The sequence below is a fragment of the Protopterus annectens genome, chromosome 13.part0 (genome assembly GCF_019279795.1).
Source record: "Protopterus annectens isolate FY-2018-M chromosome 13.part0, PAN1.0, whole genome shotgun sequence".
Classification (NCBI taxonomy): Eukaryota; Metazoa; Chordata; order Ceratodontiformes; family Protopteridae; genus Protopterus; species Protopterus annectens.
Genome location: NC_056747.1, coordinates 921,513,508 through 921,585,596, shown reverse-complemented (window position 1 = coordinate 921,585,596; position 72,089 = coordinate 921,513,508). Strand labels below are relative to the sequence as shown.

Genomic DNA, 72,089 nt, shown 5'->3' with positions numbered 1-72,089 from the left:
CACTATATTCACAAAACTATTCGCACAGGGTGTGCCCATTGCAACACTCACTTGTTACAAATAGTAATTTCCATTAAATAGCATTGCGTTATTTTCCAAAATGATTTCAAGCAGCATACATATTAAATCTATTTGTACTACATCATAGGTACTGTTGTTCCCTAGATATAATTTTACCGCTTCTATGCCGTAGGCATGAGGTATAACTGTAAATAAAGAACTTATGTCTAGAGTCACTAGTCAACTCTCCTTCAATGTATGTTGATTGCCCAAAGTAATGGAAGATAAATCACATAATAACTGTTTGCTGTCTCTCAGTACATATTTAGATTTGTCCACAACAGGTCTGAGAAATCTCTCAACATAAACTGACAATGGATGAGTAACCCGTCCTCGACCAGAAACAATAAGTCTAAGTGGTAGGTTACTCAAATCCTTGTGTAACTTTGGTTGGCCTTGGATCAAAGGTATAACTGGATGAAGTACTAAAAAATAATTCAACAATGATTTGGATATAATATGACTCATAAAGCAATAATTTAACATACTAAAAACATGACTACATATCAAATCAATGTCCAGCAGCGTTAAATTCCTATATACCTGTGCATCATTCAGCATTTTAGTCATTTCACTCACATAGTATGCTGCATCTAATATCACAATTCCCCCTCCCTTGAAAGCTGGCCGAATACATATAGAATCATCTTCCTGCAGTGTGTGTAAAGCCTTATACTCATTCACTGTTAAATAGTGAAATTTACCTTTCATACTTTTTTCACCCTTCATAAACATAGATATTATATCATTTTCACATACATTGCAAAACGTTTCTAGAGTTGCATTCAACTCTGGTACAAATGTGCTAGGTATTTTAAACTCATTTACAGGACCCTCAGACTCATACATGGTTTTTAACATCACATTGTGAGCAAAACCCTTTATGCCCAAAATAGTATCTACATATTGTGTATTAGTAGCTGGTATAAAAGTTAATCAACGTTGGAGCAAAGCTTCCTCAAATTGTGTTAGTGAGCATTTAGATAAATTAAATACTAATGTATTTAAGTTTGTTTCTGCTCCCATATCCACTATTTAAATAGGAAGTGATGTGCAATGTGAGTGAAGTCTGATGAAGCATCTATTTGATGTGAGAGTGGTTACTGGTGTTATCTGTTCTGCTCTACAATTGGTTCTACGATAAATCACTGAATTTTATGCTGTGGTCTTCTCATCTCCATTTCTGATATACATTTAAGAATTTTTACCAGAGACTATAAATAAAATTCTGGGAGAAAAGAGGGTTATGAATAACTGTATGTATAAGAACTGCCCCAAGAATCCTTCAAATCTATTGAATCCTGGCTAGACAAATCAAAACTGCTACTGAACCTCCACAAAAATAAGTTTCACTCCTAAGTCATACTCACATAGTAAAGACCAGTTTAACATCATCTTATCCAGTAATACTAGGACAGCTATTATACCGCACACTAAACTTTTTGGACTCACAATCTTCTTCTTTCATTTTTTTCCCGGTAAGGGGTCGCCATAGCGGAACTCCGGTCAGCTAATGATTGGCAGTAGATTTTTACGAAATGCCAAGGTGCCAGCTCGACGCCCAACCTTCAATGAAGGCACGCCCATTTACGCACGCATGTCTTTCAATCGCTACCCAACCACGAGGAGGACATGCAGACTCCACACAGAAGGCACTCCTAAGCCACGCCGAGAATCGAACAGGAGAACCTCTTGCTGTGAGATAACAATGCTACTGCTGTACCACCGCGACCTTCTTGGACTCACAATAAATGATAACAATGAAATATGATCCCCATATCCAAAAAACAGTCAAAAAGACACACCAAAAGTTTGGCCAGTTGTACAGAGCTAATCCCTTCCTGACAGAGAAAGCCAAAGAAATAATTGCAAAAACCTTCTTATTCCCCATAGTACTATATACCAATCTAGTCTTTACAAACTTGACACTACTCCAAAAAACTAGAACAATATTATAATAAAACCATAACATTTGCTACAAGCTTCTGTTACTGTACCCCCCACTGCCAAGCCATCAGACTGGTATACTGGAAGGAACTATCACATGTCCCTCACCAATCCCAGCCACTGGTAGTCCTCAATTTAATAAACAACCCAGACAAATGCCTAGTCCTTAAATCCATAATCCGGCATTATAACCCAAGCAGCAATCTATGCTACCAAGATAAATCTCTATTTATCATAAATAAGTCTTTAAATACAGCAGGAGATGTACCCTACTTCACCAGTGTCTCTGCATTTTCCAACTCTATCTCTTCTCCCCTCTTGCAAAGTAAACAACTACAAACTTTAAAAGCAAATCTTAAAACAGCACCTAAGACATTCTTGGATCTCATGATGTTTATCCCCAGGATAAAATGTGCACTCACTCGCAAGTAAACAATTTATGTAACATGAAATGCTACAGTGTAACTGTACACATTTTACTTTTTGCACATGTATAAAGATGTGAATGTTATATGGAAGGACTTGCATCTTTAGTATGTTTGTGCATGTAGCCTACATACTCTTGCTATATATTATTATTGCTATTTGCCATATAAAGCCTGTATATTATATTGCTAGTGTTATTGTTATTTGCCATGTGGAGCCCTTCTCCCCAGATCTCTAGTGAAAAGGAGTTCTCATGTCCAGTCAAGTAATTCTTATTAACAAATCTAAATAAATAAAAATGTAGTATGCAAAGTCTAAGCTAACTAGAAACAACCAGACCAATTTATATTTGGCAAAATACTGTCTGACAATCGAATTTCAAGTATATATTCCTTTCTAGGCTGCATATGATAACTTATTTAAATAAAAGATTTATTTTCTGCAAACTGTAAATAGTATTTTGAGGATAAAATGACCTACTATATTTAAAAATGCTATGGCTTTTGCATCAAAAGGAAGGCTCTTTGAAAGCTGCATTGTCTAAGATGCCAAAGAGTGAGGTATGAAAAGTGCATAGCATTAGTAATGACAAATCTCAAGAGGAGAGCTTGAATAAAATGACACTCAGCAATTGCATCTATAAAATTTCAGAATAAATCCCAAAGTGTAATTATACCTGGAACAAGAGAAAAGCCAGTCCCAAGTGTGTTGCACCTCACCAGTGAAATGTTATTATTGTACAATTAATCTGTTGCAACCTCACCTGAGAAGCTCAACTTTATTATAAAAGGAGATCACAATTCGAACATAACTCACTTCTCATCAAGTTTCCACAAATATATTTTAATGTTTCTTCATTAAAATATGTTTTCTTGCTATCTAAGATGTCAGATAGTTAAATTATAAGTTAACACTCTTGACAGTCATGAAAACACAATGCATGTAATAATAATTTCATAAATGTAGACAGCATTGTGGTACTAGGAAAAAATAAATAATGCTTTTGGTATAGCATTGCAAGCTGCAGAAATGTGAGCACTGTAAAATGTATGTCAGTAATAGTGTATTATCTAAAAATCTAGTCTATGCATTAGGCTAACATGGTATTTGATTAAACAATGAAAATACTTAATCTTCATATTGCATGTAATAATGGTACTCTTGCTTTTACTAGATTGCTAAAAATCTGTTCTGAAAAGAAATCTTGCAAAGTCTGAATAAAATGTCAGATAATATGAGTTTGATTAACTACGGAGATCAGCTTCTTAATAATCAGAGCAGTTCTCAGATGCAGCCTTTCGCAACAGGGATGGCCTCTGTGGTTATTGTTAGCATGATACTGGACATTACTGGGAATACACTGGTCATCACCTCAGTTCTACGAAGTAACAAACTCCAAAATACCGGTAAGAGGCACTAACTGTTACATTTTTAGACAGGTCATTTTGCTACGAGATAAAGTGCTGGAATATCTGTCAACAAAATATATATTAAAAAAAAAACAAAGAAAGAAAGAAAAAGAAACAGAAAAAAATTCAGCTAACGATCCTATAATTTTTTATTTTTTTAATCAGTGGAATTGTTTGAGATGTTTAAAAAGTACAATTTATTATGTTTGTATGTACTCTAATTTCTGCATCCCATGTCAGCCTAATGGCTGTTATTACAATTCTTTATTTAAGTCCATGAAATGTGTTTAAGTACTATACCATTTGCCCACTTGGCAAGTTACACGACTAACTGAAAAAGACCTCCTAAATAATGACATTAAATAAATAAGATTCAGGCAATAAATGAAGAGGGCATTTTGCTATAACATATCCTCTAACAAAAGTATAACATATTTTCTTACAAAAGTCCACAACTAAGCTTTAATCATTTTGTATATAAATTTAAATACAGCAACAATGCACTAGGCTTTACTGATGTGTAGTTCCATGTGTGACACAATCGGCTGTCCCTCTCCATCCTTATATGCTATGAAACTTAGTCTATATTTGGACTTCAGCCACAGAGACCGTGCAGAGACAAGGGCTCCTCAGCCCTCTTTCCAGAAGAAACAAGCAGACTAAGACTCATCATTCCTCTTCTGCTTACATACTGACTTCAAAAGGTGCCCAGTCTGCTAACTAAACTGGGGTTGTCTGGGCCACAGTCAGGGCTTTACCCTTCTGCCCCAATGGAACTGCTATATGTCTTGTAACTACTTCATTCCAAAAGCTGTTGGTGCTTTTCTTGGTGTCTCCTATGTATCTTAAGTTATGTAGGATATACTCTTCATGCTATAAACCATATGTTTCTTTGCTCAACTTTAACTGCAATCTTTTGAAATTTATCTTCAGCTTTTTTGTATTTTAGATATTCTTTGCTAATGTTATTCCTATTTGCTTCTATCATTTCAAACTAAGGGTATTCTAGCTATTTATGTAACTGTCTGTACTTTGCAGTATCTTCCATGAAAGTGTTTTGCATTCAATAGCTATTGCGATGCATTTTGGGAGCAAGGCAAAAGTGCAATGAATAATTGTTTACCATTAATATGTGTGAGCATTGAAGTAAAGTCCTGTTTTATTGAGCTACATTCCAAAATCCAAAAGAGTTTCTCTCAATACCCTTCTGCCATGATTCCAAAAGACTTGTTTTTAGTGTAAGTGATTTACTTCGGTGCAGGGTCTATCTATAACAGGCTTACACCAGGGGCCTGATTCCAAAAGACCTGCTGTCAGCCTATTCTCACTGTAAGCTGTCACTTATACTGAGAGTAAGTCTTTTGGAATCTGGCCAGTTATACACTCCTTTCAAAAGTGCAGTATCTCTGAAAATTCCCCTTTCCCCAATGTATATCAGTCTGAGAATTAGTACATAAAAGAACAAGAATGTGGCATAGAGTACATTAAAACACCTCTAAAAAACATCTTTTTTTTAATTGTTACAGTGAGTTTTGATGTTTACTGTTTCTTTTTTGTTAAAACACACCCAACTGTTCATTCATTTGAGGGCTGAATATTGTTTGTGCAATGGTGAATCATACAACCATGTGTGCCAGTCTGATATATTTTGTACTACTATTAAATTAATGTTAGTCTAATATGTAGTCTGCACTAATGTTTCATCAATGTAGTTGAGTGTTGCTGTCTGGGCAACCACAGAAAATAGGTATCACACAGCTGGGCTTCCTATATCGTGCATTCGGTGAATAAACTGATACATAGATGCAAAACCACACATACACACACATGCATCTGTGTGTACATGTTCATAATGACATCTTTACATCAATTCTTCAAGATGTTAAAAAAACCTAATCCTAATTGCAATAATATCCTTGTGGGTAAAGAATAGAAATAGAAAAAAAAATTGTGCATTGTGATACAGGAAACGGTAAACCAAATACAATATAACGGCGGTACAATTGGGACCAAAAACAACCACTCCGGTGGGTAAATTTTTCATTACGACCAAACAAAGCCAACCGGTTATATTTACCATGACAAGAAATTATTGGTCTTCTGAATTGTGCCATTAACTTTAATTAATTTACTTTGCCTCCGGCGGTGAGTTCCGTTATCCGGCTGCAGATGTATCATAGTTCTCTGGCGCAAAGGCTGCGCAGTAAGCCGGAGTTCCGTGCAGAAAAGACTGGTTGTGCTTTTGTTTTTCCAAGATCGAGTTTGAGTTAACCAACAAAACGGGGCTTTTTGAATAAACAACGGACATCTCCGTTTATTTTAAAACTGTCTTTATGTAGTTCTGTCTTTTAAAAAGAATGTTAAACCTAAAGAGATCGGAGATCCTTTCTCCGTTTACTTTTTTCCTCACTGTCTCGCTGCGTTAAATGGGTTTAACATAGCGCAGTTCAAATAGCTTAACAGAAAAGCCGCATGTTTAAACCCATTTAACATAGCAAAACCATTGTTTTTAAGCAAGCGTAACACTGTTTTAAAAAAATGGCGAAGCTAATTTCCATGGACCTTATCTTCATTTTTCGAACTGATAGAACTATAGCTAACCAATGGCCAATCAGCGGCAATAATGGATAATCATAATAGTCAGTGTTATTTGAATAAACTCTAATAATTAATAATTCATATATATAGTGCAGATAAGATTCCCATTGTAATAATGAGGATCCATGCTCTTTACTTACCGTACCCACAATATACATGTTCATAGTGTAACCTGGGCCGGTCATTTTAAGTCCTTTTAACCTAAATATGCCTATCTTCAACAATTAGATTTTCCTTCATTCAATTTCCTTTTTTTCTTCATTTTCATTTATTTTTTAAACAACCTACACAACATTATTTTTTATTAAACAGAGAGAAGAATTTGTTTTTTGACAACAGATGAGGAATATGGAATGGGTAAACTGTGTTAGAATTGAGGCAGTAGTCTCCAGTAATTCATTCACTCAGTCCAAGTTCTGTTGATTTGATGAGACCAAAGCAAAATAATAAAACTTACAGTTTACAACACAAGCACTCTGGATGGGATCTTCTCTCAAAGCATGTTGAAACAGACTTGACATTAGATATTTAGCAATGCATCCTGTGGATGTAACGCGTTTAGATATAGCAAACTTGCTACTTACCTACTCTGATATCAGAGAGTAATAAATGCACGTGACTCATTTCAAGATGTGTATATTATGCACATGCTATGCATGTGATCAAAATATTTATTAACATTTTAAGTATAATTTCCCTTCTTCAAACAATCAAAAATTGTATTCTAACATCCTGTCTCAGCCCATGTCAAATGGATGCACTTTAAAAAGCTGACCCCAGAAATCTGGCACTGCACTCCTCAGTGCAAATCCATTAAAAATAACCTGCTAAACTTGCATATAAAATGCCTGAACATTGTGTTTTTGTGTGTATTCTTTGCAAGGGGTAAGCCCTTCTACACTGGCATTTTACTCCCTACTCTTCCTTTCTTAATTAACTCAGAGGTTACACAACCATGGTGGAAAAGAGAAGTCTTCTTCTTCTTTCGGCTTTTCCCGGTTAGGGGTCGCCACAGCAGATCACCTGTCCGCTCATGATTGGCAGTGGAGTTTTACTGTATCGAGTTGCCAGCCCGGCACCCAACCTTCCACAGAAGGCACCCACACGCACATACTCACACCTAAGGCCAATTTAGAGTGTCCGATCCACCTACAGCATGTCTTTGGGATGTTGGAGGAAACCGGATCACCCAGAGAAAACCCACGTGACCACAGGGTGGAGATGCAGACTCCGCACAGAAGGCACCCCAGCTGAGGATTGAACCAGAGAACCTCTTGCTGTGAGGTGGCAATGCTAACTGCTGCACCTGGAAAAGAGAAGTCTACCACAGCGAAAAAAGCAGCACATACTGCATTCTTACAATGCAAAATAAAATATATAGCATATTCCAAGAGTGGTTACTTCAGGGAATTTGGACTGATGAGGTTACATTCGACAATATAGCTCTCCCAAATCAAACACCTCAAGCTCACCTTATATTAACAAAAATTAAATGCAATAAAAAATAAAATAAATGGTCACAACCAGCCATTTAGATAATATCATTACTAAGAAAATGAATACGATTCTAAAAACTAAACTAAATAAGATTAATCAATAGCCACATTTCAGCAGGACCATTGGTCACTGGCATACTCTTCTTGCCATGCCTTTTTCCCCGCTGATAACTTTATGCTTCTGTGTCCTAAGCTATTTTGTGCAGAGTAAAAGATCTCACCCACTTTTATTTTTGTCAGGAATGGGTCAGAAAGTAATGGACAATAGAATAAGGAATAATTGTTTGATGGATTCTAAGGAAAAAGTAAATGAGTTCTCCATAAAGAAACAGAGGTTGTGTTGTTCAATGTATAACAGTAATGTTATTACTCATCTTGGAAGTGAAATAATAAAAACAACTCACGTACGTCCACAATACCATATGAACTCACATCCTGAGGAAGTACTCAGTTTGTGGATTTATTCTAACTGCACATGATAACTAAATAATGTCAGAACAAGCTGAAATCTGAGATTATGCTCATGTATTACCTATAGATTTTCAGAGGACCAAGGAATATAATTTGTCACTTTTTATATGTAATAGCTGCAGCTATGGCTGAAGGATATTTGTATCCATTGCATGAGGTTATTAAGGTTCAGAATCAGAATATAAATGATTGTGATATAACAAATACAAAGAAATGCAAACATAAAAACATACATTTGGAGGTAATAGTTTTTTAAAATTTTAACCTTTTAGTTTCAGAATCATATGTATCAGAACTTGTCAGAGATGACTGGGCTTAAAAAGGCCTTTGTGGTCTTTAGCCTAGTAAACACCTATGAACCTATGAGCCTATATATCCCTGTAAATAAAACTTGTTATGAACAGTTTGCCACTAATGTTCTGAATTTTCTTCCACTTCTTATACTAAGCTCTTGCTTTCTTGGCTTCTTTTTGCTTAGTACATTAGAGTAAAGTACAATAGAGTATCTTGTTACACAATAATATGCTTTGTTTTATCAGTGATGTGTTAATAATTAATAATGCATAAAATAGGATGCACTGCTTTGGTCTGGAAAGTACACCACCGAGGTGTTACATGCAGAACAGCCCCCATGTAATGTGGTGCAAAGCTTCACACTCCTTTGCATTTACTTTAGATTTGTTCTGATTTCTATTGATTAACAATGAGTAGGTACCATAGAAAAAGTCTGGTCTTGGTATAAAACGACCAAACCCAGGCATAATTATGTGCCGTACTATATGTACTTCCTTACTAAATCTTCACGGAAGCAGAAGACAAGGAAGAAATAAACTGTGTCTAGTTCAATGACAGAAATCAAGGCTTATTCATCCAGATAAACCCAGTAAGATGAAATGTTCTATGTGCTACATGCACCTCTAATAACAAAAAATACCCACATGTGATAATTCCATACTTAACAAAATAACAAATTACTGAACTGCATTACATACTGTTTATAATGGATCTTTTCATTAATATGTGGCATGTTTTCCAGTAAAATCTTATTGCAAGGTGCAAATTACTCATTACAGCCAAGTTTACCCTCCAGGTGCTTCTGTAGTCACATCCTACTGACGCTTCTATGTGTCAAATAATTGCTTGTTTAGACTTGCATTGCAAATTCCAAAACCATGTTAAATTCAAAGTATTAAAAGATTTCATCTTAAAACTTACACAATGGCAAACACAACTATATTGAAATTTGACCTCTGTCTGGTACAGGCAACAAAATATATTAATTTATATTGTCATAAATGTCATGTTTTTTCTAAATATCTTGCCAACCAAATAGCACAGAACTGCGTAGCCTCATATGAAAGCTCTCAGCTGGATGAACAAAATGTTGCTAACGTGTGTGTAACTTGAGTGGTGGCTGAGATATTGTTAGTTGTTTATAAAATATTACAAAATTAACAGTTACTGTAAAATCTAGTTTAAAACCTAGAACCTAAAGAATATTATCAGTATAAAAATTGTTTGTGCTGAAGAGTTTACATTTACATTTCTTTAGTAAACCCTATGGTTTCAAAGATATAAACATTTGTTTGAAATGTGAGAACATAATTTGACTATATCAAAAAGCTTAGGATCCACCCATTGAAAGCTACAGTGAAAATTTCCAGAGTTTTATAGGAAGGAATGAGTTGATATGCCTGAGAAATCTGAATATTGTTTATCCAATGGCAATATAACGGTGGGAGTTCTTAGCATTTAGAAAATGGGCAAACCATGCAGCAACACTCTGATTGGAGAACAGACGTTCTCCAGCAGGGTATTAATGAACAAGTAATGCCCGCTGAAAAACGAGTCCACTGCTTCATGGAAGCATATCAAGCTGCCATGGAGGTCGGACAGAAAAAAACTAATGCCCACCATTATTTTACGCTTGATAAACAGCACTTCTGCTGTTTAGCGAGTGTAAAACACAAAAAAAAAATGAAGAAAAGAAAACTAAAAACAGGTGTGTGGGTGTGTGTGTGTGTGTGTGTGTGTGTGTGTGTGTGTGTGTGTGTGTGTGTGTGTGTGTGTGTGTGTGTGTGTGTGTGTGTGTGCGTTTATGTCTGTGTGCATGTAAGTGTATGTATCCATGTGAGTGAAAGAAGATAGATTGAGCTATTTTACACTAGCTAAGCAGTGCATTTGATGTTTAGCGAGTGTAAAAAAAATAAACAGAAAAGTGTATATGTGTGTATGTACATGTATGAATATGTTTCTGTTTCTATCTGTGTGTGTGAGTGAATCTGTACATGAAAGCAGAAGAGACTGTGTATGTATGTGCATGTGTGTGTGAAAGCAGAAGGGACTGTGTATGTATGTGCATGTGTGTGTGAAAGCAGAAGGGACTGTGTATGTATGTGCATGTGTGTGTGAAAGCAGAAGGGACTGTGTATGTATGTGCATGTGTGTGTGAAAGCAGAAGGGACTGTGTATGTATGTGCATGTGTGTGTGAAAGCAGAAGGGACTGTGATGTATGTGCATGTGTGTGTGAAAGCAGAAGGGACTGTGTATGTATGTGCATGTGTGTGTGAAAGCAGAAGGGACTGTGTATGTATGTGCATGTGTGTGTGAAAGCAGAAGGGACTGTCTGTTTATGTTCATGTGTGTGTGAAAGCAGAAGGGACTGTGTATGTATGTGCATGTATGTCTGAAAGCAGAACCGACTGTGTATGTATGTGCATGTGTGTGTGAAAGCAGAAGGGACTGTGTATGTATGTGCATGTGTGTGTGAAAGCAGAAGGGACTGTGTATGTATGTGCATGTGTGTGTGAAAGCAGAAGGGACTGTGTATGTATGTGCATGTGTGTGTGAAAGCAGAAGGGACTGTGTATGTATGTGCATGTGTGTGTGAAAGCAGAAGGGACTGTGTATGTATGTGCATGTGTGTGTGAAAGCAGAAGGGACTGTGTATGTGTGTGTATGAGAAAGAGAGAGATAATAATAACAGTGAGATTGAATGAGCTGTTATTTTACACTTGCCAAGCAGTGCTTTTGCTGTTTAGCAAGTGTAAAGTAAGCAAGAAAATAAACTTAAAATAGCAAAGTGTGATTGTGTGTGTGTGTGTGTGTGTGTGTGTGTGTGTGTGTGTGTGTGTGTGTGTGTGTGTGTGTGTGTGTGTGTGTGTGTGTGAGAGAGAGAAACAGAGTGAAGAGTGAGAGCGATCCCTGGCAGCAGCAGCAGTTAAGAGGTCTGCATACCTCCCAACTTCTTACCTCAACATATGTTTTTATATATTTTTGATGCAAACTGCTTCCTCCAACACTGTTAACATATACTACAGCAAGTTTGAAACATTAGGCAGAGGAACAATTTTACATCAAAAATATATTAAAAAAAATGTAGTATTTAAAAAAGAATAAGTAAGTAAAACACAACAATTTTAGAGACCCCATTCTCTAAGTGCAATAATGCTCAACAGGATGTGTGTTTATGAGTAATTAATGCCCTTCCAGGGGTGTAGAGGCCCTCTGCTGCCCCCTGGGTAGGTGTTAATTGCACATTAACACACACCCTGTCAGGAATTATCGCTTGCATAAACAGTAACATAGTGTAGTCAACTGTGCAACATGTGTGGTGCTTCATGGAAATAGGTTAATATGCTATAAGTCATGTAATCATTTTCGGAATACATTATATTATTTGACATAGCGCTATTCAGTAAAGGCAACATTTCATTTTGATGCATGGCTAGGAAGTAAGGCAAAATGAACATCTTTTTCTTCCCTCATCTTCTTCCAGTAGGATTTTTCCTTTCCAAAGGATCCACACATCTTAGCGACCCCCTTACTTTATGATCTGACCCAGTGTGACTAACCACACTGTGCCTTCATTTTGTGTAATATTCAGGAGTTCTATACTCTAGTGTGTACGATTCTTTGTTTACAGACTTTGATTCTCTTACACGTTTTATAAAAATTTGCTGATTTTTCACTCTGTGAATTTGATACACCTAGTGTTTTTGTACATAACTGTATCCCAAAGATTCGTGTGACATGTTTAAGAAATGCGTTTGAATGAAAGTTTAGTTATAAATGAGTGAATTTAAGTATCAAAAGACTGTGCATTCTTTCTTATAATTTCAATATGCAGATTGTATTAATGATATTTTAAATAGTTCATTATAGTGATAAAGACTGTAAGTTTATTTAACTGAAACTTATTTTGAAGGGCAAAACAGTAACACAGAGGTCAATTAAGTTGTCTCACAAAAGCTTTTTTTTCATCTGGTAGCCAGCTGTGTTGTCTTCTCTGCAGAGTCTGAATGTTTTTCCTGTAAGTGCATGGCTTTTCACTGATGGTTCCTGTATGTGTGACTGTGTGCGTGCACGTGTCTATGTGTGAGGACATCCTACAATGGACTTGTGCCCCACCCATGGTTAGTGTCTTGCTTTCTGACCTTTGCTTACCAGGAAAGGCTCAGACTCTGTCACTGACCTGGAAAGGGATAAAGTTGATATTGAGGAATGCAGGAAATTATTGTATTGTTTAGGATATATTATATTTACAGTCTGTTATATACTTATGGGGTATCATTTAGGCTCCTATATGACAATTTATTTGTGGATTTATCTGAAGAACATGACATTTATACTTTTAATAAAAAATTAATTCTGTTATCATCATTTCAACAATGACGCCTGTCAGTCTGGAAAAAAGACACTTGATTGTCCTGCAGAATTTTAAACAGCTCTATTAGTAGTTACCAATGGGACATGAAAATCTGGTTCCTTTTATGACTCGACGGTAAGGCACAATGTATTCCACAATGCTGCCAGTGACCTGGATTAAGTTAGCAGCAGAACAAAAAACAGACCTGAGTAGGGAGAATATAGTAGGTGAGCACTAGCTAGTTTCTTCTCCTGATGAGGAACGTGTGGGCAGATGCAGAGATGGTCATTGCTGGCAGAGTCCAAGGGAAGCAGCAGTCAGTCCTTTTAGTCAAATTTGACTCAGTCAGATGTGGCTACAGTGTATACATTACTGTTTCACTGCACTGTAGTGATCTCAGAGGAAATTATGTCCATATAGAATGTTGTCTCAAAGCCTTGTTCTCAGCACTTCAAACTGTTACCTACCATTTTTCCATGCACTACAAAAAAAGGGTTAATTTGGTAGAGGTACATTGACGCAAATGTGAGTTATGTAACAGGGAGATTTTGGGTCTTTTTAACAGAGGATCAGTCAAGGTAGAAACTAAATGAATAGATAAATACACCCCCCCCACACACACACATACGAGCACAGATAAAATGTGCATAACTTAACTTTGCTTGTATATATCTGTATTAGCTTCTTAATCACACAGTAATGTTTGGCCATGTGATATTTTCACCTGATTTAGTTTCTACCACTAGATTTGTGCATACAATTATGCATCCCAAACATATTTTCATTTCTAACCCTTACCACCCCTGTTTTTCACCGACCCTGTTCCGGGCAACATCCTTCCAACCCACTTATGCATTATGAAATGTTTATTGACCATTTACCATGTCCTTTTTTTCTCTTGTGTCGTTTCCTTCTATGTGCCTCGTTGTCTGAGTTTCATTGTTGCCTGTTAGGCTGTCCCACCTTCTATTGACAACAACCCCATTTTCTAAGTGTTGTCCGTCATATTTTCACTTCTATTTCAGGGTTGCATCTTTCTTGTTCCCATATGGCATACCCTTCACATCTTTTATATTCTTCAATCATAGTTTTATCTTTTCACCAGGTAAAAGGCAACAAAAGCTTTATATAAGGTGTCTAATATATTAGCTATAAACACAGGAATTTGTACAATTTGTAATAGCATTTAGTTCAGGCATTCTGTTTGAGATTAGTTCACAGGCTTGCTCCCACTAAGTGATAGGGATAGGCTCCAGTATCCCTGCATCCCTGACTTCAATTAAACAGGGGACTGGAAAATGAATGATTGAATTAATTAATTAACTAATTAATGCAATTTCTTTGTTGATTTCTTAGGTTGAATGCATAGGTTTTGCTTTTGATAATTTATTGGCAAAGAATACAATGTTTGGCAAAGGTGCAGTGTGTAATACTTAACTTGAAAGATGACACAATCTTGAGTGATTTGCTGTCATATGAATATATAGAAAAGGAAATGTGCAGCATACAGCCAAAAGAAGAAAACAATAATAAAAATCTATAAAAGCACAGCATTAGGAAAATTGTACCTTGCAGCCTTGCAGCCAGTTTGAGAGGTGCTATGCCTCCCACTGACGTCTATATTTTACTATAAATCTGTATCAGCCTTAAAGAAAGCATATAACTATTTCTTGTTATCCCCTTTAAACAGCAGAGCAGAATGTCAATTAACTCCAGTATTAAGGAAACTGTCCTGATTATAATGACATACTGCAAGGTGGCATTGGTACATATGTCAAAAGTAATAGTAGATTGGACTGGTTTCCTTTCCATTATGCCCTTTGCTTGCCAGGACTGGCTGTAGTGACCCCAAGCAACCCTCAGTAGGATAAAGCTGATATTGAAGAATAAAGGAATGAATGATTCCTTTACAGGTGTTTCTTGTCTTATGTTCTGGGCCTTTTTGTGCTGTTTGTATTTTCTGCTGGCTGTATGTTCAGAGGAACTGCAAGGTCCTAGAAGGTTAGATTACTGCATTACTGCGTATCATTAAAACAAAGGCAAGAACGCTAGCACTGTGGGTTCATGGTAATCAATGTCAGAATAATAAAAATGTATTGCAGATAAAAAAAGATTAAGAAACTGCAAAATTTAAAAATACTGCAACATCAATCACTCTTTATTTTATAATAAGCAATGTTAAAAAAATGGACCAAATGATAATAGACGTTCAGAATATTTCATCTTAGGTTCATAGGTTCATAGTCCCTCCAGCATGTCCTATTTATTTCAGTGCTGAGGTTCAAGTCTCTCCTTCCATGTTGGCCTGAGAGGTCCCAGGACTGAGCCTTGTGGGACACCACTTGTAACTGGTTTGGAGTCTGACATGGCTCCAGCAATTCTAACCATGTGGGTTCTGTCCAAAGAAATCAACCAGGTTTAAGAGGCAGGATCTTGATCTTTTTGTCCTGCATGTTTGCATGGGAAACCTAATTTCCAGTGACATTTATGTATTTATTTTTTATGTATATATTTTTGTTCAGCCTGGTGTCTTAATGGTTAGAGTTTCTGCTTTACAGCTTCTGGGTGTGGCATTCAGTCTAGGCCTCTCGTTATGTTAATGTGGAAAGTGCGCAGTCCAAAAGAGTCTGTGTGACCTTTTAACTTCTAAAAACACACTGGTTGAATGGTTACTCTAAACTGCATTTACTCTTGTTTTGCAATCTGGATTGCCTGTTAATGTATTTCTTTTATTTAAATTTGTTGCCAACATAGTCAAGCTGGGAATTTTAATTCTCATTGGAGTCCCAATGATTTAAACTTTAATATACAGACTAGGAATAACTAATCATAGCAACAAAAAGCAGAAACTGTTGCTAGCATAACCATTAATTTAGAAAAAATAAAGTAGTTTTACTAATAACTAATTTAATAATAACAGGTATTTTCCTACAATGACTTCAGCAAACTGCATTATTATTTTAAATTATATAGTCACAAACTAGCTGACAATGCATAACACAGAGGATTATGCTCTGCTCTATAATCATAACCAGGTGGCTATGTGCTTGAGAAATGGATGTCAAGATATTTACCTCAAAAGTGAAGTTTGACAGGTGAATGTTGATATTGAAGTCAAGAACACATAACAATCTGGGTTATGGTTTGAAAATCAAAAGTCTTTGTGGTGCATGGAACTTAATCTGTTGCCATGTACTGGATTAGAGAACAAAAGTTTAGCCCTGCTAAATGTTTGCAGCTTTGAAATCTGTAAAAGTACTTACAGCTATCAAGTGGAGAGCATTCACAATAGAAGAGCGGCAGAGAGCTATTAAACGACTTCACTCAGACTTTAAAAATAAAATGTCTGGTTGAAGTAGTGTAACAGCTTCCCGCCACCCTTGTAGCTACTGACTGCTGTTAATGCTCTAGAACAAGGCTAGTGCTTAACAGCATTTCTGACATCAGAAACATATTTAAATGTTGTATTTTCCCTGAGTTTATGGCATAATCATGGCGCTCCACGCACTACAGTGATTTTTAACTATGATTATCAAAACAAATAATGTTTATCTGATAGTAGTTTGCAAATTTACAAGTATTTATCTTACTCCAGATAATGCAGATGTGTAGTAACAACCTCTAGAATGCCTTAAGTTCTGTTTCAGTTAGTTTTCTAAAATTCCATGTATCATGTTTTACTATATTGCTTCAATACAGCAAGTCTGCAGGCAGATCTGAAAAGCATTTGACTAAGTAGGCTGTCTTTACTTTTGTTGCTACTTTTTCAAGCTCAAAATCAGTGCAGCACATATTTCAAAACTGTCAATCAGAAGTTTGAAATAAAAGCTAACAATTAATATTCTGTAACTATAAAGAGTTATCATTGCATAATGCAAACATGACAATTGTCCTGCAGCCCATCTATTTACTTGATGAGCAATTAGTTGATCAGAACTTATCTGGCCAATCACAAATTGTTGGCTTTACTACTGTCTCAAAAATACTGAATTTTGTTGTGAGTTTAACCCTTTCCCAGTATTATGTGACTGCAGTGGTAGTATGAATAAGTTAGTGGGGTGTGGTGGACTTAACCTCATCTATTGTGCAATAGGATATACCCACTGGGAAATAAACAAAACACTATTTCAAGCTGTCCCATTACTTAGCATTACTTAGCATGTATCAGTCGATATTCATAGAATTGAGATTGAGCAGTCTAGTTCTGAATGATCAGCTTTCAATCATTTAATGTGGGATCTTGTCTGGCTAAAAGACAGAGAGAGGAAAAGCAAAATGTTGTTTCAGTTTCACCAAAGACTTGCAGTGCCTGCTGAAAATAAACTAGGATACTTACAGGACAAAAAGATGGCTCAGTTAGTATGTCCACTTGTTCATGTTTTGACAAGATTACAGACCCTGTTTAACATTGATCTGTTTCTTATTATGCCACCTAATACACTGTGTCAGAAAATAATTTATTGGTTAGATGTGATTTGTAGAATAGTTGGGCCAAGTGGTCCTTATCTGTTGTGACAACCTTGGGTTTCTTACATGTTCCTGCATTATTGCACAACACATGTTTTGTCACCATTTACCCATGTCAACGGAAAATGTGGAATTTTCAAATGTGGAACTCCAAACCATCATAAAGATCTTATTCCCACAGAAGAAAACTCCAAAGGAAATCCATGAATGTATGATGGAAACATTGAGTGGCAAGTGCCCTTCCTACTCAACTGTGAAGAAGGGGTGTGCAAACTTTCAGTGTGGAAATTTCAAGACAGAAGATGCAGCAAGGTCTGGGAGGCCTCAAAAAGTGCCAGCTCCTGAAATTGTTGACCACGTCCATGACCTGATTATGGCAGGTCAGTGAATATTGGCCAAAGCAATTGCTGAGACAGTACAGATATACAGGGAATGTGTTGGGTTTATAATCCATGAGCAGCTGGGTATGCAGAAGTTGTCAGCTAAGTGGGTGCCCAAATGTTTGAATGCTGATGAGAAAAGCCATTAAGTGGAAACTTCCAAGTTGATTTTGCAGCATTTTTGTTGAACTGGTGCAGACTTTTTGGAATGACTAGTTAACTGTTGATGAAACACGGTTACACCACTATGATCCTGAGACAAAACAACAGTCCATGCAATGGCGGCACTCAGGTTCACCAAAGCCAAAGATGTTCAAGACACAAAAGTCAGCAGGAATGGTCATGCCCACAGTGCTTTGGGATCAGGAAGGTATTGTAATGACTAACTATTTTCCAAGGGGTCAAACAGTCAATGCAGAATACCACTGTGACCTGCTGTGCTGATTAAAGAAGGATAAAAGAAAAAAGGAGAGAGAAGCTGCAGAAAGAAGTTCTCTTTTTGCAAGACAATGCACCTGTTCACAAGGCTGGCAAAACGATGGATGTTTTGACAAAACTGGGTTTTGAGAGCAAAGACGATCTACTCTACTCACCAGATCTTGCTCCATCTGACAATTTCCTGTTTCCAAACCTTAAAAAGAGTTTGAAAGGGTGGCAATTTCTGAGTGATTCAGATGTGATTGCAACAGTGGAGCAGGATTTCAGTGACCAAACTTCAGATATTTTTTTGGCAGGGTTACAGAAACTTCAGACATGATATGCCAAGTGTGGTGAACTTCTGGGTAAATATGTTGAATAACTTGTAAGTTTCATGGCTCCACATAATTCCCGTTTAGGTCAGACTTAGACATTTTCAGCATCCCCTTGTAAGGATATATTCTATACCACTACTACAATTTCAGTGAAAAAAATGCTGCTTCATATTACAGCTTACTTTCAATTCTCTTTGTTGTATTTCACACCTTGGTGATTTTATCTGTAATTCACATACAGCAGCATCTGTTCTTTATGGTTAAGCAAGTTGTAAGCCATGGTATGCACAGTTGTGCTAAAAATTAAGTATTCGGTTTACTAGTGATGCATTGCAATAATTTAGCGAGATGATAATTTACCTACAATGAATGACTTAAGAGAAAATATGAAGTTATATTGTAATGAAGAACATATGCTGGTTAAATCTTCTACCATTTTGTTTCTGTTTACTGTAGGTAACATCTTTGTTGTCAGCTTAGCTGTGGCTGATCTTTTATTGGCTGTGTACCCGTACCCTGTATCTTTGCTGTCTATGATCCATAATGGCTGGATATTAGGAGAAATACAATGTAAGGCAAGTGGATTTGTTCAGGGCCTGAGTGTTGTGGGATCAGTTTTCAACATTACAGCAATTGCCATCAATAGATACTGTTTCATCTGTCACAACAAGATATACAGCAAATTGTACAGCCTGAAAAATACATATGGCTGCCTTGGGCTGATATGGACTCTAGCCATTGCTGCAGTTTTGCCATCTCTCTGCATTGATGCTTACCAGTACAATCCAAAGATGTATTGTTGCACTTTAGGCCAAACTGTGAGCTCAGCATTCACCACTGTCACAGTAACTATCCATTTTCTAGTTCCGATAATTATTGTTGTATTCTGTTATGTTAGAATTTGGGCCCTTGTGCTTGCTGTCAGATATCGTGCAAGACAAGACAATAAACAGAAACTTAAGCCACATGAGATACGTAATTTCTTTTCAATGTTTATGGTTTTTGTGGTCTTTGCAGTGTGCTGGGGCCCCCCAAATTTCACTGCTTTAGCTATAGTCATTAACCCTACAAAAGTCATACCTGGTATACCACCTTGGATGTTTTCTGTAAATTATTTCATGGGAAGCTTTAACTGTTTCATGAATAGTATCCTGTATGGACTCCTGAACAAGAATTTTAGAACAGAATATGTTAGAATATGTATAACTGTCTGTGGTATATTTTATTCTCATGTTATAAAATAAAATAAAAAAATCCGCTAAACAGCTACATAATCATTGACAAGTGAAATACAAGTAATTCAATGATTGTGTTACTGGTTAATGTAATACAACAAAATAAGGTAATATGTGCTTTGTGATATTATGAATACACTGCACATAAATGTGGTTTAAAATGTTTTTTTGTTGTTATAAGTGAATTTACTCAGCTTTATTGTAAAGGCGTCCTATTAAAATGAACTGCATAAATACATTATTTGTAAATTACTGATGACTTAAGATTATGAAAACAGACATCTTCAAAATAAAATTGTATGGAAATTATAGTATCTGTTTTTATCCTGAATTTTATATATGAACAGTAACAATAATCTAATCACATTTGTTTTCTATATTTTCCCAGTACCCAGCAATTTTTGTAATAAACCGATACATCAATTTCATTCAAAAGCCATATTCCCTGCTGGCCATCAGGCCTTCTGTACTCCATCTGGCCAACTCATTATTCATGAGTGAAAGATGGCCACAGGAGCCATCATAGAGATATCCATAATGGGGTTTTGAAAGTAGAGTCCTATAACAGGGGTGGTTGATAGTATGGTCTTAACATGCACAGACACACACACACACACACACACACACACACACACACGCACGCATGCACACGCGCACACACACACACACACACACACACACACACACACACACACACACACACACACACGGCATTTGCAGTTGGATTCATTCTTACTGGTCATCTGAAACTTCAGTCAGGCCAAGGTGGCATAACAAATATAGCCATAGGTAGCAGCAGACAGTATGTGTCTGAGTTATTTTTAATTTTCTAATCACTCATTCTAAGAATATCAACTGCTTGACAGTTCTTTGTATGTAGACATTATTGTTGTTGCATATGTACAATAATATTTTACTGAGATGTTTTGGCTGCTTGAAACCATTTTGAAAAGCTGAAAGCTGGCACATTTTACTAAGATATTCTGACTTCTACCAAACCATTTTTGAAATTCGAAAGATGATATATTCACTTTTATACACAGTTCACATATTTTGACTAATTCTTTCTTGAAACTTTCCTGCAGCTGAAAAATGAAGTTGCAAACTTGCCAAAACAGGCAACTAACTTGTGAAAATCCTAAGAATGCTTGAAATATGAATGTCTTAGATAGTAGAGACACACAGGTTTACTTGCAAAGATTCAAACCAATAACTCCAAAAGTCAAAATGCCATTCAAGCTCAAAGATAAGCATTCATCAAAAATTGACTTCATTACATTTCAGAGACAGAGTTCATGTTGTCTCATCTTCCTAAATTAGCAGGCATATTATTTTACTTCACAACAAGTATCATGTCATTCTTTTGTATGAAATTCTATTAATTAAATGTAACAGCAAACGTATTTGATCAATTTCACATTTTCTTGCAGCACAGATACCTTAAAATATAGCCATTTATATGCTGGTAAAAAACAGGGGATATATCAGCTATTATATTCCTAGTGAATGGTATTCATTGTCATTGCATATTTTTCTTCAGTCAGAGAATATCTGCACATAGCTTAACAGTTTGGAAATTGATATAACAGTTAGTAGGACTAACGTAAGTTCTGGTGAGCCCACTCATGTCCTGAGTTGCCTTCTAGAGACCATGTTGCTTAGAAATGCATAGTCCCTGGCAACTAATAATTACTCTATTCAGAAAATTGAGAAAATTCCTCACTTGGTCATCTGAAAATTTTTTTCATGAATATAAAAGAGGTCATCAAGTTTATTGAGGTTAACGAAGCTGTTGCTGTTTGGATTTTTCAGATTAACTTGTTCTCCTACTTTTGTGTGGATTTGCATAATTTCTCTTTGTCTTTACCACCAGCATATTTTTACCAATTTTCTCTTCCTGAGGACATACAGTCAGTTAAAAAGAACTATGAGTTAGACGTTGATACTTTCAGATGAAATTATACAAATATTTTTATTACCATAAAGCTATTACCACAAATGACAAGTTATTAGCTCCTATAGGAGGCAAAATGGAATACTCTCTCTTTTAAAGCAGGGAATCAATGCATTCAATAATATACATTAAGCACAGCCTTCTTACACTAGTTTTTATACTGCGTTAAAATTACATGCAATGAATAACCAGGAAGACCCTATGGAATGTCATATTACTATCAGCTCATTTTCATAGGAGTGTCCAGAGTTTTTGCCATGTGCTCTCTGTTGACAGACAGACAGATGGAATTCTCATGTATCCACTATTTTTATTTCCTGCTACTTAGCTACTTAACTTGACAGACTATACAGCACCTGCTACACCAAAAATAGCACTGTATTAAGAAAGTTGGCAAAATCCAAAACTAGTAAAACTTAAACCAAAAATATGTCCCAAAACAATGCATATGAGGACTTTTGTCCAAAGAGAACAAGTACTTCCTGTGAAATATTTAATCTAAGCAATACCACTCTTTAAATATAAAGATCACATAATGTGATGATATCAAAACACATGACCATTAGGCAATCATGTGATATTAAAAATACAAGAGACACACACACACACACACGCTGCACACACACACACACACACACACACACACACACACACACACACCCACTATTAATATTAAAAATATATATTAACCATATGTATAAAACATTTTAACACTGCAGCTTTCATACTCAATCCACTACATATGTGAAGTATTTTATTCAACCTTTGTGGCATGACTGTTAAGCCTGGTTTGCCAAATGATTTCATGGTAACACAGTATGTTTTCTTACCAGTCTTCTCTTTTTAGCTTAGGGTTTTGGTCAAAAATAAAAAATACAATTTTAGTAAGATTTCTACATACCACATAATGTTTGTACAAAGTGATGTTTTTAATCCTGATTACAAATAATGTTACAATGTTTGTAAATTCTTTTTGAAACTTTCTTATAGTTTTCCCCCCATGAACTACAGGCTGAATATATGGCTAAGTAAACCATACCAATTGTGTTGCAATTGTAATGTCCTGTTGCCACTATTTATTTACAGTAATTAATAAGCTCAATATGAGTATCATTGTAAATTTATTAATAGAAAATGTGCATTCCACACTTAAACATACTATAGTTGTGACTATCTTTCAGTGTTATTTTCTAGCAAATTCTTTATATTTTCTCCTGTTTTGTAAATAAATTTGGATAATTACTATTTGCCCACCCTTATCAGGTTTCATGAATCTGTAATTTTTGCAACTTAATTCATGTGACACCTTTCTTTCTTCTCTAATTAAGTTGTAAAATTGTTTGTTATTTCAGCTGGTCTCAAAAGATTCTTGACTATCTGATCCACATATTCTTTCAAACAATAACATGTTAGAATGAAAGGCGATTAAAAGTTTACTACCTGCTGATAAAACTGATGCTCTCACCGTCTGCTTATTTACCATCAAAACATTTCGAAGTTTAACCTATGAGCAATCAACTTTAATTTGATAATTAAGCCAACCATATCAGTTGATTTGCCGAAAGACATGAACAATCAGTTGATTAAGGTGGTACAAATTTGCAGCACTTTCAAAATAACTTCATCGCTGTCTCATTCTGCCTCTAAATAGAAAGCAATCTGAAACTCCCAAAACAGTAACTTTATTATTCAGTTTCACTATCTCAAACTACCATCATTGTTCCTCTTAAAACTGCTGTGCATTAAGGAATAAACAGTTATCCCTCTTTCAAAATTCTGTTGGTGTGGCATCATAGAGTCCCTTCATTCCTGCTGACTGGTCAACTAGCATTGTTGTTCAGTGTAGATAAATGGCTTTAGTGGCATAATCATTCAGGTCACACGTTAGATTTTACTTGTGTGTGCAAACCATTTTACAATGTTTGGTCAGTTTCATAATATTCAACTTGTTTGTTAACAAAAAGTATTTTTAATCATTATCTAATGCAGAAATCTCTGCTTCTAATGTTTCAGTCTCACATGTGTTTTGTTTAATCAAAACATCTAGCAATTCAGTACCTGCTTGGTAAAAAACTTCAACAATTCAGTATGCAGATTAGAGATCAAAAATACCCACATTTGAGAATTTCCAAAGACGAAGGTCCCTTGGAACCCAATTAGTTTTTATACATTCTTTAAATTATATATTGTCAAGTTGAAGTGATTTAGGGGTCATTTGTTTCTTACCTACGTCTCAGATGGACTCAGAAACACCTTTACTCTCAAAATGTACACTTTTATCATCAGTAAGTGCCTTCAGATGCTTAAATATTTTTTCAGACTGCTTAAGGATCATTAGCTTTCATGTCAGCTCGAGCTCTAGGACTCACATTACAGCTGCAATCCTTTCAGAAGAAAGATTTTCATCTTCATTCCAGGACAGTTTCTTGAGTTGGTAATGTAACCTGTGATTCACAGATTTCCTCTAAGATGTCTGCAAGCTGCAAGAGAAGTAACAACGACTCTTTTATCTGTCTGAACTGCATCTTTTAATGGTACTTGGTCTATTAGAAAAAAGTGCTCTTATGCAAATATTCAGTTAAATGTTTAAGAATGTTGATTATTTGCAGGATTAGCTTGTGTTCTAAATGTAGCATGGACAACATACAATAAATTGATTTAAAAAGAGAATTGCACATTACTTGACTATATAAAATGATAACATGTTCATCGGTATCTAAAAGTTTGAAGAACTTTTTTTCTGAAGGGAAAGAAAAGGTTAAGTTACTGGATGAAAAGAAACAAATGCACAGCATGTTTTTTGTGGGAACTGGAAATGAAGATTTGTATAGTTACCATGATCTAAGAAACTGTCATTTTCTTTTAATCGCTAAAGGAATATACATTCTAGATGTTGATCTTTACCTCAGTGAATGGGGTGAATGGAGTGAATATTGCATCTGGTATCTGAATCCTCAGCCTTACTTCCCCTTTAGTAGTAAATTATGATCATTGGCTGCATGGAAAATAGATATTATACAATAACCCCCCATTAATATTCCAAAACGTGCACACTGATTAGTCAGCGTGCCCGCTGTAAATCCAACTTATACTAATGGAAAAAGGTCCAGTCGCCTGGACTTTTTCCATTAATATAAGTCTTTACTTTTTATTGTGTTAGGCAGCAACGGAGAATGGAAGAGCTCTGTTGCTGTAATCTCACTATGTTTAACATAGCGAGATATCTTAAAAAAAAAAAAGCAAAGGAGATCTTCCTTTCTCCGTTGCTTTCTTTAAAGCTGTCTCGCTATGTTAAATGAGTTTAACATAGCGAGACAGCTTTAAAAAAGGAAACAGAGATCTTCCTTTCTCCATTGCTTTTTTTAAAGATATCTCACCATGTTAAACTCATTTAAAATGGTGAGACAACTTTAAAAAAGCAATGGAGATCTTCCTTTCTCCCTTGCTTCCTGTACACACAGCTCTGATGTACTGCATAAGCATACGCATGCGCAGTACATCAGAACTGCCCTAGGATAGCAGACAGCTGCGGAAGGGCAGCACGGAGGCATTATACAAGCTATTATTTAAGAAAAGGAAGTATTTTTTTTCTTAAATAATGTCATTGTATAATAGCAATAACCCACTTCTGGGTGTGGGCAATACTGGATTTACCCACGGTTGTCTTTGTTTGGTCTCTCGGTATTCGCTCTCATGACCAAACCACACCAAAAGTGGGTAAATCCAGCATTACCCACACCCACATGTGGGTTATTGCTTACTTATGCAATGACTGGCCATTACTATTCCAAAACGTGCACGCTGATTGGCCAGTGTGCCCGTTGTAAATCTGACAATATACCAGAGGAAAAGGTCCGATCGCACGGACTTTTTTTCCATTGGTATATTATCCACGTTTTAATTTTTTTTTTATTAAAAAAAAATAAAGCTGTAGTCCCGACTCTGCACATACGAGAAAGACAGCATAAAGAAGATAGAAGGAAAATCAGGTACGGCAGTTAAAATTAAATACATGTACCTGATTTCCCTTGTATTTTCTTCAAGCTGTCTTTCTTGTATGTGCGGAGATGGGAGTGCAGCTCTTCTACTCCTAAATTGCCACAAACCAATATCAAAAAAAAAAAAGAAATTACAGAAAAATGGAGCAACGGAGATCTTCTTTTCTCCATTGCGTACTTCCCTGAGCACAGATGTACTGGGTATGCATGGGATCTCAAGTTCCAAACACATGCGCAGTACATCAGCAATGGCAAAGCGGAGCTGTCCAGCAGCAGAAGGACAGCATGTCGCCATTATACAAGGACATAATTTAAGAAAAGTAAGTATTTTTTTTCTTAAATAATATCATTGTATAATAGCAGTAACCCACTTCTGGGTGTGGGAAATGCTGGATTTACCCACAGTTGTCTTTGTTTGGTCACTCGGGCTTCACCCTTGTGACCAAACCACACCAACCATGGGTAAATACAACATTACCCACTCCCAGGCATGGGTTATTGCTTAAATACCTGATGATTTAAGCATTAAGACCTAGCAAACATTTATAACTTTAAAGAGCAGAGCTAAATAATTTATGTATCATATTAACCGTAGGGTAGCAGTAACTGACAGACCAAATGTTGTGAATTACAGAGTAGTTGCATTTAGTAGAAATGTTCCAGGTGTTGCTAGTGTGTGCAAATCACAGACATATTATGCCCTGGCTAATATTACCCAGACTTCATTAATGTTGAGCATTACCCACACTTGGTTACATTTGGTTAAACTTAAATACACAGTTAATTGCTATATGAACATTTTAGGACTGAAGCCAACCAGTGACAGCTATACCATTTATATATATATATATATATATATATATATATATATATATATATATATATATATATATTGGCGCCAATCTATAGTATTTAAACAATGAATTGTTTGTGTGGAAATTGTTCTGATGAAGCTCATGGTTATGAGTGAAAGCGCTTAACTTTTTTTGTTTTTAGTTTTTGTGTTTTTCTACAATAAATTGTGTTCCGTTGGTGCATCAGTGACTGGCACACCTTTTCATTCTACCGAGGTCGCCTTTTATTGGACTAAAGGTGTACTTTACTCAGCATTCTATTTAGTTTTAACAGTTGTTATAACAGCTGAAAACCCCTGACCATTTTACAGTTTTACATATATTTGTCCAGGTATGTTCATACTTTGTGAACTTTTTAAGTATGTGTGCATTCTCTCTCTATAATCATGCTTTTTGCTGCTGAATGTTGTTCAAATAAAGTTGGTAAGAATGTCTTGAACAGTATAATTCAAGTTGATAATATTTTTTGGCTTACACCTCCAATTAAAATGTAATTTCTTCTATGTATCTCTATGCCTAGACAATTTCATTTACATTAGTTAAGTTCTTAGAATAATACAGCATATCTTTTTTCCCGTTTATTTATTTTATCCATGCTTTCACAAATTCTACTTTCTGAAATTAGACATCTTTTAGATATTTCTGATAACTGGCTAGATACATTCTAAGGAACTTAGTGCAATGGCTTTGGAACATTTTTAGTTCTGTGAGTGGAAAGTTCTCTTGTATTTTGTTTTTTGCAGGTATATTTTCTTCTTTGTTGCTTGTTTTATAATTTTTATTCATAGAGTTTTTTTCTAGAGTCACAAAATTAAGAGTTTTTATTTTCAAAGTTTGAAAATCCATGGACTTAGAATTTGTATTATATTTTGGTTTATTTTCAATGCAGTTTTTGTCGTACTTTAGTTCTAATAAGTTTTCTCTTTGTTCTGGCTAAAGCATATGATAAACAAATTTTCTTTGTTAAAAATATTGAGTTGTGTTCAACATTTTATAAGTTTTTAAATGCATTGTTATTCTGCATATGTAGTTCTTAAATGCTATGAATTAGGGTCTTGATAAACGGGGAAGTTAGTGAATGTTCTTAAATTGAGAATGGTTCTGTGCATATATGCTGATCACTTTTCAACAGCCATTTACTTTCAAACATAGCTCACTGTTTATTAAAACTAATCGCTTATGTCCACCATCTAGAGGAACCAATCAGAACATGATAGAAAGTAATCTATTAAAGCAATATTGTCTTGGTGAATACCTCCACAAGGTGGAATTTGTTTTTACAATATGTCACCTAGACAACACAGATATATAGACTGTATTTTATATAGAATAAATCATGGACACAAAGTAGGTTAAAAAAATAAAAAAGACAGGCAGGTGCACAAGTCCCAGGATAAAAAAGTGCCTAATCCTGGTAGCCGCATTGGTGCCAGGACAGGATAAAATGACCGTGTAGAATCCTGAAGACACAGAAGGCATTTTTACAATGGGGTAGGCCATGCTCGGAGGGAGGATGCCCCCCATTGCAGAAACAGCAGTCCACAAAAAAACACAAAAACTAACAGGCCGAAACAAAGATCTAAACTTGATAGAGTGGAATAATGAAGATAAGAAACAAATTATGTATTGTTACTATTATACAAGTAGCCCAGAATTTCTGGGCAGAAGATATTCAAAAGGACTGAGACAGAAATTAGAAGAAAGAAAAAACACTTGCACAAGAAAAAACTGTAAAAAAAAGATTCACGTGCAAATGTGAGTTCATTAATACAACAGATTCACGAAAAACATTATACAGACCAAGAAACCTTGGGTCATTTGGAAAAAGAAGTGACCGAGGAACTGCAAAATATAAACAACAAAACCTAGAGATTTTGAAAGGTATAAAAAGAGACATGGATGTGGGAAAGAAAGAGAGATCCAATATGGTACAATATTTATGCAAAGAAAAAGCCAAACTAATCAGTACAAAAAAGGCAGCTCCAAAGATATTTGAAGATAAATACAGGCAGAGGCACCCGGATATGGATAAATTCACAATACAAAAAATAAGATCACAAAGGAGAACACAGAACAGAAGAATAGTAAAGTAGAAGTCAAACAAATAGAAGCTGAAGTTATGAAATACCTGGAAAGTGAAGGATTTAGTGTAGAAAGTCTACCACAAGTCATGTCACAGTATGATGGAACAATGAACAAAGGGTCCTCAAAATAAAAAGAAACAGGTGGAGTAGGATACATCTAAACAAGAAATAGGGACATAGGAAATAAAAAGAGATCTAATGTGGTGCAATATGTACGCATGGAGAAAACAAAACTAATCAATACAAACAAGCAGCACCAAATATATTTGAAGAGAAATACAGGCAAAGACATCCAACTATCGAAAATTTACAATGCAAAAAAATAAGAAAACAAAGGGGAGAAATAGAAAAAAGAATTAGCAATGGAGATGTTAAAGAAATAGAAACTGAAGTTATGGATTACCTGTGAAGTGAAAAATTTAGTGTAGAAAATCCAACTCTGGTAACATCACAGCGTGATAGAACAGTGAGTCTCCAAATTAAAGAAAAATAGGTGGAATGGGGATCATCTGATCAATTGCCACATGAAGATACTGTGGAGCCTTCAGTAGGAAACCAGTACAAACGTTCAGATGGAGCTGCACAGCAGTCAAGGGAGGGGACAAGAAACAGTGACAACTCTGACACAGTCAGTGTTGTGTGGTGATAGACTAGTGAGTTTCCATATGAAAGAGCAATGGATGATGCAGGATGCAGCTGAAGAGAATATGTCACTGGAAGATGTTCTGCAACTTTCTGTAGAATCCCCAGAGGAAATGGAGAACAAAGAATGTGCCCTCAGTTTAGAAGAAAATGGCGGTTTGATTTAATATAAATCAATAAACATATTAAGATCAATGAAAGAAATAGATTATAGAAACTCAATATGACCTAAAATGTTAGAAGTTTGATAAAACAAATGAACCAGTAATCAAGGCTGTTCATAGAAATCAACACAATATAACAGAAGTAAATAGGATATATTACTGTGCAGCTAAATTAATAACAAAGTCTTACCACAAAAATACAGGGCAATAAGGGAAAGAAAGTGAAGAAAGATTGGAAGTATTGAATAAAGAAAACTATAAAGCAATTACCACAAGAAGTGCCACTGTGAGAAGAATACAGAAGACTGAACAGATCAACAAAAATAATGAAATCATAAGCATTTGCAAGTTATTCTTTGCATAAACATTACAACAGTAAGTTACTGACAACTACATATATACATATGCACATCTATACACACACACACACACACACACACACACACACACACACACACACACACACACACACACACAAATACGCATACATGCACACACTCAACCAGCTAAAATTTTCTGCTGAGTCTCAGTTCAAAGTCTAGTTACAGTAGTGAGATTCCAATCCTTCATTAATACAGAAAACACACACAGAAACAGGTAAAGGTATGAAAAACATCTTGAATGGTACTTATTAAAATTAGATAACATAATCCCCTATGAAACACATGGGGGTGGTAGCAGTCCATAAAACTGAACACTCTTTTTCAATTGTTTTGCAGCCTTCCGTCTGCTATCCATGTGTAATTAATTGCATTACAACATGGTCTAGTTACTTTAAGTTGGTATATATATATATATATATATATATATATATATATATATATATATATATATATATAAAATCTGCAAGGCTTGAGGGGTGGAGGGAGAATTGTACCTTGAAGAAATGTTTTTTTTTTTTTTTTTTAGAATTTGATCATATTAAGTTAGTATTAAAATGATTGCTCTTTTTTCATTCACTCTCCATCATGAGGATGTAGCCAATTAAATGAATGTGTTACATAAGGAGATTACTTGTAATTGTGTAGATAAAAAGTCAAAGAAAATATACTATGCCAGATGGTTTGATGAAGTATGCATTAACAGTCAAAAGAGTTATAAAACGTATTTGAGAAGGCAACTAAAACAGAGAACAGAACAGATGATTCATAAGATATAAACTGCAATATTAAATTACAGAACGGTAATTAAAAAGAACAAGTACGATTCTGAGTTCATTAAACGGCCAAGAGTATGGCAGATAATAGCAGAAACTGCAAATAATTTTGGTAGCAGATTGTTTTTGGTAGTAAACCATCTGTGGGGGGAGTAACTGCATTTCATTGAAGAACCTGATTGGCCCTCTTCTTATCTCAGTTGTACTCCAACTACTTTTCACTTTCTGGCTCCAAATTCAAAGTCACTTCTCTACCCCATGACCTAAGTGAACTCCTCTCCATCCAGCTGCTTCACTCTATAGTAAGGAACACTGTATTTAGTAAGGCAGACTGTATTTAGTAATGCATACTGTATTTAGTAATGCACACTGTATCTAGTAATGTACACTGTATTTAGTAAGGCACACTGTATTTAGTAAGGCACACTGTATTTAGTAATGCACACTGTATTTAGTAAGTCACATTGTATTTAGTAAGGCACACTGTATTTGTAAATTTCTTAACAGAAATAGCCCATTTCATTCTGGTTCAACCTTGTACTAGAAACAATTACAAATAAGCTTCTACTGTGATGCAAACTTGCTAAGTGTTATTGTCTAGCAAATATATCATTATGTTTCTACTGGCACTTTGTTCTAGGACTCAGTGGTAGCACTGTGTTAAACTCTGTCTTGGTAGAATTGTGTTAAACTCTGGCTAAGTGTTGCATCATATCATATCATACCATTTCATTTCATACTTTAACTTTCTATGAAAGCTTGCAGCAACTGTTTTCTGTACTCTTAATCAATGTGTATTTACTGTACTAGCCACTGATGAATGTAACCAAATGACTGAACAAATTTCAACTGTATTGTTTATTGTAACACACTGTGCTCCTTATAGTATATTTACTTTTGTTTCATTCTTGGCCTTGAAACTGTACCTTATTAACTTTTTGACTCCATATTGTACTTTATTAACTTGTGTATTGTATTTACTGTATTTGTTGTACTAATCTTTGTGGAGCCTTTCTGCTGAAAATGGGATCTATGCCCAGTCGGACACTTTCCCGGTAAACAAATGTAAAGTAAATAAATAACTATTTCTGCTGTTAATGTGTATAGGAAATATATTAGCAAGCTTCTACTGGCTTTAGGCTGCAGGATTCAGTGAAAGCACCTAATGTTTGCTTTATGAACTGCACAGTTACAGGAAGTAAGTTTGCAGTGTGTTGCCATCTTTCTAAGAGTTATTTTTGTCTCTCTGCTGCTAATTTCTAGCATATATATATATATATATATATATATATATATATATATATATATATACACACATTTCTACTGGCTTCTACTGAAGGTTTTGGTTGTAATACCTGGTTTTGTGATTTATGAACAACACAGTTACTGGCTAGTCTAGTCAATGCTGGAGCACTGCCTATTGTTTTTAATATTTTAAAAACTCAAACTGCTTATTCTGAAGTAGTTACATGTCACATTTACAGACTGTATGCTGTGTAGCAAAGAGTAGGAGCCACCTGAGATGTTCAGTCTACTTGTCCTTCTAAAATCTGTAAACCTACATCTCAGTAATCCCAAACTTGCATACCAACACACATCTCTTGTTAGCTACTTTATTTTCCATCTATCCTTCTAACTGTGGAAGCCTCCATTTTAGTAATCCCACACTTGCATACCAAGACACATCTCCTGTTAGCCTCCTTGTTTTCCTTTTATAAAGGCTATAATGCAGAAATGCACAACTGTGAAATATAGTGCACTACTTATGTTGGCCAAACACAACTTAATGCAGCAGACTATAGACAAATAGTATTTTATCTATCCAATTCAACCATCAAACAATCCTAATTATTTTAATCTCTCTCTCTCTCTTATCTCTGAGCACATACTATGACTGACAATTACTGCTGCAAAAGTTAACATAATCTCACTACCAAAGGAACTTCTATAGCTGAGTTTCACCTCCAGTTGCAAAAGTACAAAAGAAGCAACACCTTTAGTTAAAATCTATGTAAAGCAGTTTTCAAGAATCAAACAAAACGTAATTGTTTTCCCTCACTTCTGCATCATTGTGTCTTGCACTGTAGTGTTGAGTCTGCTGGAGGGACACCCCCACCCTCAGGCATTATACTGCTGAAAGTGAAGCTAAATTAACAATTTATCATATTTTACTCTAGCAGTGTAAAATTTTCCAGGAAAGGCAATAAAAGCTCACAACAATAAAATTAAATGATGTGACTCATGTCAAGTATATAGAGTTCAAAGACCTTGTCTTGGTATCCATAAACATTCTACCTCACTGATTGTTTTTGATGGTAAACCATCTGTTGGGGTGGGAGTAACTGCATTCAGTTGAAGTACCTGATTGGTCCTCCCCTCATCTTCGTTATTTATCAAGCTACTATAGCCTCATTTCAAGTCAAAGTCACTGCAATACTGCCTTAATTTAGGTGTATGTTATAAACAATCTAGCAGTTTGTATTACTGTCTTTAAAATTATCAGGACTTGTCTTCCCTCCTGTCTTCCTACAGTTTTGCAGATTATGTTTCTGGTACTTACTCCACTTCACTCTGCTCGTCTACCCCCAATTTCCATCCAACCCCAGTACATCTAAACTTAGACCTCACTTACTCCACCTACTCTACTCATCCTCCTATCCTGTGCCTAACTGGACTATCCAATCACAAACTGCTGTCATCATATCATCTCCACCCATTTCTGTTCTAAATTCCTTCTCAAATCTCACTCTGCTCCCTCCTCATCAAAACCTTCCTATTCTCTGCACTATTATCACTGCTCATTACTTCACCTCACCATACTGCAAGATTTCTACACCACTAACAATGTTGTTCCCCTGCTGTATCACCTTATTCATCTGCCTTCTCTTATTCCTAACATCCCCACCAGTAGTAATAATGAACAGGCACAGCTCAACCTTTACTTCATCCTCACCTATCAACCAGCTTTCCACTAGCTCTTCAAAAATTTCTTCAAGCTTATGTTGCATAATTCCATTGCACTGTTGTAACTCAAAAAATACTAAAAATGTCAGTCCCAATGTCAAGGTAATACTTTCACCCATCTCTGCTAAAATAACTTAATAAATAAACCATCTTTCTCTACCATACATAAATGTGATGATAACTACCCCAACCTGAGTCCCAATCAAACCTCAAACTAAAGAATACACCCTAAAATGTTTTAAAATAGTCACTCAAAACATTAGAAGGATATGCAACAAAATCACAGATTTCCATGCCTGGATGACCCAACACAATACAGACATTCTAGCTACAACAGAGACATGGCTAAAGGGTGAAATAAAAGATGCTGAAATACTGACCCTGGTTATAATATTATTAGGCTTGCTAGAACACATAATAAGGCAGGTGGAATAGCTATAAACTTCACAAATATGCTCACAGTAACTTACTGTACAGGCACGGTACCAAATTTTAGAAAAGCAGAAATTCTAATCTCATTCCTAAAACTTAATAGAGCCAAGAGCATATGCATTGTTATGCTATATATCCCCCAGAACAGAACATTACAATACTTGAAAACATACTATCCTGGATAGTAGATACAATTACAAATAAAAGTATCCTCTTAGGTGATGTAAACATTGACTACCAGCCTTTGTCTGCAAATTCAGCAGTCAACAGAGTGAACATCTTTGGAGTTACTCAATTTATTAATACACCAACAAGATATGGCAAAAATATCTCCCAACAATCTATCCTGAACTGGATTCTGGTTACCAAACTATCTAATTTTACCTCCTCGGGTACCCTCCCTGATACACTAAGTGACCACTTGCCAGCCTATACCCTCAGGAGTATTACACAACTAATAAAGGAACATAAGCTTACAACTATGAGTAATCTCTCCAGTTTCTCAAAGGAGTCTGAAAGCAGTTAACTGGTCCATCCTAAAAAGATTCCCCTTAAATGATGCAGCTGAATATTTCAATGCAGCATTTCTAAATATTCTTAACACCTTAGTCTCACAGTGTACAAAAAGATTTAAAAACAGTCATACCTCATGGCAAACCAACCAATGCAAACTCTTTATGAAAGACAGAGACAAAGAGTGGGTTAAATGGCAAAAAAATAAAAATAGCAAAAATTGGTAACTATTCAGACAGCTACAAAACCAAATCAAGAAACAAGTTAATAGAGATAAAAAGTCTTATTATACTCACATAAAAGATAGCCATACAAACAACCCTAAAAATTCTGGTCCTCCATATCCTCTCGCATCAGTCTAGGTACTAGAAAAGGATCCCAGCCCATACCCAAACATCACCCCTCTTCAAACAGCTACCTATTTCAACACATACATCATAGAATACATAGCTAACTTAACCTCAAACTCACCTAACTCACCCTTCCATACAGCTAACTTCCCCTACCTTAGACCCTAACACATTTCCTTCACAAAATTCACCTATCTGCAACCTCTCCAAAACACATGCAGACAACTCCACCCACCTTACCTTTCAACCATTTTTATAACTATCATAAACAGGTTTTTACATAAACTAACACCTTGTTCCTCCTCAGCTGAAAACCTTCCCCCAAATACCTAAATCTAGCTGCAAATGCAATAGCATACCCAATCAGTATTCTTATTACTAGATCAATAACAGAATCCTATGCCCCTAACTTGTGGAACATTATGCATATTATCCCTTTACATAAAGGAGGTAATTCCACTGACATTATAAATTACAAGCCCATGGTCATACTGTCTCCCCCTGTCTAAAATCCTTGAAAGATGTATTGACCAGTATTTTGTCTACTATCTCTTACAAAGAAAGCTAATCGCCAATACGCAACATGGATTTCGGGCAGACTACAGCACCTCCATTGGATTACTATGATTTACAGACACTGTTAATAAAGCTCACAAATCTAATAAATGTGCATCTGCAGTATTTCTAGCTCTGTCAAAAGCCTTTGACATGGTATCTCACAGTGGGTCTATATTAAAACATCGAACACTTAAATCAGGGAATGATGTTTCATCGACCCTTTTTCAGCGAAAGCTGAAAATCTCAACACCTCAGAACAGCGATTTCTTTCCTAGGGAAAGAAATCGCTGTTCCAACCAAAAACAAAAAAAAAACAGTAAACACTTCCAAACACATACACACATACCTTAACCCTAATTCTACCCCCCCAAAAAAGTAAACATCTGAAAACACATACACATGTAACTCAACCATACATCTAACTAAAAAAAAAAAACATTTTAAAACATATGCACTTACCTTAACCCGCACCCTAACCCTAAGGTCAGTAACTGTTGCACATTCACGCTCGGGAGCTATACCGGACAAGGGAATCCCTGAGACCACATTACAGTGCAGAACACGGGAAAGCAAGGAAGCGGTCAAGCAACTTCTTTCCCAGGGAAAGAATTCGCTGAACAGTCGCTTTGCTGTTTTGCCTGTTCACTCTTTAGGAACTCTTTAATAGGAACTCCTCACAGTATACTCCACAATCAGCATTCCACCCTGGGTCTATCATCTCCATCTATTCAATGGTTCTGTAGCCACCTTGCCATCAAGCAACACCTTATAAAATGACATGGATCCATTTCTGCATACTTTCCCACTTCCACAGGAGTTCCACAAGGATCCATCCTTGGCCCTCTACTATTCAATATTTTTATCAATAACCTACATTTATCTTCTTGTGAAGGCAGATTGATTTAATATGTAGATAACTCTACAATAATCTGTTCTTCAAACAACTTACCTCACCTCCAAGAAATCTCTCAGCAAGCTGTAATCTTCGCTAAAACCTGGCATAGAAGAGCACAACTCCTACTTAACCCCCCCCCCAAAAAAAAACTCTGTCTCTTTACCCCAAAAACTCACTCACCTAACAGAGCATCTTTCAAAATCTTTTTGGCATATGACACTGAAATTAATTTAGTCCACCATACCAAACTAGTAGGAGTCACAATAAATGATAATCTTAAATTTGACCTCCACATTCAAAGCAATATCAAGAAAACGTATCAAAAACTAACATGCTATACAGAAACAAACATTTTTTAGCATACCCACAAAAATTAATCTAACCAAAACCTGCATTCTCTCCTCCCTACTCAGTGGAGCACTAATTTTAACCAATTTACAATCCTCCATAAAAACAAACTTGACAGCTGCTACAACCAAAATTGCTAGGTTTGTTACTAATTCATCCTCCTTTACCCATCACTGTAAAGCTCTGCATACCTTTAGATGGCTGGAACTCTTCCTCCACCTTTCCTACATTGAACTTATAGCAGGATATAAGGGTCTATATTACCAGAGCGAAACTCCTTTTGAGCGAATACCAAAACACAGACACGAATTGCGCAAACCACGAGAATACTGAATGCACTAAACCACAAAATTTTAAATCTTGAACTGTCATAGACGGCCAACCCCACCACCCACTACATACTACCTACCCAAGCAAAACAAATAAACCACATACATACACTAACCAAACCCTACTTCTAACCCTAAAGTAAAGCACCAAAACCCTACTTCTAACCCTACACTAAACCCCACATACACAACTATCTATGCACTATCCTTAACCCCTCCCTAACCCTAAGGTCCATAACTACTGCACACTTCCCCCACGAAAATATAAACAAACAAAATAAATAATCCACATACATACATTTACCAAAACCCTACTCCTAACCCTACACTAAATCTTACATACATTAACTATCTATGCACTTACCTTAACCCGCACCCTAACCCTAAGGTCCGTAACTATCGCACACTTACCTTATAGAGCTATACCACAGATGGGCCAACCATGGTAATTCGACATTTCCATATTCGTGGTTTTGGACATTCACTGTAATGCCGGTTCGCGCAATACATGTTGATGTTTACAGATTCGCTTAAATGGACTTCGCTCTCATAATAGGGAACCGGATATAATATCACACACAAACTATTAGCTTTCACGGCTATTTCCCTAAAAGAACTTTTAGATCAGAAAACAACTTTGCACCATAAAAAAAACAAAAAACAAATAAAACCCGTGGACAAAGCCTATACTTGTACTCAGTAGCAAAAAAATGGAACTCCTTACTTTAACCAGCAGAACTATTTCTAATGTACCCGCCTTTAAGTGATCCCTTAAAGAATACTTTACAAAATCTTGATCATGCTTCTGTGCCAGTCCTGGCTAAACTTACTCACTATACTTTGCTCACTCCCTTCAACCTACATTACACTTTATGATCCTTTTCAGCCTCCTACTCCACTCTTTTCTTTTGTTTTCCCCACTACCTTACATTATCCATTTCATTTCTGCAGCCATTTCCTCTGCCTCTTTCTCTTTCCTCCCCACTCACCTAAGCTACCTGAAGACACCTTACTCTGTAATCTTTTTATAATATTCTTCTTTCCATTCCTCTTTCTTCTTCATTCTATTACCATAATATGTACACCATTTCTCATACTAAGACATCAGTCGATTTCCCCTCGCTGTCTATTACCATAATATATACACCATTTCTCATACTAAGACATCAGTCGATTTCCCCTCGCTGTCTCTAATCATGTAATCTCTACTATCTCTTTAAATATCTTATAAGAATTGTGTCAGATCTATACTAATCTATGTAACAAGTAATATGACTATTGAGTTTTTTCTTCACATATTTTCTCCAACTCATGTTATTGTTTTTCATTGCACTTTACTGTGAAACATAAGTTCTGTGTTTTTCTCATTACAACATTTTTTTCACTCTTATGTTTTATAGTGTAACATGATACTTTGTGATTTAAAATATATGTAATTGATTTTTGAAAGATTGTGATTCTGGAGCTTTTCTCCCTGGGTTTCCACTGAAAATGGGCACTTAGACTTTTCTACTAAACAAATGTCAAATAAATAAATAGAAATACTCTAAGTACAAATTCAGCAAGTAATTGGCATCCTGATGGTGAGAGCTGGAGAACCTTTTATAAAGTCAAGTTTTCCAAGAGATTAGAAGAATGGAGATATGATATGGACAATGGTGAAGAAGGAAGAGATTGGAATAAATAAGTGATGTTTTTGTAAGATATTATATAGACATATTATGTTAGGAGAAGACTGCAGGCCCAGATCAGATCAGAAATAAGACTTTTATCCTATGAAAAAAGATGGGTTGTGTTTACTATCTACTTTATTTAAATCCTGCTTGTAACAAAGCTAGTTTCAATAGTCATGTGCTGGGAACACCTCAGTACCTATTTATAAAAAAGGGTCACACAGGGACCAAAAATAATATAGACCTTTTGCTCTATCCGATATTTCTTTAAAGATATTTACAACTGCTCTAGCAATGCAACATTTAAAAATAACCCCCTACATCAGACTTAGTTTGCTTGTATTAATAAATGCTCTGATGTAGATGCCTGTTTATTATACCGACATATTGTTGAAAAATATGTAAACTTTAGATCCCTTATGATATCATCCAATTTGGAATAAGCTTTTGATAATGTTAACACAAGTACATTATATAGAATTTTGAAAGAAAAGGGCTTTCCTTCAAATATGATTAACATAATATTAGCCCTGTATTCATCCACTTGGAAAAAAAATAAAGACTTCCAGGAAAGGGCGCATTACCCCTCTAAAATAGAGATTAAAATGGAGTTAGGTAAGGTTGCATGTTGGTACCATAGTTAGTTATTAATTATCTTGGTGATTTTTAAGAAACTAGCAGAAATAAATATGCATATTCCAAGAACAGACAGGGATTACATTCTCCCCTTCCAGCAATAAATACTCTAAAGACTAAGCTATGATATCTCATGAGCTTTGGGACTGGACTGAGGTATGGTGCAATGGATAACTCCTTGGAATCCTCATACCATTATATAGCTTTACTAAAAAACATGGCAACTACTACCAGCATTGTCAGAGTTACATATTAGGAATAAATTTGAGATTATGAATCAGTGGGCATTGATAGATGGAACACTAATCCCAAAATGGATCAAAATTATGAAATTACCAGAAAAGAATATTATTAAAGAAGCATGGCAATATAAAGTGAATTGGTATACAGAGAACTTGGATACTTAAGGAGTAGATCCTGGAATATTTCGAATTATTCTTAAGAAAAAATATTAGCATGTATGAAAAATATATTATATTTATAGAGGCTGTGGAAAGAAAAAACAGAAATGCCCATGCATTCCATGCATACAGCTGTATAGAAGGTTTGACAACCTATGTGATAATGACAACATAGAGTATTTGGGTGTATATTAGAACACCGAACTTTCAAAATTTCGAGTGTTCTAATATCGACCCATTTTCAGCGAATGCTGAAAATATCGAAGAAACAGAAAAACAATTTTCTTCCTAGGGAAAGAATTTGGTTGTCTGTTTCTGTTGCTTCGGTATTTTCAGCACTGTGGTGGAAATTTACAGGTTGGGTTCAGGTAAGTGTGCGATTGTGTGGACGTGAGGGTTAGGGTGGGTTAGGTGAGTTAGGGTTAGGGCGCGGGTCAGGTAAGTGTGCGATTGTGTGCGCGTGAGGGTTAGGATGGGGTAGGTGAGTTAGGCTTAGGGCACGGGTGAGGTGACTGTGTGATAGTGACGGACCTTAGGGTTAGGGTTTCGGTTAAGGTAAGTGGATAGTTAGTGGTGTATGTATAGTTTAGTGTAGGGTTAGGTGCAAGAGTTTAGGTGTATGTGTGTGGATTGCTGTTTGTTTGGTGTGCTTGTGTTGTGTGTATGTGTTTTGGAACAGCAATTTTTTTCCCTAGGAAAAAAATCACTGTCTGTTTTTTCGATGTTTTAAATTTTCGCTTAATAGGGTTCGATATTAGAATATTCGAAATTTTGAAAGTTTGGTGTTCTAATATAGACCCGAATATTTGATATGCATAATAGCTAAGCCATTTCCAGCCTCCTTGTATTTTATACAACTCAAGCAGTCAGACATTTGGAAACTTGGAAGCCTGGAAACAAAACATTTAGACTCCATTTTGCATCCAGGGAAGTACATATAATAGACTGCACTTATCCTACCATTTACATCAGATTTCTGTGATTCCTGTTCATGTTTGCACTGAATCTGAAGTCAAATATATTAATTGAAGGCATTTTTATAGTTGCAGTGCTTTATAGTCTGAAACACCTTTCAAGCTGTTTCTGTGTTGTGCCTATGTGTTAAAATCTACTCTGAGTGAGTTTTTGGAGGCTCTAGAGCTGCCCGCCCTTACTGTATATCTGGCCTAGGAAGCTCCTCCCAGTCTCATCTCTGTATACAGTATCATGCTCTAGAAGCTCCTACCAGCTTTATCTCCTCTGCTGATCTTACAGGAAACTGGCAGATGAAACTGGGAAGGCCCTGCACTTAAACTGTAAGTATACTTTTAATTTGCTTTAAAGTTTGTGTTCCTCGTTGCCTACTTGTCTACCTTTGAATATCCTTATAATTACTAGTAGCTAGTTTAATTTATTTCTGGTACTTTTTCACTTTTGGCTAACTAAAGTGTAATTTTACATTAAGAAGACTTGGAAAACCATTCTAGTGGCAGTAGAAAGGTAGTCTGGTCTGTCCAATTTGGGAAACATACAGGCAAGCTGAAAGTGAGAATTACTTATTGTAACTAGTTTATTTATTATTTTATTTATTTAACATTTGTTAACCGGGAATATCCAACTTGGAACAAAGCCAATTTTCAGCGAAGGCCCAGGAAGAAATGCTCCAGATGTATGTCTTTGTAACGTGGGAGGAAACCAGAGCACCTGGAGGAAACACACACGAATGCAGGGAGGACATGCAGACAATGCGCAGAAGGCACTAGAGCTGAGACTCGAACCAGAGATTCACTTACTGTGAGGTGACAACAATACAGCTTCAATATTGCCATTATTGAAAATGAGAGCAGCTAAGTTGTACGTAAATATTTATAATTTTTTTATTTTTTAATTTTATTTAGTTTAATAATAGATATAAGGCACAATTTTAAAAGACCTTCATTCATAATAAGATTTTTACATAAAATGATCCTGTTATAATAAGAATTTCTATGATATTTTAAAGGTTTTAAGCACATATTTATTTCTATAGAACTTTCTCATTTGATCACTAGAGGGCAGAAGAGAATGTGAAATATAGGGTCTATATTATATAAGTGAACGCAATGAATAGCGAACATTATATAATTGACCCACAATCCTTGGAAACTCAAAATGTTGAACACACGGATCAGCAATTTTTTTCCCATGGAAAAAAATTGCTGATCTGTACAAAAAAAAAATCAAAACACAAAGTAAAGTAGGGGGCTTCATGCCCCACAGCCCCCGATGTGGAGGGTTGTGCCCCCCACTTAAATATACCAACTCTGAGATCGCACCACAGTGGAGGAAATGGCAAAGTCCCAAAATTGGCCCAGTGATTTTTTTTCCCTAGGAAAAAAAATCGCTGTTCTGTGCTTTCGGTATTTTGCCATTTCACGTAATGACGTTCGACTAAACAGTGTCCACAATTCATTGTGTTTGCTAAAATAATAGGGACCCAAAATATAGCCTTAAACTATGTGTTTAATTTTTTACGCACTTATTACATTTATTATGCACGTATTAAGTTTTAAGTCCATAAAAGTTTAGAGCCTCCATTAATGTCTTTTATAGGTATATTACATTTTTAGTTTAGAAAGTGTTTATTTCTTTTATCTGTTTTTTTATGTATTAAAGATATATACAGACATTCTTCTTCTTCTTCTTAAAGATATATACAGACATTAATTAGTTAAATGTTTTAATGATATCTTATGGATAAGATAATTGGTTGTACTAGTATATAAGGAGTGGTTGCTTTATGCTTTATACTTTTCTGAAGAAGTCTCAGTATTAGTGAGACAAAAAATACGGTGATATAAGTTAAGCATTTAAAGTGTGTATTTCGGGTGTTCTTATTGCTTGAAGTGATTAAATCTTTGGATTGCTGTGAGGTTTGAACATTACTGTTCTTTTTTGGCACCTCTGACAGTGTTTTTTTGTTGTTGTTTGGACCTATTGTAGTTAGTTATTTGATTTGTTTCTGATACCTTTTCACTTTTGTGTAACTAAAGCAATTCTAGTGGCAATAGAGAGATAGCCTGTTCTGTCTGAGGTTGGAAAGACACAGGGAAGCTTAAAGTGATATGATTTAATTGGCTAGATGGCTTTTGATTGATTTAGTCACTATTCTTTGAGTATGTATTCATCTGGTCATCACACATTCAGCAGTGCCTTTTATAGATGCATGCACTTAGACACAAATTTTTCCTATAAAAATTTCCCCTGTAACTTTACCCAGTACTCTTTTTAACAAACAGCAACTTGTTTACTCATTGAGGAGTACTGTCACAGGAATTCAGGCCCTACATAGCCTACTTGTAGTTTCTACCCATACAGCAGCCAAGTTAGCCTGATGTACCACCCTTTGTAGTTCACGTAAAAATGGACCTGACACCATGGATGGGAACTTTCCTAGTTTCTTGCCACCAGCTTGAAGATATGGGCATGCTGAGACAAGCTATGAATTGTCTTATGTTTACTGATAACCAGATAATCTTTAGAGAAATGGATACAGTATATTGGAGATGTTATTACACAACATCACTGAAGGCAAGACTCTCACATAAAAGCACGAATGGCTGGAGTGTTGCTGTTAAAACAAATGGCTATAATCCAGAGTTTCCACTCGCATTTGTAGCCAGACCAGCTGGAAATTACAATGTGAGCTCCTTGAGCGCAATTCCGACTGGCTGGTAGCCCTGACAGAGCTGACATCATCGCACACGTGATGACGTCAGCACCAACAGCACGGTATTTGAAAACATTAAAAAAAAATGAAAAATAATCAAAAATTTGAGGAAAAGATAACCTCCCAGAGAAAGGACAACCACAAGGCATTCTTTAGCTATGTCCAAAACCTCAAAGATAGCACAAAGCAGTGTGCAAAATTGGAGCCATCTGCACAGAGTTGGAAGATATATCAGTTTTGCTGGCTGACAAATTCAGCTCCAATTTTACCCCCTTTCTTCCCTGGCCACCTGCAGAAAGTACCATCAAACAAAACCCCAAACTATCACAAGTGAGCAGGTTCTATTCACATTCTGCAAGGCCAAAACCAGTGTAATGATGGACCCTGATAATATCCCATGATGCCTCTGAAATAATCTGAAACATGACCTATTGGGACCACTGCAGTCACTGTTTAATCATTGCCTCCAGATGGACTTTGTGCCATGCAAATAGAGAACTGCAACAGTCATTTCTCTGAACAAGGGCAGGCCACCAATGGACCCCAGGAACTACAGACCCATAAGTGTGACTAGCCTTATATGCAAAGCCATGGAAAGAATTATTAGAGAAATGATTACTAAAGACATAGAAAACCTTCAAGCACTGGATCCGCCCCAGTTTGGTTTTATCAGGGGCAGATCATGCCTACTCAACCTGGTGGTGGTGAACTTATTTAAGAGGGTCACCAAGGCAATTGATCAGGGCAAAATGGTGCATACTGCCTAGCTTAACTTGGCTAAGAGATTTGATACAACACCCACTCAGTCATTGAAAACAAACTCACGGATATAGGCATTTACCTCTATGTTACACTCTGTATAGCCAGCTGATACTCAGGCAGGCCACTAGTGGAATCCCTCAGGGCCCTGTGATGGATCCACTCCTTTTTGGAATCTGCTTTTCAGAAGCCAAGACTAGTGCCAAGGTCTTCTAGCTGACCAAATTTGCAGATGATTGCAAACTAGGAGCATACATAGAATCCCACCAAGATGCTATGATGCTACATGAAGAACTAACACAGACAAATGTCTGAAGCCAAAGCCACAGCATAAAATTCAATGCCAATAATTGCATAATAGTTCCCTCTGGGAATTCAGACACCCTAGGAGATTACCTCACTGATAATGCACCCCAAAGATTAGAAACAGCACTCAAGAATTTGGATATGCATGTAGATAGTAACCTGGCTTTCAAACAACATGCATCTAAGGTAGTAAGGAAATCATTCTATGTTGCTCAACTTATAAGCAAAGGCATGGTCTCTAGGTCAAAAGAAGTCATCTTTCCACGTATTCAACCCTCATCAGGCCCGTCATTGAGTACAGTGCCTCCTTTGAAATGTACCTGACCAGGTACATGCAATAACTGGAATGTCTACAGAGATTTCTCACAAAATGAATGCAGGGAGTAAACACTATGATCTATGCACAGCACCTCAAAGCTCTATCTTTATTCTCTGTTTCATACAGACTGTAGAGAGGAGATCTATGTCTGGCATACAAGGCAACCTTGAATCTCACTCTGATGGATATTTTGCATATCCACAAAATGAATAGCATCAGAATTACTTAATCTAAGTATCTAAACTTTGCTTGCGACATAAATAGGACACACTGAAGGAATAGGTATGTGTCTCAGAGAATCCCCATTCTCTGGAACAGGCTTCTCATCAATGTGAAGTAGAGCTCTTCCCTAACATTGTTCAGGGAAATACTGGACAAGTAGATAGGAAATTAAAAATACACCCCATGTCTTGCAAGTATGTCTCTAATGGACGGAAGCACCCAGTAAATCTTGCCCTAGCTTACATATACCCTTTAAAATAACCTCTAAGGCACATAAACCTGTGGTATACAATTGGGATGCTAGACTAAGGTTATAGAGGCTTCAGTGGTCATTTGCCTACTGTACACATATGAACCTATAAACAACAACTCATCCCCCAGAACCCACTCCAAACACCCACTAGCACCTATCAATTCCTACTTTCCCTGACCCATTTCCCTTGCTTCCCCTGTTGATTCTAACTCCTCTCCATCTGAGCTTGTAACTCTATCAGCAATCCTTTTCTGTCACCTAGAATCTCTCTCTATATCCATCTCCAATGCCATACTCTTAACCTTAACAATAACTATGCTTTTCTTGTTCTTACTCCTAGCATCTTCCCTCCATAACTCACTTCCCTACGTTAATCCACACTCATTATCTGAACACCCACATCCTTATCTCCCCCTCTCTACCTCAAGAGTTCATCCAAACAACTAATCATAGGTTCATAAGTAAGTACTAGGCTAGCTGCCCTTGTGGACCATTTTAAGCCTAGCCAGTTTCACTTTCAAAGGTGAGAATCAAACTCTGTACCTCATGTTTATGAGGTGAACAGCTTTACCATTATGCCAAGCCCCCCCATCCTCACCATGTACCACAGTGAACAGTACCCTGTGACAGTGCACATACTCCTGCTTGCCTCTGTCACCATTCTTATCCATAGATCCTTTTACAGACTCTTCTGCTGACTTCTTTTTTTCCCATCTAGAAAACACTGCAGCTGGAGCAGCTTGCCAGGTAAACCACACTTGTAGAAGAGCAACTACATTTGGTGAAAAATTGTATTCTTTTTATTTTTGTTTTATATTATATAATGTACATTTTTCTGTTGTTCAATAATTTATTTAATGCATTTTTTTAATTCTGTAATCATTAATGTGCTTGTTTAAATTGTCCTGTTTTGTTTTTCCACTCATTTCACAAATATGCTTATTTCTTTTGGCCCTTTCATTTTTTTAACTTGGTTAGTCATGTGACTCTTAGTATCTGACTGGTCATATGATATAGATATCTAATTAAGGAATTATTCAAATGGTCTTTGTTTTGATGAAGGCTTTTTGAATGTATGGGATGAAAACACTTAACCTATTTTTTTATATTTCACTTAAGGAACAAATTATTGTGTATTCTTAGAGGGTTGTATAATGTTTGTTTTCTCTGCAAACATCAAATGCTACATGTTCCTTTGTGGCATTTTTTAGTTTATTTTTTCTTTTTCTTTTTCTTTTTGTTTGGGTCATGCAGTTTGAGTTTTGGTTTTACTAGCATTTCTCCTAGATTCTCCTTAGCCAATTATCATATGTAAATCGAGTCTTATTTTATTATTTTTCTTTTTATTAAATCATCTTTATAAGTGTTACCATGCTTGTTAAACTGCATCTCTGTATTAATGTACTATCCATAACTGGGATCCGGACACATGCTCGACTAGCATATGTCCGAATCACAAAACATTGAACACACATACACGAAAGCACTTAACATCAACAAGCGCTTCTGGGTATGTGCGCCTGTTTCATAGATCGGACTACAGTGCGGGTAAGGGTAAATTCCCTTTTCCCCACTGTAGTGTGATCTCAGAGTGAGAATAATGAAGTAGGGGGTGGGGGATATTGTTCTTTATTTCTTTGTTATTTATAGCACTTTCCAAGCCATCCTTTGTGAGACTCAAACTCTGCACCTTGTGTTTGTAAAGGCAAAACACTAGCCCGATAGCACCCTCCCAACCCTCACCATTGTATGTGTGTACACCATTTATAGCACTTTGTGTACACATTGCATTTAAGTTACCTGGCACTTGCTCACTAAAGCAATTATATAAGTCAGCACTAAAAAATTAAAAGCACTACACCCTCACAAACTCCCCTTGAGTACCTTGTTCCCCATTGGCCCTTTTTTCAATTATAAAGGAATTCCCAATACTATTTTAGCATGTCCAAAGGTCAGTTGTCAATCTCCTCTCCGGTCCAGCTGGTGAATCTGGGAATCTTGAGGCAATGTTACAACTGCCTCATGTATACAGACAACCCTCTTCTCCTCCCAACAAATTCCAACACATGTGAGAGATGCAACCATATAGCCAAACTGGAGGCTAAGCTCTCTCAACTCAGTACTGGCGTAACCAGTCAGGAGGTGAAGGAAACCACATTCACTACAGTTCCAGTCTCACATAGACCTACCACGACAGCAAACCAAACACATAAACACAGAAAAACATACTCAGAGGCTCTAAATAAAAATCTGCCTAAGCAGCAGAGACCTCCAAAGCAGACACCCAAGCAACCGCTACCCCAAAACAAAACACGTGCAACACATAGCTCACAAAGCCAGTGTGCCGAACAGTCACAGCCCTTAAGGCTAAACAACACACCTGATACATTTGTAATAGGTGACTCTATCATCAGGCAGACTGACGTCCTGCTCACCAGGCTGAACAAGGAGAAGGTCACGGTGAGCTGCCTGTCGGGCGCTAGGATCCGCCACATAACACAAGCACTCAGGTCACTCCAAGGCAAGTACAAATATGACTCAGTCATTGTCCATGCTGGTGTGAATGACCTGAGACGTACCTCCCTGGACTACATGAAAAGAGACATAGAGGAGCTCTCTGAGCATGTAGCCCAGGCTGGTATGACCCTGACCTTGAGTAGCATCTTACCCTCACCAAGAATGATGCCACAATATGAAGACAAGATGATCAGTTTCAACAATTGGCTTAAGTATTGGTGTCATTCAAAGGGGATCCAATGCCTATCAGCCTGGGATGACATGCTCGACAAGCCACGATGCTTCGCTAGGGACGGCTTGCACCTGTCACCCCTGGGCTTTTGGATATTGGCAAAGGCTCTTGCTACCCCCATAGTGCCTTTTTTAGGCAAGGCTCAAAAGACAAACCCACCTCCATAGGTATCACAAGGGATAAGAAACTAAGAGTAATGCTACTCAACGTCAGAAGTCTAAACCTCAAGATGCACGCACTCGAAACTCTCCTTAGCATGGAGAACATCAATATATGTGCAGTAACAGAAACCTGGCTCAAGGGTCCCGAGAGCACCCCAGCACTACCAGGTTATACCTCATACTATATTTTTCGGCCCCAAAAACTTGGACCGAACCACAAAAGGAGGGGGAGTATCAATATTTGTTAAAGATACCCACACCTCCAGGTTGGTGGCACAGCATGAAGCATCAGAGAATATCCATGTGCAACTAATAGTGGGTAAAACTGCCTTCCAGTTTATAGCCTGCTAAAGACCACCCTCCCAAACCCAGGAACCTCACTCGGCCTTCCTGAGAACACTGGAAAATATGAAGGTCTCTCCAAACACCATTATATTGGGTGACTTCAACTACCCAAACATAGACTGGGAGCATTACTCTAGCTCCAACACCATAGCCCAAAGGTTCCTAGAATTTATAAACTCAAATGCTATGGAACAACTTGTTACCACTCCCACAAGAGGGGAAAACATACTGGACCTGATCATCACCAACATGGGGATTCTATGCTCCAGACCAGAAGTGTATCCCTCACTGGTAAGATCAGACCATAAACTAATCTCACTGGATATTCACATCCCGACCCCACCCCCTGCCCAGAAAACCACAGTGAAAAACTTCTCTAAAGCAAATTTCGCACTCCTCAAAACCGAGGTGGAATCCTTCAAAGCCCCCGGGCCTGTGGAAAATATGGCCCAGACCGCAGAATCCTTTATAAACACATTCTATGAACACCTTCAGGAATGCATGGATCATGCAATCCCAAATAAAACCAAGACCTAATCCTCCAAAGGCAGACATCCTGTCTGGTGGACCCCAGCCATAAAGAAACTATACAATAGAAGGAGGAAGCTACTACATGCTAGAGCAAAATCCCAAAAAGGGAAGGCATCTCTGATCAGTATTAGCAAAAAACTACGGGCACTCATAAAATTGTCTAAGGCCAGCTTCAAGAGAAAAATTGCACATGACACTAAGGATAATCACAAGGCTTTCTTTAGTTATGTTAGGAACCTGGGTGGGAATTCCCAGATATGCTCAGAATTAGTCCAAAATGACAAAAAATACACTGAACCCACAGACATTGCCAACATCCTAGCTGACAGGTTCAGTGCAAACCCCCACCAAAAGGGCAAATATCTATCCCAGCAGAGTGCTGCCCCTGACATCTCAGATGCTCAGGTAAGAGCTGCCCTCTCCAAAGCAAAAACACAGCATCAATGGGAGCAGACAGTGTCCCGGGCTGCGCCCTACATGAACTCCAAGAAGAGCTAAACCCAAACATAAAACTACTGTTCAATCTCAGCCTTACTACAGGATATGTACCCAAAGAGTGGCGTACAGCAACAGTGGTCCCTCTCCACAAAGGTGGTGCCTCAACGGATCCTGGAAACTATCACCCCATAAGCCTGACTAGCTTGGTCTGCAAAGCTATGGAAAGGATCATCATGGACCTCATAAATAAAGATATTGGGGACCTACAGACACTGGATCCTACCCAGTTTGGCTTTGTTAAGGGCAGAACCTGCCTCTTAAACCTGGTCAATTTCTTTGAAACAGTCACCAAGGCTGTTGACGAGGGGAAGGTGGTCCACACAGCCTACCTGGACCTCACAAAAGCTTTCGATACAATACCCCACTTGGGCATTATAGATAAGCTCACCAGCTTAAATATAAACCCCTATGTCACTAGATGGGTTGCAAACTGGCTCAAGGACAGAACCCACATGGTTAGAATTGCTGGAGCCATGTCAGACTCCAAAGCAGTTACAAGTGGCATCCCACAAGGCTCAGACCTGGGACCTCTCTTGTTCGGTATATATTTCTCGGAGGTACAAGCCAACACAGAAGGACTGTGGCTGACCAAGTTCGCAGATGACTGCAAACTGGGCGCCATAATCAACTCTCCAGCTGACACAAGCATCCTCCAAAAGGGCCTCATAGAAACAGACAACTGGTGCCAGAGCCATGGCCTCAAGCTAAACGCCAAAAAGTGTATAGTCATCCCCTTTGGCAAAAACAAAGTGCCCACAAATTACCACATAGGTGGTAATCCATTAAGTACAGAAGAAGTAATTAGGGACCTGGGGACCCAAGTTGATAGCAATCTCTCATTTGACAACCACGTGGCCAAAGTGGTTAGAAAAACATTTTATATAGCCCACCTAATCATGAAGGGATTCACATCTAGATCAGGGGAGGTCATCATGCCACTTTACCCATCCCTCATCAGACCCATAATTGAGTACAATGCCTCTTTTGGGATGTACCTTAGCAGACACCTGCAGCAACTGGAAAGATCCCAAAAGTACCTCACCAAGAGGATCAAAGGGCTCAAACAGATGCCATATGCTGCCCGGTTAAAGAAACTCCAGCTCTACTCAGTGGCATACCTCCTGCTCAGAGGCGATCTGTGCCTGACGTATAAAGCCATGTCCAACCCGGAATTAATGGACATGCTTCACCTCAGAAAATCCAAATCCCATCGAGCTACGTGCTTGAGAGACTTGAACCTCAGCACTGAAATAAACAGGACATGCTGGAGGGACAGATTCATAACCCAGAGGCTCCCTTCACTCTGGAATAAAATCCCTGTCCAGGTTAGGCAGAGTCCCTCATTGACTCTCTTCAAGAGGAATCTTGATGAGTGGATGGGAGATCATAGGTTTATCCCGGGTATCACTTCTGTGTCACTGTTAGACAGAGGCACAGTATACTAACCTCGAAAAAGGGCATAGCAAAATTAATTTAAAATGGGTGGCGAAAGCCAAACACACTCTGGCTAGGCTTATAAATGCCCTAGGGCAGATAGCCTAGTATGAACCTATGAACCTAGTTTACAGATGGTTTTAAGAGCACCATATTGGATATGCTGATTTTATCTTAATCTGTGGTCAGTTTATCATACCCAGACATTTTATGTTTTGTATTAGCTTCTTTCTACTATTATTGACTGATAATAATTTTAATTCACAGTAATTAGATTGCTGGGTTGTAGGTGAAAATACTGAGTTTTCTTTGGAATTAGAAGTAGCTTAGATTGCTGAAGTAATTTTTCAATTTCTGTAAAGGAATGCTGTAGTCATCTTGAAGCTATGTGACTGAAGAGGTTGCAATTACTAGTGTTGAAGTTGAATCATCTGCATATTGCATTATTTTTGCTGAGCGAGACTGTGTTAATTTTATTTATAAATATATTAAAAAGTAATGGACCCAATACATTGTGGCTCACCCAATGCTGTTTCTAAAGGGAAGGACAGCTGATCTGCCCAGTATACACATTGTGCTCAATGGCTAAGGTAACTTTAAACCAACTGACTGCATTGTTTGTGAGGCCCAGTTCCTTAAACCTAGATAATAACATGGGATGTGAAACTATATCAGATATTTATTTATATTATTTACTTGTTTGTCTTTGTTAACTGGGAAAGTCCAACTGGGCAGACCCCATTTTCAGTGGAAACCTGTGGAGAAAAGCTCCATCACTGTCCATTTATATTAACAAGTGAATTTCAGACAGTTCTCAGAAAAACAACAGTTACATTTCTTAGAAAAACAAACATAATTACAAGACAAGTATATACAGTAAAGTATTTACATGAAAAAGTAGAAGTCTGTACAGTTCTTAGCCCTAAAATCTTGCAGGAAACAAATGGATTGATACTGTAAGAAGGGAAAATAGCATTGTAAATATGTTTAGTGTTCTTACATTTCAGTAAAGAAAGATTTGCAAGGAGTTTTAGATATGTACTGAAGTAAGTTATAACATTATGTAGGAAGGGGGATTTTAGTTCTGTATAGGTTTGTAAAGAGTTCAAGAGATATAATGAAGTAAGTTAGAAAATGATGTAGGAGAGGAGATATTAGTCATGAATAGAGGGTTCCTGGTAATAACATACGACTGAAGGACCATGGTGTAAGGTCGGTTGTCTTTAGGTTGCCTGTTCCAGATTGATGTATCTAGAAGGTTTATAACTTAGGTATACAGAGGATGCATGAAAGGGGTAGTCCGGTGGATAGTGAACAGTTAGAAAAAGAAAAATGCGAATTGTTGTTTAAGAGGGAGATGAAAATTGTTACATTGATTTAAGTGCAGGAAGGAAAGTGGTTAGATGTGTAATGATTCAAGTTGAGGAGGGCAAAAAGGTAGTGATAAGCCATAAGGAGTTTGTGCTTTCAGTAGTGGTTTCAACCTGGTGAGAACGTGAGCAGCAACAGCACTGGGGAAGATATGGTCTGAGCTGGGTTTTATAGCTTGGGAGTTTCTGGGTCATTCTTATTTGTGTGGGGAAGATGTTCCAGCGTTTGAAGATGTAACAGGAGTATACTGAGTCCCCGAATGAATTATTTGCTTTAGTAGTGCCTAGAATAAATGTATCACAAGAACGGAGGACCCTTGTTGGGGTTTAGGGCAATAATATGCTTTTTAATGCAGGGCATTTTTCAGGACAATATATCAGTTTGCATGTCATAACCATACCTCTCAACTGTACTGAATTCCTCGGTATTTCATGGTTTTGAGAGCTAAATAGTGGGGTGCCATGAATTTCTGAGTGGCCCCTTCAAATCCTGATTTTTTATTATTTAGAATTTGTAGTTACCACCTGACTTCCTCTGGTTGTTCCAGGTTACTATGCATCACGTTCTGCATACATATCTGCTGACCTGACTAGTTCCAAACATAAGGACATGACTAGCCTGCTTAGTTTAGCAGAAGCATATTGATGTCAAGTGGAAATGGAAATGAAACTAGATGTAGATAAAAATCAGACAGCAACTGAATGTGCCAAAAAATAAAAAGAATATAAGGTGAAGGCTCAGATAAGAAGGACAGAAATGTAGAAAAGGCATACATATAGTGACAATTTATTACTTATTTATTTGCTTTTGTTAACCAGGAAAGTCCACTGGGCTGGTGTGAGCCCATTTTCAGTGGCGGCCCGGGGAGAAAAGCTCCAAAAACAATATACATAATAAATAATTTGTTTAGAAAGTTAATAATGGCATATAACAATATACAAGAGTAATGACATATGAATCAGAAGTAACATATACAATATATGGCTATATTTTATGGAAGACTTGGATGCGTAGCAAGGTGCTCAGTATATCAGACAGATTATAATAATCTACACATACACAATTTTTTTTAACCAAGTGAGGCTGGATGAGGCACACTGTGTTGTAATTAAGGGTGAATACTTAATTAGGGAGAGTGAAGGAGAGTGTGGGTATCTGAGAGATGAGTCAAGTCAGGAATCAGGTTACTGAGGAACTGGGGATAGTGCATTGGCATAGCTATTGAGAGAAGAGATGTTGGGGAAGTGATTTTTTGAATGAGGGGGCATTATTTATAGCCTAGAGAGAAGGTGTAAGGGCATTTCAGAGTTAACTACAGTGAAAGAGTAGAGGCATTGGCCTGCAGGGAGTTTTGGTCTCTTAACTTGGATAAGTGATTGATTTTCAGATTTTAGAGGTCAGTTTGGTTGATAAAGTATCAGAAGTGAAGCAAGAGGTGGGTATTTGGATTTATAAATAAGTTTGTGCGCTGTACATAGTTGTATGTATGTGAGGTGTTGTGGGAGTTCTAGCCAGTTCAGGGATTGTAATGTGTGACAGTGATAGGAAGAATGATTTGCCCTGGTCCCAAATTTAGCAATTTTGTTATAGCAGCTATCCATTTTAGTTTTTAATGAGGATTGGATGTTTGTTAGAATGGTGGCAACACAGAGGCGAGAAGGTAGGAGAAAAGTTTTTGCGAATGTTTTTCTAGTAGATTAGTTTAAAAAGTGTTTATGTTGGTAGAGGGTACCAAGTTTTTGGTACTTTTTTGATGCTGTTGTGGATGTGTTGGTCGAAGGTTAAGTTGTCATCTAAGGTTACACTAAGTAACTTGGTATGGGAAACTATCTCTGAGGCAGTCTTGGAGGAGAAAATGATGAATTCAGATTTATTAGTAGCGGTACTTTTTTTGGGAGTAAAGAGCAAGAGTTTGGTTTTATTTGGGTTGAGGGTGAGGTGATTATTTGTCATCCAGGTTTTGGTAATGGAGAAAACATTCTGGGTGATGTTCAGAAGTTTGGTTTCAGAGTTACCAGAGCAGATAATAGTAGAATCATCTGCGTACTGAACTACAGATCCATGAGTGAGAACAGAGTGAAAGTCGTTAATGAAAATACTGAACCGAAGGGGTCCTAAAATGGACCCTTGGGGAACTCCAGTGGAAGTAATTAGAAAAGGAAAGAAGGAGTGTAACCATTTGGTGGATTGCTGTCTGTTTGTGAGGTAACTGGTTAATCAGTTAAGCATGGGAGTAGACAAGCCTAGGTGTGAGAGCTTAGAAAGAAGGAGAGGATGCAAGATAATGTTGAAAGCCTTAGAGAGATCAAGAAAGAGTGTGGACACAAGTTTACTATCATTGCAGTTGTGGTTAAGTGTCTAGGAAGGATATTAGAGCAGTTATAGTGCTGTGACCAGGGTGGAAGCCATGCTGAGTGGTGGAAAGAGTTGGTTTTGGGATAGATAATCCATAAGTTGAATTTTTATACATTTTTCCATTATTTTAGAAATAGGGGCTAGAATGGCTATGGGGCAGAAATTTGAGATTTCTGAATTATTACCACCTTTGTGTAAGGGTATGATGTAAGCTTTCTTCCAAATGGATGGTACATAGGCTTCTTGAATAGATCTATTTATGAAAATACTTATGGGGTAGCTGATGGATTTGGCTGACATTTGTAGCTATTCTGGGGGTAAGCTGCCTGGGGCAGTGCTACCAGGTTTGAGTTTTAGCAGGAGTTTAGTAACAGTGGAAGTGGGAATATGAGAGAAAGAGAATGTTTGGGGAGAAGGGTTTCTGCAGAATGGTGTGTTGCTGTGTGGCTGCTGTTGTGAGTAGTTTGAGGAAAGGTGGAGGCAGGTTTGGATATAGTGTCTATAAAGTAAGAGTTTAAAATGGTAGATAATTCAACAGGGGTTTTGTCAGGGTTTGAGCAAGGGTTGCTTTTGATGTCAGGTTTAATAGAGTAGAGACTGAATTCCAGCAATGTTTTGTGTTATAGTTGTGGTCATTTTGGCAATGGAGGTAGTATTGGCTTTTTGTCTTTAATAACTATATGCTTTACTTTATTGCAGAATTGTTTGAATAGCTGGAGATCTATGGGGTTTTTACTATTATGCCATTTTTTTCCATGCTCAGACTCTGGTATTCATAAGTTTTTTTTTTTTGTTTCTCTAGAAATCCAGATTACATTATTTGTTTTTATTCTCTTATTCCAGAGGGGGGCTATTCTACTGAGTATACTGAGGAATGCTGAGTTGAAAAATTCAACTGCTTAATCTAGAGGCAAATATTTTAGAATGCTCCAATTAATGTTACTTAATGTTTTGTTGAGGCTTGTAGGGTTGACGTTAGGTAGCAGTCTGGAGGGTCTATACTGGTGATCGTGTAAGGTTGAGGAGAGGGCATGTGTTATATAGGTGGGACGGTGGTCACTGATATTGCAGGGTAGAGTTTCTGCTGATGTAATTTTGTTGGAGTCCGACACTAAAATCCAGTCAAGTAAAGTGCCATTGTTATTATTGTTTCTAGGCCTGGTTATAGCAGTAATGAGCTGAGTAAAGTTATAGAGGTTGATGACAACATTTGGAGAAGGAGTTGTATGATCTAGCCAGTTAATGTTGACATCCCGAAGAATTATAGTTTCACTGTGGATATTGTTTGAGGTCCAGGCTAATATTTCTTCTAGTATAGGAACATTGTTGTCAGGTTGGATGTAAATGGCTATCAAGCACAGACTTTTGAAATCATTCATTTTTAGCTGTGCTATGATGAGTTCAGCTGCAGAGAATTAGGGAATGGAGTTTGCGTAAGGGATTATAGTGAAAGAGTTAGGGTAGAGAAGAGCAACTCCTCCCCCTTTTTGTAGGGTCTATCTGACCTTAAACAGGAGAAACCAGGAGAGAGGACCTCTGTGTCTTTTATAGATGGCTTTAGCCATGTCTCGGTTACGGCAATTATGTTGGGTCTGGAATGGGCTATCCAGGCATGGAATTCCGGAATTTTGTTTCTGATACTTTGTATATTTATGGTAGTGAGTTTTAGGGATTTATGAGGTTTGAGAGGGGGAAAGGCAGATGGAATGGGTCCTGGGTTGGGGTGGATGTCTCCACATTGAGGAAGTGTGGAGGTACTCTTCGAATGGTGTTTTTGTAGCAGTTTATACTTAGAGTTAATTTGAGTTATGGGGAGTGTAGTTTGTGCATGTGCTAGGATTATGTGTTTGAAGAATAATAATGTGTTAGTGGAGTAAAGGCTAGGAGATGTTGTGGAGTAAGAGTTATGTTTGTGAAGTTGGATAGTTGTACAAAAGGTAGTTTTTAGTTGTGTGTGAGTGGGATGGAATGGTGTAAGGTGTAGAAGTGGTATGAGTATGAAAGAAGAAGTAGTACAGTGAAGTTTATTAGTGGCATTAGTGAATGTTTGATGAGTACAGATGTACCAGAATAGGCTGTGGAGAAAGAAAAGGGTTTCCACTTGTAGAAAGTGGGAATGATTAGTAAAGGCTGATTGTGCTACAGTTGATAGATGTGTCTGTTTAGTGAGGTAGGTGGGATGGGTTTACAGAGTGAGGCTTGTGTTGATTGGCTCCTTGAGTATGGGAGGGGTTGAAAGTGGGGCTTGTGTTGATTGGTTACTTGGATATGGGTGGGGTATGGTTAATTATAAATCTAATTAATATGGGGGTGGTCCGGGAATGGGGGTAGGGTAGGGTAGGCAGAGTGAGCCCGACTGGAGCAAGGGGGAACGGAGCAGGAAGGCCTGATTGACAAGAAAAACAATCAGTAATGTAGGTTGGAGTTGGGATAATAGCTCAGAGTGGCAGAAGAGAGAGAAAAGGGAGGTAATATTACTTAGTGATACAGGTGTAAGTGGGTAAGAGACACTTTTTTATGGATGTTAGCAGGATGGAGGCAGGGGCAGAAAGATTAGGTTTAGATACAGGGATAAAGGCTAATTAAAGACAGGGATGTCCTGTGTGGAGGAGATATCAGCTTTGAGTAGGGGAGTAGATGGATAAAACAGCTAGTACTGGGGGTAGTATTTTAAGGGATGGTATTAGAGCTTGTGGACTGAGGCAGTCGGTTAGAGGCAGTGAATGGATAGAACAGGTAGAGGGAGTGGATGAGGTGGATGGATAGAACAGCTAGTAGTCTGGATGTATAGAACAGCTGGTAATAGGGGGTGGTATTTTAAGAGATGGTATTAGAGCTTGTGGACTGAGGCAGTCCGTTATAGGTAGTGGGAAGTCTTGGAATGAGATTCAGGGGAGTAGAGCAATATAGACTGGGGTGATTGGGAGAGAGGATGAGTGATGTACAATGGGGAGACCAGATTGAGAGATTGCGATACAGTTGTTAAGTTAAGTTAAAACTAGTGCACATACATTCACTGTTAAATGACAGGCTGCAGGCACAGGGTCCAATCTTCAAACAAAGACTATGGTCTCGGGACCAGGTTCAACATGGGTACAAAGTATTCACAATATTCACCAGTGTGAGGGGAAGAGCAGAAAAAGGATGGGAATGTCACATTAGCGATTAAGGTCACAGAGTCCAGAACAGCAATTGTACATCACCCTGGGGTGTTCAAGATGGCTAGAGGACGGGAATAGTGGAAAAGGGAAGGCAATAACAGAGACCTCCTAAACATCTCATGTGCATCAGGATTTGATACAGGAATTGTTAAGCAGATGTTAACTTACACCAAAAGATGAAAAGTTAATATTAGTACATTGTATGTGTCTATTCTACATAAAGATGCATAATCTGTTATAGGCATTTACTCTCTTGTACAGGACATTCAGAAACTTGACAAACAAAATATGTATTGAAGCCCAGTTAAGTTAAAATAAAAAGGCATACAATTTGTTTAAACTATTAAGAGCAATTCTAAAAAAATCTGTCCCGAAAGCTTGTGGTTAAAGAGTTAAGTACTCATGGTTTTGAAGATAACATAATGACAAGAAATTCGAAGCAATGTCAAAGCTCCATCTAGTGCTGAATCTGTTTATATGCAACAAAGTGTCAAACATGGCAGAGCATATAGGGACCCTTTATTAAATACATTTCTGAAATAGATCTTGTGAACTGTGTTAGAATAGCATTATTGTATTAATAAAGGATTCTGATATTCTTTATTTAAATGAAATATAAGTACTGTAAAATATTTAAACTATTATGAATATATATCTTGTGCTATTGAGTTAATCATATTAAAACCAAGGTGTACCTCAGATAATGCTAAATTATATGCTTGTATTAATTTCTGTCAGTCTAGATCACCTTCCAGTGCTTAAACATGCATTCTATAAAACATCTACCTGTATTAAATTAATAATTTAGAATAAAAAATAAGCCAAGTTTCTCATGTCATCTTGCATACTGCATTTTGCTACATGTATATTATGCATAATAACAATGATTATGTCATAATCTATGTGTCTCTAAACAAGGTCTGATAGAAATAGCGTACATGTACTTTCAAATATAAATTTATAATCAGCAGAGGGCTAAACTCAGTTACATCTTACAGCTAGGTCATGAATTCTAAATGATTCATTTGTCCATAAAAATGCACTATTCTGTCATTTAAGTATTAAAAATGCATTCTACATTGTGATACTCATTAGAAATTTAACTAAAAATGTGATTTCATTTCAGATATTTTTTCAGGGGGAAAAAGGCATTAAATTGCACCAAAACAATACAAAATGGTTCAATAAAAGTATTTATTTAGTAAATAATTATAAACTTTATAAGAGTTTTATTATTCATAACTAGTTATTGTTTGATATACAGAAACAAATGAAATACTTCTTGTTTCCTTATAAAAATAATCCATTTTGCAAGTTTAGTACTGTCATTCTAAGAGTCATGAAATACATCACTTCTTAGCTATTTAGGTAAAATCAAGTGTATTATGTCTCTGGTATTTGAAATTCTCTTTTAAAAGATATTATATTTCTTTCTTTCTGCTTTGATGAGTGTTTTATAAATTTGTTTTCTCTGCAAGTGCCAAATAGGACAGTATTAAAATTATTAAAAAACAACTCCCAACAGCCAACATGACCAGGTGCTTCAGGTCTGCCACAAGTCTCTTCATTGGGTCAGGTAATGTATGACCAATAAAAGCAAAATAATGTGTATGTAGAAGAATGGTCATCTTTAGATACTGACAAATTATATTTTGCAGTGCTTTATTCTCCTTGTGATTTTTAAGTATCAATATCACTATAATCAAGCTGGACTCTTAACTGGTCAAATGGTCTGACTTTGGTACAAGTTAAGAGATTTAATGCAGAAGCTTAGTAATTTCCTCATCCAAAGTTTGTGTCTGATGGGTTGTATTTTGATGAACAATAAGGAACTTAGTGGGGAAGTACAGTGATCACCTGATTTGCTTTTTTTTAACTACTTGATTAAGGTGTTAGATTAATTGTTAACACACTGGATTTGGGCCACATTCTAATAAAGGGTCATGTTTGACCACACAGCTTTTAAGCAACCAATAATTCCTGACAGGGTATACATTATTGTGTAAATAATGCATACCCAGGGGTGTTCTAAGGCCCGACGCCACAGATAGAGGGCCACTACACCCTGGTGAGGGTGTCATTTACTCAATAGCATGCATCCTGGTAGGCATTATTGCATTTAAAGATTGGTCTATCTGTTATTACTAATTTTTTATATGGTTTTGATGTAAAATAAGTCCTCCACTTGCTAAAATATATGTAATTTTTGTTAGAGGAAATATTTTGCATCCAAAATTTAAGCTATATAATTATTTAATGTCCACACATGTACACACAAACACACACACAGACACAAATTCAGAAGCGCATATAGACTGACATACTAACAAACACATAAAATATACATATTAGAAAAGTGCAGACAGACTCACACACACACACACACACACACACACACACACACACACACACACACACACACACACACACACACACACACACACACACACACAATCATACTCACTTTTCTTTTTCTTTTTATTTATTTTTAATCTTATTTTTTATGCTTGTTCAGCAAGTGTAAAAATGGTGACTGTCTTATTTTTGCTGTCTGAGCTTCATGGCAGTTTAATATGCTGATGTGAAATGGTGGACTAATTTTTCATTGGGCATTCCCTGTATAGTAACAGCCTGGTGGAGAGCATTCATTCTCCAATCAGGGTTTAATGCACAATTTGGCCATTCTCTAAGGTAACTTTTTTAACTTGGTAAGAAGAGACTAATGATTACCACTCTTGGGGTCTGGCTTTCAGTTTGTGGGTATAAGGAACAAAACATAACGAGACATTTTGACCCAAATCTCTTGAGGCGGTATTTTAAGACAGAAAGCAGACATTTATTTATCAGCCTCCACCCTTAACCTATTCAAAACACTCTCTGGGAACTATTCATAAAGCCTTATCTGCCATTGAATATGATTTGTACAAAGCATGCCTGAATAACAAAGTCCTTTGCAATTCAAAGACCTTGTACATAGGTCTTACCCAGATGTGCTCATTACTTTAATAAATGCAGAGGGATTTGGCACTTAAGTCTGCTGTGTACACCACTATGCACACAAAATACCTTGTCCACATACCACCTGTGTAAATCATCCCTTCCAGTGATTGCATATAGTTCACTACCTGAGCACTGGCTGGTGCCAGTGGCATAAGTTATGAGACTCATTCTGCATAAAAACAAATAATATACCATTTGTGACTGCAGTGATCCCCTCCCTGCAAACATGTTGCACAACAAACAGACCTAAGCAGCATGTCAATCTTAAAATTAAAGAAAGAATTTCTGTTACCTGCTTTGCATTATATGAAAAACTCTACCAGCAGCGGAGTTTTCTATTGTGTAGGCAAACCTACATTAACAACCATACTTGCTGTGACCCCACACAGTGTTGCTGCCCAGCTCCTGACTGTAGGACCTTGGATAGCACCAGATCTCCTCATTAATATATAAATCACTTCTAGGCATATCAGTGAAGAATAACACAATGGGGAAAGACAATTTAATGTGGCAAATATCCTTAAACAGTAGCTACACATAGCTATACAACTGTTATTTCTTTGTTGCGCTCCTTAGACCCATTATAGAGTACAATGCCCCTTTTGGAATGTACCTCACAAGACATCTGCAGCAGCTGGAAAGGCCACAGAAGTACCTCACAAAGAGGATTACTGGCCTCAAACAGATGCCATATGCAGACCGTCTCAAAAAACTCCAGCTTTACTCCGTCGCATATCATCTACTCAGAGGCAGTCTCTGCCTAACATACAAAGCTATGTCAAACCCAGAGCTGTTGGGCATGCTCCACTTAAAGAAATCCCAATTCCACCTAGCTACATGCTCTAGGGACCTAAACCTTGTCACCACAATAAACAGAACATGATGGAGGGATAGATTCCTGTCCCAGAGACTTCCCATACTCTGGAACAAGCTACCTATCTATGTCAAGCAAAGTTCCTCATTAGCACTCTTCAAGAAAAATCTTGATGAGTGGATGGGAAATAGCAAATACACCCCGGGGATCACTTCTGTGACTCTGCTCAGCAGGGGCACAGGAAATAAACTTTCTTGGGTTGGCGTAAGCCAGGGAACTGTGTTATTTATTTATTTATTTATTTATTTATATTTGTTGTTGGCCAGGCTTACTTAGGCCCTTAGGCTAATAGCCTAGTACCTACCTATGAACCTATGAACTGCTTTGCACTGTTTATAAAAGCATGGTGGAATCAAAATTGCTGGCATAAATATTAATAAACTCAGAAATAAAGATGATTCAACTCTGATGGATGAATATGAAGAAGAGTTGAAGAGCCTGACAATAAAGATGAAAGTGCAAAAACTGACTTGTTGCACAACAAATCAACAAAAATAAACATTATGTACTCACCATAATTATGCATCAGTGTTGTCCATTTTCATTCTTCCTCAACAAATGGGTCTGGATTTTATTCTCGGATCAGATGCGGCCACTTTCTGTAAATTCTAGGATCCGATACAATCTGTTATCCATATGGCTGGTGTAGTTTTTGAGACTGGGCTTCCTATCTCATTACTAGAAAAGGAGACAAACAATTGATCTGTTTTCCTAAATTCTTTATTCCTGTGAAGGTAAAAGCAAAGTTACCTATGTATATCTAAAAGTTGAAGGGTATATTCTCCTTTATTGTCAAATTTGGGAAAGTAAACTGGTAAATTGAGCACTTGACTGATGTTTGTTTCAGAGGCATCCTTTGGTAGAAAGGAAGGATTAGTGCATAAGGCAACTCTATCTTTGTGAAAAATCAAATACAGTGGTTTCAAAGAGAGTGCTTGGAGGTCAGATACTCGTCTTGCTGAAGTTATGGCTACCAGAAAGACAGTTTTCCCTTACAGAAACTTACGGTCTACTTTAGCTGAGGGTTCAGAAGGTGAATGTACCAAATTCAGGTTCCAAAGTGTAGGGGGGGGCCACAATTGGAAGTCTAAGTAAAAGGGTTCCTTTAGAAAGGCCTTAAATAACTTAGATGCAGCCAAAGGAGAAGTATGTGTTGGTTGGAGATGGCTGCTAACTGAACTTTGATTGTGGAGAAACTTCCCCCACTTTGAAAGACGGAGGCAAGAAAATCTGAAACAGGAGGGAGTGGATCAGTGAAATTATGGTTTGTGAGATGAAAAAAGAATTTGGCAAACTGGGGAAGAAAGCCTGGAATGTCTAGCTATCATTGGAATTGGAGAAACCATGTGGTGAACTTGAGGCCTGCAATGTCCAGATGAATCATTCCTAACAGGTATGACAAGAGGTCTGGACTGGGATCCAGTGTCCAAGGAAGACATACTCGGTGAGACCATAGGAAGGGAAACCACACTTGCCGAGGCCAGAAGGGGGTAATGAGGATTATGTTGTTCCTCAGCTGGAGCGCTTTCTGAAAAAAATTTGGGGATTAGAGACAGGGGAGTAAACCTCTTGACCATACTCAATTCCTCTGTATTTACTGGTTTTGAGGGCAAAATAATGGGGTGCCATGAATTCCCGAGTGGCCCCTGTAATTCCCCAATTTAAGTTGTGGCTGACGTCATGACAATGCATGCATCAGCTTTGTGAGGCACTCAGCCAGACTGTCAGCCTATCAGAGACACTGGAACTGTTATATACATTAGCAGGCACCTGTTTCAAATTTGGATCTAGGATTGGAAATTTGGAATATACCAGGGCAGCACGGCAGGCCAGGCAGCAGCAAGCGAGTGGACTCAGACCTGTGTTTACACTTACAGTAACAGTATAAGTTTAAGTTAAGTTCTGCTAGAAGTTCCAAGCAAAGCCCAAGTACTTCTGCAGACTGCTGTAGTTAAGTACAGTCCGGTCAACCGGTCTGCACTCCCAGTCTCAGGATAAGAAAATGTACTTTCTCCAGTGGCTTGAGTTCTACCTCTGGCTGCAGGTAAGTAAAAAAGAATAATAAAAAGAAAAGGTTACGTTATGTATGCCATCCCAGCTTTAGGCTGAAGGAATCGAACCTTACACCACAAGAAGTATATCCACTAATAGCCAGACTATGTAGCAGTCAAACTGACAAAGCTGTAACATGTCAAAATAAACCTACTTAAAATTAACTTCAGAGAGTAGATGTTTTGACATGGAATGTATTAATGTTAATAAGCAATGTGGATGATATTTGAATTCTTGGGTGTTTAACGAAATAATCTGTAATGCGTTTAAGTTAAACATAGCAGTTAAGCACCTTTAAAGCACCCTTAAACAACCAAAAGACCCACTGAAAACAGCAGGCAACAAACATTTTTAATAGCCTTAGATAGCTATTGAAAGGAATAGGCACAATGCACCAGAGAAGACTAGAGCACGTTAATTTATTTTTCCTAATTTGATAACATTTGCTTTTCTTTTTAAACCTGAAGTGCAAAAGGAAAACAAGTGCCTGTTTAATTGTGTATTTCCTTTTATGTAGACGCACAGAAAGTTGGTAAGAAGTAAAGAGTAATAATGCTTTTACTTTGCATTTCTACATCAGCATTCACTTAAGCCTTGAATTAGCTCTAATTCTTGAAGCACTACATCATGGGGATTCAAATTACCTTTTTCCCTTGTTCATGTGGTCTTGTTTAGTTTAGATTATTTCAAGGGCTGCAGCTGCACCCTCACAGTTACAATTACTTGACCACTGGCTTCGCCTGTAGCAGATGTTATCTGTTTGCAGGAAACCACAATGACAACTGAGTGAGGCGGCACATTGAAAGAAAACATTCTGAAAGAAAGTAGTAAGACAGTTTCAGCAAAGAGCATGCTGATCTGTCAACTTGAAAAGTTATAAAAAGTTCTAGTATTTTGTGGGAGATGTTTTCTTAGTTTCTTTTACATAGTATAGAAAACATAAGCCCATTGTTATGCTTTAATAGAAATACCTACAATTCTGTAACCGTGAATATTTAGCTGGTGCTAAAATGAAAACTACTGATTTGCTTATTGAGGATGTGGTGTGTCCTACTGATGTGAAAGGATTGTAGTTCTTGTTTATATATTGAATCTATAGTTTAGTTATACGGTTAATTACACATGGAATTTTAGCAGGCTCACTGTGCAGAGCACCATTTCACCCCATCGTAAATATTTGACTAAACATTCCTTACCCAAGAACTTTCAGAATTTTTAATTGCAAAATGGTGCCGATGGCACATATGTCAACATCACTTAAGCTATAGGTTTTTTAAAAATTTTTACGACCATTCCTGTACTTTCAAATCATTGTCTGCTGTGCTAGCATTTAAGTCACCAACACATAAAGTATAAGGAAGACGGGAATCAAATGTCTTAGTTCATCCTCGATCATTATATCTCTCAGCTTTACAGATTTTTGCAGAATGTCCAGATTTTTGTCTCATATTTTTGGTCTTTCTCATAAAATTTGTGGTTTTCTGGCAAATCACCAAGGATTGAAGTCACTAAATAATAACAGATATTTGAGTTTCTGACTTCATATCCTTCTAAAAATGTATGCTAGCAGAAATCCTGTTAATGTAGCAACTTTCTAAGAGTAATATTTAAAATCTGTCCATATTTTTGGGCCTTTGACCCACCATTATTTTAGGCTTTGACTTTGTCCAGATTTCTTATAGATTCATAGGTTCATAGGTAGGTACTAGGCTATCTGACTGAGGGCATTTATAAGCCTAGCCAGAGTGTGTCAGCTTTCGTCTCCCCATTGATTAATTAACTGAGCCTCTGTCAAGAAGAGCCAATGAAGTGATGCCAGGGGTGTATTTTCTGTTACCCATCCACTCGTCAAGGTTTCTCTTGAAGAGTGTTAGTGAGGGGCTCTGCCTGATGTAGTTAGGAGTTTTGTTCCAAAGCATGGGGAGTCTCTGTAACAGGAATCTATCCCTCCAGCATGTTCTATTTATTGTTGTGGTGAGGTTTAGCTCACTAGAGTGAGTGGCTCGCAGTGACTTGGATTTCTTTAGCTGGAGCATGTCCATCAATTCTGAGTTTAACATGACTTTGTAAGTCAGGCAGAGATCACCTCTGAGTAAGCGATATGCGACTGAGTACAGCTGGAGTTTTTCCAGTCGGGCTGCATAGGACATATGTTTGAGGCCAGTAATCCTCTTGGTGAGGTACTTTTGTGGTCTTTCCATCTGTTGGACGTGTCTTGTCAGGTACATCCCAAATGGGGCATTGTACTCTATGATGGATCTGATGAGTGATGAGTAGAGGTGCACTATAACCTCTTTATTTCTAGATGCGAACCCTTTAGTAATTAGATGGGCTACATAGAAGGATTTCCTAACTACTTTGGCAATATGATTGTCAAAGGAGAGATTACTATCTACCTGGGTCCCCAGATATCTTATTACCTCTTCTGTATTAAGGGGGCTGCCACCTATGTGGTAATTCATGGGTGTTTTGTTTTTCCCAAATGGGATGACTATGCATTTTTTGGCATTTAGCTTGAGACCATGACTTTGACACCAGGTGTCCGTCTCAGTAAGGCCCTTTTAGAGAATGTCCGTGTCAGCCGGAGAGTCAATTATGGCTCCCAGTTTTCAGTCATTGGCAAACTTGGTTAGCCATAGTCCTCCTGTGTTTGTCTATACTTCTGAGAAGTATATGTCGAACAGTAGGGGTCCCAGGATCGAGCCTTGTGGGACACCACTTGTGACTGGTTTAGAGTCGGACCTGGAGCCTGCTATTCTTACCGTGTGAGTTCTGTCTGTAAGCCAGTTGGCAGCCCATCTCATGATGTAGGGGATTATGTTCAGGCTGGTGAGTTTTTCTATAATTCCTGAGTGGAGAATGGTGTCAAAAGCCTTGTTGAGGTCAAGGTAGGCTGTGTGAACTACCTTCCCCTCATCTATGGCCTTGGTGACTGTCTCAAAGAAGTCAACCAGGTTTAGTAGGCATGATCTGCCCTTAACAAAGTCGAACTGGATCGAGTCAAGTGTTTGGAGGTTCCCAATATCTTTGTTAATGAGTTCCATGATGATGCGGTCCATAGCCTTGCAGACCAGGCTAGTCAGGCTTATGGGACCATAGTTACCAGGGTCAGTTGTGGCCCCTCCTTTGTGGAGCGGAATAACCGTTGCTGTGTGTCATTCTATGGGCACGTTGCAACGGAGAGGCTGAGGTTGAACAGTGTGTTTAGGTGGGGGGGGGTTAGTTCATTCTGTAGTTCGTGCAAGACGCAGCCTGGGACACCATCTGGTCCCATTGATGCTGTGCTTTTGGCTTTTGAAAGGGCTGTTTTCACCTGTGCGTCTGTGATTTCCGGGACACTACACTTTTCCGGTATTGTTGTGGGCCCTTTTGGGGGTGAGAGGGGGGGTGAAGTTTGCACTGAATCTATCTGCCAGGATGTTGGCAATATCAGTGGGTTCAGTATATTTTGTACTATTTTGCACTAGCTCAGAGCATATCTGCGAGTTGCCACTTAGATTCTTGACATAGCTAAAGAAGGCTTTGTTAAGATTCTTGACAAAGCTAAAGAAGGCTGTGTTAAGAGGCTGAGAGGTATGTCACCAGGAGATCCAGAGAATTCTCCATAGGTATAAGACAACTGTTTGTATTGAGCAGTAGGACTCTGTAAACTTTATAAACTTATGGAAAGATTGAAGAGTACAGACTGTCCTGAGAAGGTTATACTCCCTGATACTGCAAGATGAAATTTAGTTTGCTTTCCATATAGATTGGCTTTTCTCAGGTTGATGTCCAGTTGAAAGCCTTTAATTCAGTCAATGACTTGGGCCATCTCTATGCCATGTCCTGTTCTATACATTTTTATTCAGTGACCATCCCATATATGCACTCTTCTCTAACTTTCTCTTACTTCTATCTTTCCTCCAGCTGTACACCTTTAATACTGTATATAGGGAATAGTTATGCTGTATGCTGCATTTTCATCCAGTTACGTAACTCGTTTTAATTTAAATACTACATTTTTTTAGTTATTGCTGATTATTTTGTGGATATGCAGGAAGATCCATCAGAGCAGTAGAAACAGTTAATTTTATTTGTATAAAAGAAAACTGTATTTTAGTTTTACACACATTCAAAGTTTGAAACAAGCTCAAATGTTAATATAAATAAAACACTTGCATTTGAATGTTGGTATTTCACAATTCCATTGGGGTGGGCATGGTTAGATAATTATATATGCAAATGTTATGGTAATCAGTGTACAGATTTTTGGTCAGTTGTACCTACTTTTCATGGGCCTTTGTCCAGATTTCTGATGTTTCCAGGTTGAGAGGTATGCAGGTGATGGTAAGCATGAAGTAGACTGGAGGCCAAACATGGACTAGAGTATCTTTTGGTGAATGTCCTTGTGGGGGAATTAAGGCAAAGAACCTGTTGTATTTGTTGTTGAGGGGAGAGGCGAATAGATCACAGCATGGTTGACCCTATTTGTGGAAGATCATATATGCCACTGATTGATTGAGAGACCATTTGTGAGGCATCAGGATAGTCCTGCTGAGCTTGTCAGCTAAGATGTTGGATTTCCCCAGTATGTGCATTGCTACAAGAAAGCGGTTGGAGGAGATCGCCCACTGTAAAACAATCATTGCTTCTCGGCAAACAGGGTAAGATCTGATTCCGCCCTGTTTGTTGATGTACCAGACTACTGACATGTTGTCCGTTTGAATAGCATTTGTTCCTTGTGGAAGAAAGCTCTGAAGAGGTTGCAATGATAGAAACACCACGCTCATCTCTAGGACATTTATATGCAAAAAGGTCTCTTCTGGGGACCACATGCCTTGAATGGTCTGAACGCCCCCCCCACCCCACCCCAACTAGGTCATGGTCAATGTGGCATTCAGGGGAGGAAGAATAAATGGACGTCCTTGACAAATTTCCTCAGAGTGTATCCACCACAGCAGAGATTTTCTGCAAACCTGAGATAATTTTATCGGATGTTGTAATGGATATTGATCATTGCTAGATTTCACTGATGTATTCTCATATGAAGACGAGCAGTGGGTATTAAAGTTATTGCAGCAGCCATTGACCCTAGGGCTTTCAGTACCATTTTTGCTGGGGGAGAAGGATGAGAAAGAACCTGTTTGACATGTGATTTCAGAGTAAGAACTCTGTTTTGAGGAAGAAGAGTTAGACAATTGACTGTATCTAGATGGACCCCTATAAACTCCAATACTTTAACTGGTTGAAGATGTGACTTGTCCAGATTGATTGTAATTCCCAGAGAATGAGATAATTGGAGTAAGTAATCCCTGGTTCTTTCCAGAAAATGTCTGGTCAGTGCGGTAAGGAGCCAGTCATCTAACTAAGGAAACACTCTGAATCTGAGAGGTCTTAGATGAGCTGCTACCACTGCCATGCATTTGGTGAACACCCTGGGGGCTGTGGTGAGACCAAAGGGCAGGCCTCTGAACTGGTAATGACTGTCTCTCAGCCAGATATAGGTATCTTTGAGAATGCCTGTTCATTTTGATGTAATAGTATGTGTTTTGAAGCCCAATAGAGTACATCCGGTCATCCTTCTGTAGGAGGGGCAGAATGGGCTGATCCATGACAGTCCAGAATTTGGAATTCTTTACAAACTGGTTCAGATAACTGAGATACAAAATGGGTGTCAGGTCCCTTGTCTTCTTTGACATTAAAAAGAACCTTTAATAAATTCCGGATCCTCTTTGGTCTAGCGGGACCTCTTGGATTATTCTTCTGTCCAGCAGCTTTTGAACCTCTAAAGCTGATAAGTCCCATTGATTGGGTGAAACACTGGGGAGACATTTTCTTTTCACTGGGAGAAGTTGTAAAATGGGGATGAAATATCCTCTGGATACCATCCTTTGAATTGTACAGGTGATTAGGTACAGGGATAAGCACCCCTTGACTGCCTCCAAATAAGAATAGCCGGGCAACCTTTCAGTAGCACTGAAAGGGCCTGTCTGGGAAGGAATTTCAAGACCCTTGGTTCTGCATAGTCCCCCCCCCACCCCCCGCCACATGGATGGTATCTTCCATTATAATTATTTCCCACTGTGCTTTTGGGAGAAAAATATCTGATTCTTGAAAAGGCCCTTGAAATTTTTGGAACCACATCTTTTTACCACCATGCTGATTCCTAGAGAAAAAGGTCTCTGTGGGGTAGAAAGTGAATTCGCACAGCAGATAAGGTCTTTCCATCGTACTTACTGTGAGAAAGTGTCTCTTTATTGGTTGGCCCAAACAAAGAATATCCATCAAAAGAAGCATTAATGAATGATGCCTTGAAGGGATCTGCAAAATCTCACAACTGCATCTAGCCTCCTAATGGCTATATCTGAACAGGCCATCCATGAGGAACTTTCAGCTGTGTGCAAGATTAACCTCATGAATGTATTTGTAATGGATTGCAGGGTGGCCAGTTGTGAGGAAAAATACTTTTGTTCCTTTGCAAACATGGACCCAGGGGTAGAGTTAGAGATTTCCTTAACTAAGTCCCTCTGTAACCTAGTGAAATATGCCAGGTAATTCAGTGACCATAAGGCAAAGGTCACTAAAGCTTACATTCTCTTCCCAAACCTGTCCAATGGCCTAGAGTCCCTATTAGGGGGATGGACAGTGGAGCTCTGCTCAGCCAGCTCTTTTATGGTGGCTGCCACAACAACAATGGCATCTACAGGGATTCCTTTTTCCAGTGTTGTTTGTAGGATGGGGCACTCAAAAGTTTGTCCTGGCATCTGGGGATCAGTCCCACAGAGTGTGGTTCCTTCCATGCCCTGCAGGATACAAGGTCTATAAGGTCATCTGTGGGGGAGGGTAACCCAAGACATAGATGGTCCAGACCCAAAAGCTTCCAAGAACACAGATTCCTCCTGGGAAGGGGATTGGGAAGGCCATCCACTTTTCTGATGAAGGATCTCTAAGATATCTCCAAACAAGACATCCTCAGGTGGAGATCTAGGAGACCCTTCCCCTTCATCAAAATCTGCGTCTTCTGTGTGGTATTCTTGCAGGGAATCCAAGTGCCTCTTCTTGCATGCTCTATTCTGAGGAACCTCTTCAGTGTTTTGTTCTGGAGAGGTGTTAGAAGAAGTGGGGAGTTCCCTAATGGGAACTGCTTGGAAGCTCATACAGACTGGCTGTCCCTAAGGTGTAAGATGAGTAGACTCAGACACAGGATCCAAAGAAGCAACAGGGATTTTATCTGAGTTGAATTTGCTCTGGGGTCAGAGAAATCTTATCACCTCAAAGGCAGAAGGACCAGGAAAAGCTGAGGACAATCCAACCTGTGCCATGATTCTTGGTGTAGATGATCTAAGGTCCTACACAACTCTCCTCTTCAAGCAGGGAGTAGGAGCCAAGCTGTCCAACATTGATCCCTTAGGTGAAGCAAAGGTTCTGAAAACATCTAAGTTGAAGTTAACCCCTCAGATTTAATGCTGACACTTCACCTCTGAGAACCATTGTGCTCCAGGGGGTTAGGAGCTAATCACATCAGGGAAGTAGCCAGGTGGAAGATAGGGGTATCTTCAGATTCAATGGTTTGGCTCTCAGAGATCTTGGATCTGAGTACTCCAAAACAGCAGGTTGGATTGGAAAAGGAGCAATAACAGAATGGAATGAAGGCTTAAGGCTCACAGATATGATAGGAGATGGAGACAGCAAGACCCACATCTGAATCTGTGTTCTGAGGAATTTTCTCAATATCCAATCCACTTCATCCTAAGAAAGACATCTAGAAGGCCTAACATAGGAAGAAGTAGAAGGAGGCCTAGAAGACCTTTTAGGGGTCTTCTGAAGGAAGGGAGTCATCAATCTCAGAAATACTGATTCTGGGAAAACCTTGGACTACAGAGCCAAAGAGACTTAGCAATGACCGACATCGGATTCAAAGACTTTAGATCCAAACTTTTGGAAATTTTCTGAGGTGGCTCAGAAGAAAGTACTGACTTTGTAGATCATACGGGGTAGCTTTTTCGCTGCTCCTTGAGCTCCTTAGACTTATGAGAGGGAGTTTGAGCTACTAATGTGGAAGTACCAGATGAAGGAGCAGAAGCAGGAAGAAGGCATTGTAGTACTAGCTTTTTCCTTCTGTCACTTATGGCCCTGGTATTAAAAGCAGCACAGGTGGAGCAGGAAGTGTCCAAGTTTGCTGGGCCTAGAC

The 72,089-nt window shown here is 37.7% G+C and overlaps 1 protein-coding gene across 1 annotated transcript; it reads left to right on the top strand.

Moving 5' to 3' along the window:
• The first annotated feature begins 17,635 nt into the window (after window positions 1-17,635).
• LOC122787981 (melatonin receptor type 1A-like) lies at window positions 17,636-69,046 on the top strand. Its single transcript, XM_044054909.1, has 3 exons — window positions 17,636-17,903; window positions 19,112-19,870; window positions 68,922-69,046. The coding sequence occupies exons 1-3, from the start codon at window positions 17,636-17,638 to the stop codon at window positions 69,044-69,046; spliced, it is 1,152 nt and encodes a 383-aa protein (XP_043910844.1).
• Window positions 69,047-72,089: the final 3,043 nt, after the last annotated feature.

Bases quoted from the DNA above. Each gene is read 5' to 3' on its own strand.
- LOC122787981 (XM_044054909.1), top strand. From the start codon at position 17,636: ATGTCAACGGAAAATGTGGAATTTTCAAATGTGGAACTCCAAACCATC. The intron at 17,904-19,111 runs GTCAGTGAATAT...TGTTTACTGTAG, and splicing joins CCATGACCTGATTATGGCAG to GTAACATCTTTGTTGTCAGC. The intron at 19,871-68,921 runs GTATATTTTATT...GATCATTGCTAG, and splicing joins AATATGTATAACTGTCTGTG to ATTTCACTGATGTATTCTCA.